We start from the raw sequence: 59,454 nt of genomic DNA on the forward strand, positions 1-59,454 counted from the left end.
GCCAAATCCTTCTAGGCTTAGACTATAGTCCATTTAGGTTTATTTATATATTGTTGAGGCAACACCGAACGACAGATGGGTCAGGTGATTGGTTTTGATAACTGTGTTGATTCGCGTAGGTTTCCATACGGCTCAGATCCACTTAGTTTAATAGAAAGAGAAGGAGTTACTTCTACCAGCGGAAGGCCTTAGCACGGTAGATGGAAAAATACTAGAGCTAAGCGCTTCAGATCAAACCGTCCAGTTGATGTCTTATCTGAGCCGGAATTCCGGGCTCGTTTTTGTATTCTAGACACCATCCTAATTCAATTAATAGACGATGAGACTCTATCATTCGGTGACCTTTCAAACAACATGATATATTTTACCAAGGAGTAGTTTGTTGCTAGGCTTCGTCTTCCCATTCCTTCCCTCTTTAAGCAATTTCTACACTTCACACAAATCTTTCCGGCATTTCTTCATCCAAACATTATCCGAATATTGGTTGGGTGTAGTGTGTTGGACATGCTCTTCCAGCTAGATCTTTCCCTGCTAGAAGTCTTGTTCATCTATATTGTCAAGATGAGCTAAAAGGAAATGTTCAACTTGTCCGCTCATATTCCTTCCTTATAATTGGTGACCAGTCTTTCGGATTCGTGCAAAGGTTGGGCCAAGGGGCATGTTTTGGTGTTTGACCCTTAGAGCGGTTCGTTTGAGGGTCTGGATGGAGTTTTTTCTCCATAGTGTTCGTTGGAAATTCTAAGTAGGCTATGCTTCTATCACTTTCTTTTTCTTATACTGATTCTCTATCCATGAACCACTTCTATATAGGGTATACTCCTCATGTAAATAGAATATGAAGAAAATATACTTGCTTTGTTTTATCATGGTATTGAGTAGTCTTGTTTCATCATATGCCTCCCCTATCCTTCTCATTTATAATTTCACTCACATCCCATTTAATTCAAAATAAAGGAGATATTTGATGAAATTTCAAACCAATGGAGATTAGTTGAATTTAGCTAAAACCTCAAGAAAGGTGAGTGAAATTATCCGTTATTATTATTGTTATTATTATTATTACATTGTTTATTATATATATATATATATATATATGTCTATTGTAATATTTATTTAAAGTTATTATTAATATACTTATATAGTTGTGTATTTCTTGAGAAAGATTTGATAGGTGTAAAGAGATCAATCTAGTGTTGAATTGGGATAACTATCAACTTATGGTAACTTCAAGCATAGTACTAGGACTAGTGATCTCACATAAAGGAATTGTGGTGGATAAGGCAAAAATTGACATAATAAGAAATCTACCCACCCCAAAGATTGTGAAGACCATCAAATCATTCCTAGGACAAGTTAATTTTTGAAGGAGATTTATCAAGGGCTTTAACAAGATAGATAAATAGATCCCTTTGTGAGCATCTAGCTAAAGATAAAGATCAAAGGAGAGATAATGTCCCATATGTGATTTATAGTAAGATTCTGAATGAGGTTTGGGTGATGAATCATTCAATCACGAAAAATGAGCTTCTAGAAATTGTCTTTGCCTTAGGGAAATTTACAAGTTATCTTATAGGCTCATCAATAGATGCCAAGGTCAGATTGATCAAATGGATAGTTCTTTTGCAAGAATTTGACCTACATGTTACGGATAAGAAAGAGGTAGAAAACACACTGGCATGACACCTCTCAAGGATCTTAGTTATCATTGATTTCTTCCCCAACAATGATGCTTTCCTAGATGACTCCTCAATGACTATTAGAGCCCTGCCTTGGTATGCTGGCATAGTTAACTTCTTGGCAAGTGGGAAGATGCCCAGTCATTGTATGGAGTCAAGTAAGGCTAGGTGGGGGGTAAATTTTTTTTTAGGAAAATAAAAACCAAAATGGAAACTTTGCTCCTCTAAAAACTATAAATTTAATTTTAAAATTTTTCAAAATAAAAAATAAGGACAACTAAATATTATAACCAAAAAAATAATACTTACCATTAATTACTAATAAAATATTAAGATTGAACTAAAATTTAAAAATAAATAAAATCTCCTTTAATATTGGTACTTTTTTTATTCAATCTTTTTCTTTTATACTTATTTTTTTATGATTTTTTCTTATTGGAGTTAACTAAATCATAAAAAATAATACTTTTAAACTACTATTGTTGTAGTGATGATTTACTATATGAGACCGCAAGACGCACACATCTTTCATTTGAAAAATATCAAAATTTATAATAAAAATGATTGAATTTTTTAAAATAATTTTACGGGTTTTTGCTACAAATGATTAAAATTATTAAAATTTCTAATGGTTTTTCTTTCAATTTTTTATTTCTTTTGAAATTTTCCTTTAAATGTTCTTGATGATATATATATATATATATATATATAAAATCTATTTTTTTTATAAAAAAAAATATTCTTAGTTCTATGGTTGTTTGATTTGACACATTTTCATAATTAATATTAAAATTATTTAATTATTTAATAATAATAATAATAATAATAATTATTATTATTATTATTATTATCTTAATTATTAATTACGTTAACCATAATATGATATTTTTCTCCTCGCCCCCTAAGAGAAGTACGTAGCTCCGCCACTGGTTTAAGATAAAAGGAAATTTCCAAGTGAGGTTACTTTTGTTGGGATGATCCCTATTTGTTCATACACTACCCTGACCAAATCTATACCCAATGAGGAAATTGAAAATATCCTGTCCATGTGTCATTTAGAAGCCTATGGAGCTCACTTTTCAACAAGAAAGACAGCACTGAAAATCTTTCAGTCCAGTTTTTATTAGCCAAGGATTTTTAAGGATGCTTATGCATTACTGCAAAGCTTGTGACAAATGCCAAATAGTTGGATCCATTTAAAAGAGGAATGTGATGCCTCCTTCCCCATCACCACTTTAGAGATTTTTAATCAGGGAATAGATTTTTTGAGGCCCTTTCCTATCTCACAAGGCCATTAGTACATCCTCATGACAGTAGTATGTTTCCAAATGGGTTAAAGCCAAACTAACAAGACCCCATGATGCCAAGGTGCTAAAAAGATTCATATATAAGAACAAATATCTTTAATTTCTAGGTATGAAGTCCCTAAAGTCTTGATTAGTGATGGAGGCAATCACTTCTGTAATAGGACATTGGATTCACTATTATCCTAAGATCCTCAGACCAATGGTCAAGCAGCGTTAGCAAATAAAGAAATAAAGAGAATATTGGAAAAGATAGTAGGAGTCTCAAGAAAAGACTGGACACACCACAAGAGTGTCCTAAGAATGTCACCATTTAGGATAGTCTATGGTAAGTCCTTCCATCTGCCCATACAACTTGAACATAAGCCATATTGGGCCATCAGGAAGATGAACATTGAGATTGGCAAGGCAGAAGAAGCAAGGAAAATGGAATTAAATAAGATGGAAGAGAGGTAAGGAATGATGCATATCATAATTCCAGAATCTTCAATGGACAGAGGTTGAAATGCTTCATTGAATGAGTCTCTGCACCAAAGGCCATTGTACCTCTGGGAAGCTCTACTAAATCAGCATGAAAAAGGGATACCATTCCCATTACCCCTTGTAAATAGTAATTTAGGAACTAGGGCCGTTTTGCCATGTTTTTTAAAACTTGTTTGTAAAAATTCTTTTTTAAGATAGAGAAAAAAAAAAAAAAAACAGTTCTTTTACTATTTTTTTTTAAAACAAGAGTGTTTGGCTAAATATTTTTTTAAAAACAAAAAATAAAAACTTGTTTGGATAAAAGAATTGACTTTATTTTTAAAAACAATTTTATATAAAATCACATTCAAGTTAAATCTCATTGAAAATAAATAATAAAATTTAAATTATATATAAATTATAGATAAATAATTTTTTAATTATTATACATTTTTTTTATTCCAATGAAACAAAAATCACTATAAAATTGAAAATAGTTTTAATATTCATTTTTGTTTGAAGAGGAAAACCAAAAAGATATATTAAATTAAAAGTGTCTAGCAAAATAGTTACAAACCAAATACATACAAAGTACTTCAAGTCAATTATAAAAGTTCAACAATTTTCATACTTCACGTCTTTGCACCAATATTAATACAAATATTTAACGACTAATGTTTACAAACTATTAATATAAACATTCCACATCTACTATGAAATGCAATATCAATAAGTTGTCATAGTGACTGCTACTTTATTTGATAAATTCATTGCATGACTTGTTTCGATTGTAGCGTCCATCTTTATCTTCAAATTCAAGCTCTTCTTCTTCTCGTTGTGTAAACATAACATCATTTTGAGTCCACTTACAAATAAAATTATGAAGAGTACAACAAGCTATAACTATTAATGGTTGTCTACTTGGTTTGTAAGATGACATCATTTTTAAAAGTGGAAAACGTGATTTCAACACATCAAGCTAGGAGTTCATCCAATTCCACTTGCCAACTTGAGGGGGGTTGATAAAAACCATGGAGGGAAATAAATCAATCAGATATTTACATGAAAAGTAAACAATAAACAACTAAGGCAAAAAGAAACATACCATAGAACTTGACTGTATTTTTCATTTTGAAAATGTTCTAAAGCTTAGGAAGATGAATAACAGAAAAACAATTGTTTGATACATGAAGTTTATAAATGTTGACGAATTTTTTGAATTGAGAAAAAACACACTAAAATAGAAAAACGATTGAAGTCTCCTTACATAAAAATGAAGCACAACTTTGATGGAACAAAACTAGAAAGGAAAAGTTGTTTAACCATTAAAGTTTCTCACTGCAAAATTTGAACTTCACTAGTAGAGCATACGCTTACTGGGTCGAAAGAGAAACCTAGAGCCATATGTAGAGCGAAATATATCTGCCAAAAGGGGATATTGCAGTGAAAAATAGAGCGTGACTGGCACACAAGCAGATACTGCAATAAGCATAGGGGCCCATGCAAATCCATGACCGAAAACTAGGAAAAAGGTTATGGTAAAAGTTACCATCATGGATATGATAGAAACGAAAAGTGTTATGAGTCCAAACATCAACCTAGAGGGTAATGACTCGAGAAAATCGTCTTCTGCGTAGCGTGAGGTTAAGATAGATAAGAACACTAGTATTGAAGTTGAAGAGGAAAATAACGCTATTGCATCCGACACTGCAAATATCATGAAGGATTTCTTTCTCAACAAAATAGGAATGCCTGTATCCTGATTGCTACCACCTGGTACAGTGAAGGCTGCAGCAAACACAACAGTGGCTATAAGCGTTGCAACAAGCATAGATTGAGCAGCTGTTCCTCTCATCCACTTCTCTCCATCCTTCATTAAATTTTTGTGCTCCTTGGTGAACAAATCCCGGGGTGTTTTACCATCTTTGTTTTTCCTTTCTCTGTATGTAGGCAGCATGATCTTCTCCACCTCCTACCACATTTCAAATTGTAAGATAAACAAAAATTTTATAGCAAAAAGAGTATTATAGAGTTTGTTAAGTGATACTTGCCTTAAACCATAATAGCTCTCGCTGCATTTGAAGAGCTGCTCCGGATACAATATTGCGTTGAGGTAGGGGTGCCTTTCGTCCAGCCAAATGCAACATGTTGTTATCATTATCATCTTTATATGGCACAATCAAATCCTTCATTGAGCCTATCTCATATATAAGATTGAAGATACTCTCACGGCGATGTAAAACCGCAATGTGAAATATAGTTCTGTTGTCATTGTCTGCTTCCCATATGAGATCAGGATAGGAGCCAACAAGCTCTGTTAAGAAGACGGTGTTTCCTAATTCTGCTGCAACAAGGAGAAGTGGAGAAGGTCTTCTGATCAGATCTGAAATCTCGGAGGGCTGTCGTTGTCTAACCTGCTGCCAAAGGTGTTTGACTAGTCGAAGGGCTTGGGTTTGCTTCGATTTTTTCTTTTGTTCTTCTTTGTTACATGATACTGCCAGTGTAAAGCAAATTAATTTCCATTCCAAAATCAAACAGTGGCAACAAAAACAATAGCAACATTAGAAACGAGCTTGTGTTTATGATTTGGCTTGACATCAAATATGGTATGACAACATAGGACAAGCTCATGAATTCAGGCTTGAGAGAGAAATTAAACAACTATAATGGTACCTGTTGGGATGTGCTATTAAAAGCTAATTAAATTTGGGTTAATATCCATGCAGCACCATCCACCAAAGTAGACTTAATTTTATAGTGGTTGGTAGTTGATTTTACTGTTAGGTTTAGCTGCCATTTACTTCAAACCTCAACAAAAGAAAGAGAAAATAACTTGCTTGAATTGATGAAAGTGTTCCACATATGAAGCTGATCTCCTCCAGAGAATGCAGAAGGCTTCCGAGCCAGGAGATGCAATGCAGTCTCATCATTCTCGTCTCTTTCTACAGCCAATGCTGGGTGGTGGTGCAATATGTCCAAGGCTACATCTGCATCATGAATAAATATTACAAATAAAGAATTGCTGCTCTGATTTGTTGACTTCATATAGTTTCCCCAAAGAAGCCATTTTGTGGACATGCAAGGCGGTGAGTTTAAGCAAGCATTTAGTAAAACAAAAATTATCAAAAATCAAAACCTTGGAATAGTAATTAAAAAATTAAATAAAATATAGTGATTGAATAAAAAATTGTTTGCTAAGTGATTCACCAACTCCATGATTGCAAAACCTAACTGGAGAAGAAAGTGCTTAAAGCTGGTGGTATTTGCTACTCAAAAAATACTGTTCTGGTAATGCAACCAAAGACTATGCATTATATAAGACAATGCCTTTCCCTAGATTTTAACCGGCTGGTGGGTGATTCTGGATGAGGAGAGAAAAATTATTTACTCACCATACAGATCAGTACTGATGCATGTATTAAGTAGACCAACCCAATCACCAGGAGCTAAATGTTCATGAACAGTCTTGTTGTAGAGATACCGCACCATCTCACTATGTCCTAATAGAGCAGCCATATGGAGTGGTATCATTCCACCACCACCTTGGATCATTGGAAGGTTTTCATTCTTTTTCACCATAACCTCTGCAATTCTCACTATTCCTGATGCAGCAGCAAAGCAAAGAGCAGTATTTGAATATTTGTTCTGAAGTTCTAAGTCTTTCGGTTCCATCATTTTCACCATCTCCTCAACAAATTGGACATGCTTTGCCGCAGCAGCTATGTGTAGGGTTGTATCCCTTCCTTGTGTGATGGTCATGCGCACTGCTGGTGGAAACATTTTAAAAATACCTTCAGCAGTTTTCCAGTCACCTTTCATGGCCGCTCCATAAAGAGGTATGCACACAGTGAGGTAGAGGTATCTTTCTCCTGTGTAAGTTTCAAGCATCAAGATAAGCATCTCAGTAACACATGCACCCTTAATGAAAATTTTCAAATCAAACATTTTAATTCAAATACATTTTACAGATTCTAATTCATTGACTTCAAAACTCTGGCTTGAATTGGCCTCTTAATGTGAAACCTTGTGGGGAGCTATCACCAAAGCCGTGGCTTTATGCAGACCGATATTTTTTCAATCTTATTGTTTTGACCATGGTATAGCTTCTATGTATGAACAATGTTAATACAAATAGTCATGCATAAGACCTTCTAAAGTTAATAAAAATGGGACAAATTCATTAAAGATTAGAATAAGAATAAGATAACCTACCGGAAAGTAGAACTAGAGGTGACATCGGTTGAGGTGAAGTCACAACCTCAGTTTCAGGTCCATCTTGTGCTTGTGAGCTGCGGATAGAATCAACATCTATTCTTGCCTCTTCTTCTTCTTCTTCCATCAGATTTGCCATTGGAGGTGAAGTGAACTCCCTGATGGGGTAAGTTCAACTATGATTAAGGCAAAGAAAACATTTATATAATTAATATATAATGTATATGCATATCATTTCCTTTCACCTTATTTAGGAGAGACATGCTTTCTGCACTAGAAAACAAGGAGAATGCAGCATTTAGTTTCTTGATAGCCAATCAGTTACTAATTAATTAAGATCGTCATGCCAACAACCAAGGCTTTAGCACGATCCAACACTATTAAGTTTGCTCTTATATTACTTACCTTCTTTCTCCTGATTCCCTCCTCCAGTCATCCTCCAATCAATCCAACCAATAATTCTCTTACATAGAAATTTATAAATCAAATTTATATCTACCCTTTTACGCTTGTCCATTATAATTGAAATTAACCAGTAGTCACAGTCATGTCATGATCACTCAAGCTACTTCCAACCTTTACCTAAATATCTTTTTCAAGAAATAAGGCCATGAAGAATTAAAGTGCACTAGTAGGTAGACGAAAAAAAAAGAATCGTCAGTCGTTCCTGTATGGTCCCAACCCCCAAAGCAAACCAATCATAAAGGAATTGGGAATATCTGGATGCAAAGACAAAACTAACAGAGCCCAAAAGTTCAAGCTCAAAGTTATATAGATAGATAGATAGTCAAAAAGAATATTAGAGAAGACAGGTTGAGCTAATATTATTGTCAAGCAATGTGCAGAATTTTACAACTGATCATCATGTTTCTTGCTGAGAATAAAAGAGAAAGATGTAGAAGAGATATGTAGCACCACCCACTGATTAATACAACGTTTTTTCCCCAGTTTTCTTGACGTTAATAACTACTATAAATTAGTAAGGGTTCAAATAGTTACCTCCTTAAGGAAGAACCGAGAACAACGAACTCCTAATTTCCTGAATTCCTCAAGTTACTTCTCCACAGTGGACAAAATATACAGTAGAAAGAATTGGTGAAAAACCTCAGAATGGAAGAAGAATACTTACCATGCCATGGACAAGCTATCCAGGATTATATAACGAGGGCATCTACATATTATTTTTCTAAAGTCAATCTAAGTCAATTTTAAAAAATGCATTATTCCGAGTTACAAGATCCACTTTTCCAGGAGTTTAATATGTTATTACATTTCATTAGCTGTGTTATTTACAAATTATGCCATCCATTTCCCTTGCAATTGAATAGGGTATTATATCCAATTATACAGCTACTTTTATTAATTTTATATGGTCAGTAAATGTCAAGTGGCCTGAATTAATTACGTGCATATGCTCGACTTAATTATTTAAGTTCAGACTTGATAATCACATGATCCGCTTCTGATTTATGCTACGTCCGAATAATTGACATGGATATGTACATGCATATCAAAGCTTTGACTAATTTACAGAGTGCTAGCTAGAAAAAACAAGACAGTGATTTTTCAAAAAAAATTGAAGAAATATATGAGAAAAAATTAGTTGAATTTAATCCTTCTTTCTTGTTTTTAACTTTTTCTTTTCTTATTGTTTTATTAATTTTTCCCCTTCAAAATTTTCATGAAAATCATGAAGTAATTCAACTGCTCTAACATGTCAAGGGAGTAAAATCCACTTTCCGACCAATATGAACAGCATCTACAACTTCAAAAAAGCAAGATGTATGGTGGTTGGGGAGACTGCATCTCAAGACTCATCATCTGGAGCCTCGGGGTGGAAAAAAGAAAAAAAAACTAATTGAATAGTGAATTGCTGGTTTTTGAAGCAAAACAAACTTGTAGAAGTTCTAAGTCTACAAGTTTTGGTGGCTTCCGCATTGATTTGAGAAGTGTAGTTGAGAATGGTGCACCTCGTGTTCGCTATTATAATAAATTCGTTAGATGGGTTGACCCAAGTAAGCCAATAAAGTTGGTTAATTAGGCATGTTCGTTCTCACATGTTCGCCAGAAAATCAATTGTGGGAACTGAAGTTCTTGACATGTAGATGTTCTTACATGTTTTCCAGAAGTCCTCCCTCCAACATATATCAGCCCTTTCAGTTCTTCTCATCTTGCTGAGAACGAAGTTCTTAGAGCCCCCCTCCACAGTTAATCTAATTGCAAGTGTGCGTCATATCAGGCTGCCTCCAAATCGATCACATCTTCCTGCAGTTAGTAGGACAATATTATCACAAGCCAATATCAGGCCTCAAAATTCCACTCATCTTCCTGTATTTCCTAAGGCAATGAAGTCAGAAAGTAATGTCAAGCCACGTCAAAGGAGTGCAATATCATTACCGGCTAGTATGGTGAGTTCTAAAAATTCTCGTCTTCCTGCAATTCCTGAGGCAATAAAGCCAGCAAACAATGTCAGGGTGCGTCAAAGAACTGCTCCTCAACATTCTTCTCAACTTCCTATAGTTTCTATTAATGCAGTCAGGTCAGCAAGTATTCTCAGGCCAGGTCAAAGAACTGCAAAACTATCACCCGCTAATAACATGCCTTCTCAAAATTTTTCTGGTCTTCTTATAGTTTCTAATGCAGTAAAGCCAGCAAATGATGTCAAGCCGCATCAAAGAAGAGCAAGATCATTATCAGCTAAAATCATTCCTCGTCCAATTTATTCTCATCGTCCTATAGTTTCTACTATACTGACCTCACCGAGTAATGCCAAGTTGCATCAAACAAGAGCAAGATTATCACCAGCCAAAATCAGGCCTCTGCAAAATTCTTCTCATCTTCCTATAGTTTCTACTATAGTGACCTCGGCAAGTTATGTCAAGCCGCGTCAAGGAAGTGCAAGATTATCACTAGCTAAAATCAGGCCTCCACAAAATCCTTCCCAGCTTCCTATAGTGACCTCGGCAGGTAATGTCAAGCTGCGTCAAGGAAGGGCAAGATTTTCACCGGCTAAAATCAGGCCGCCTCAAAATCCTTCCCAGCTTCCTATAGTGACCTCGGCAACTTATGTCAAGCCGCGTCAAGGAAATGCAAGATTTTCACCAGCTAAAATCAGGCCTCCACAAAATCCTTCTCAGCTTCCTACAGTGACCTCGGCAGGTAATGTCAAGCCGCGTCAAGGAAGGGCAAGATTTTCACCAGCAAAAATCAGGCCGCCTCAAAATCCTTCTCAGCTTCCTATAGTGACCTCGGCAAGTAATATCAAGACGCGTCAAGCAAGGACAAGATTTTCACCAGCTAAAATCAGGCCGCCTCAAAATTCTTCTCATCTTCCTATCATTTCTACTAGAGCGACCTCGGAAAATAATGCCAAGTTGCAAGAAAGAAGCGCAAGATTAATATCATCCGCTGATATCATGCCTCCTCAGAAGTCTTATCATCCTGTAGTGTATAATGCAACCAAGTCAGCAAGTAATGTCAGGCCACGTCAAAAAAGGACAATATTATCGCCATCTAATATTGTGCCTAATGCAATTGCGTCAGCAAGTGATGTCAGGCTGCGTCAAAGAAGCGTAAATGATGCACCTCCTCAAAATTCTTCTCAGCTTCCTGCAGTTCCTAAGGTAGTAACCTCAGCAAGTAAAGTCAAGCCAGGTGAAAAAAGTGCAAGAGTATCACCTCCTCAAAAGCCTTCTCATCTTCCTCTAGTTTCTAGTACTGCAATAGAGTCAGCGAGCTATGTCAGGCCACGCCAAAAGAGGCAAGTATCCTCAGCAGCTAGTCTCGTGCCTTCCGAAAACTCTTCTCATCGTCCTGCATTGCCTAATAATGTGAGGCCGCATCAAAGAAGTACAATATCATCAGCCTCCAAAGTCATGCCTCCTCAAAAATCTTCTCATCTTCCTTCTGTGCGTGATTCAATGAAATCATCAAGCACTGTCAACCCCCATCAAAGAAGTGCAAGACTCTGACCTGCTGATAACATGCCTTCTCAAAATTCTTCTCATTCTGCTCCTGCATATACAAATGCAATAATGTTAGCAAGTCACTGAGGCCACCTTTTAGAAAGTGTAATATTTTTACATGCTAATGTTGTTGGACAGGACACTTGAATTTGTGAGATTTTCAAAATATTAGAATTTTATTTGGTTTTTAAAGGTCAATTAAAATATTTTTAATTGGTTGATTTAATTTTTATATTCAAGTAATTGAGGTCCCCTACAAGACTTTCATATTTTTGTTATAAAGGGTTTTTATTTTGTCAGCTGTGAGTATCCATAAATAAAAAATAGTGTCATGGTAGAACAAGAGTAGAGGATGATAATTTTTTCCAATTTTTTTCTCAATTATTTATCACTCTTTATATAATAGTTTGTGTTTTCAACCCTATTAGTCTAACAAATTGGTATGAACGATTAAAAAAAAATGACAAGTGGGATGTATCTCCTCTAGTTCAACAAAAACAATTATAGTAAATGAAGTATCAAGACAAAAAAAAAAAAAAAATGGTTCACAAGAGGTATGAGAGAGTTGTAAAGGACTACAAGACCCCCAGATGAAATCACTCTATCTCAAAATCAAAGAAATTGTTACAAAGATATACTAAAAAAAAATAAAAGAAAAAAAGACAAGAAAACTCTATACTTTCGTCTATTAAGCAATCAATGAGATACTTTAGAGAAGATTTCAAGTGCAACCACCATATAGAAAACATGAGAGATATTACACAACACGAATAAATGGGTTAATAAGGTAAGAAAGCATACTATCAAAATCTTAGAGGAGAATCTAAAAGTTTAAATATGAAAGAATTAGAATCCCCATATGCGATTTTTTTTTTTCAAGAGTATTATCGATTGTAAAGCTATTCAGAAATGGTAAAAATCTGAATGACACTAGTGTCATTAAAAAAATACTTTGATCCTTGAACTCAAAGTTTGATTATAATATTGTTGTGGTGCCATTAAAGAGTGTGAAAATTTAATTCTATGGTCATTGTTCAATTTTTAAGATCATTAGAAGCTCATGAAGAGATATTAAAAATGAAGAAATTATAACAATTTCTTGAAAAAAACTGACATTAAAGTAGAATAATAATAATAAAAAATCTTGATAATGAAAGAAATCAAAATAATTGTGATATTGAAATAAGCAACCATATATATGGATTCAAAAATATGATTACAAGGCTTGATTAATTAGAAAATGGTCATGTTACTTTTGGAGATGCATCCAAAATTTCATTAGAAGGCAAAAGTAAAATCCTGATTTTTTGAAAACTGGAAGACATTAATTCGTATGGAATGTCTATCATGTGCTTAAAATAAAAAACAATAATTTTGGGTCAACTCTTATGATATTTATATGAAAAATCAAAGCCTCTCCGTAAGATATTAAGATGCTGATTTGATTGTTTAAGTGTCCATGACTAGAAATAGAATGTTTTTGTTGAGCATTCAAAATGATGTCGTAAAATACGTAAAATCTTGTATCATTAATTTCTCTTGGATTTGGAACTTAAGATTTGGACATCTTAATTTTGAAGAATTGAAATTGTTGAGTAAGAAAAAAAAGATGAATGATTGTTCTTTATAAACCTTCCGAACAAGTTATGTGAAAGATGGTTACTGGTAAAATCTTTCATAAGGAAGCAACTACAAGACCAAAAGAGCCTTCAGAACTCTTTGATTTGGATTTATGCAACTCAATTCATAAACTTTCTCTGGTAATAATAAATATTTTTTTGACCCTTCATTGTTAGTTTTAGTAGATAAACCTAGATGCATTTTTCAAAGAAAACATTTGAAGCGTTTAGTGCTTTTACAAAATTTAAAGCTCTTATTAAAAAAGAAAATGACTGCAATGTAAAGGTAACAAGACTTGATAGAGAAGACAAATTCATAGTAAAAGAATTTGAAGAATATAGTGAAAATAATAGGATTCATCCACCTTTAATAGTTTCATATTCTCTACAAAAAAATAAGTAGTTGAAAGAAAAATATAATTATTCTTGATATGACTTGCAGTACTACATTGAAAATTAAGAAAATGCTTAAAGAATTTTAGGCATTTTCTTGGAATTGAATGTGATATTATATTTCATTAGTTGTGTTATTTACAAAATGCGATCCACTTCTCTTGCAATTGAATAGGCTATTATATTTAATTATACAGCTACTTTTATTAATTTTATATGGTCACCAAAAGTCAAGTGGCCCAAATTAACATGCATATGCTTGACTTAATTATTTAAGTTCACACTTGATAATCACATGATCCATTTCTAATTTGTTTTACACTTAATTATTTAATTATAACCATACATACACATGCTTGAATTAATGTGCTACGTCCAACTAATTGACATTGATACATGCATATTAAAGCTTTGAATTGATCACCGAAAGACACCAATTTCAAATTCTTTTGTATGGTCGAGAGGGAAAAACACAAACAAAAATGAAATATAATTCTAACAAAAAACTTTTCAATTTTCAAAAAAGAAAAGGAAAAATAAATAAAATTGAAAAAAAAAAAAGGTTGAATTTAATCCTTCTTTCTTGTTTTTAACTTTTTCTTTTGTTGAACTTTCCCCTTTATTTTTCCTCAAAATTTCAAAATTTTAAAATTTTGATGACAAATCATAGAATAAGGTCAACTGCTTTAACTAGTCAAGGGAGTATAACCCAGTTTCCGACCAATATGAACAGAATCTACAATTTAAAAAAGAAAGATGTATGGTGGCTGGGGGAGACTGCATCTAATGTGATCATGTGAAACCTCGGCGTGGAAACAAAAACAATAGAATAGTGAAGTTTTGGCTGTTGAAGCGAAGCAAACTTGAAGAAGCTCTAAGTTTTGGTGACTCCCACATCGATTTGATCGGTAGTATAGTTGAGTATGGTGCACCACGCATTTGCTATTATAGTAAATTCGGTAAAAGGGTTGACCCAAAGTAAGCCAATAAAGTTTTTGAATTAGGCATGTTCGCCAGAACATCAACAGCGGTAACTGAAGTTATTGATATATAGGTGTTTTCCAGAAGTCTTCCCTCCAACATTTCAGCCCTTTTCAGATCTTCCCCTTAACAATTGATCTAATTGCAACAATGTGTCATATCAGGCTGCCTCCAAATCCATCACCCATTGGTGCGGTTCGTAGTGCAACATTATCACCAACTAGTATCAGGCCCTCAAAATTCCTCTCATCTCCCTGTATTTTGTAAGGCGACAAAGACAGAAAGTAATGTCAAGGCACCTCAAGGAAGTGCAATATCTTTGCCCGCTGATACGGTGCGTTCTACAAATTTTCATCTTCCTGCAATTCCTGAGTAAATAAAACCAGCAAGAAATGTCAAGGCGTGTCAAAGAAGTGCAAAACCATAGCCGCTACCAGCATACCTTCTCAAAATTCTTCTCATCTTCCCGTAGTTTATAATGCAATAAAGGCAGCAAGTGATGCAACGCTGCGTCAAAAAAGCGCTAGATTATGACCAGCTAATATCTTGCTTCTTCACAACTCTTCTCACCTTCCTATAGTTTCTAATGCAGTGACCTTGGGAAGTAATGCCAAGTTTCATGAAAGAAGAGCAAGATTATCACCTGCTAATATCATGCCTCCTCACAATTCTTCTCATATTCCTATAGTTTCTAATGCAGTGACCTCAGCAAGCAATGCCAAGTTGCAGGAAAGAAAAGCAAGATTATCAGCTGCTAATATCATGCCTGGCAGTTCTTCTCATCCTGTAGTTTCCAATGCAAGTAATGTCAAGCCAAGTCAAATAAAGGCAATATTATCACAATCTAATGTTGTCCCTTCTCAAAATTCTTCTAATCCTGCTGTAGTGCCTAATGCAATAAGGTCAGCAAGTGACATCAATAATGTGCCTTCTCAAAAGTGATAAGGAAACACATCCAGCAGAAATCAAGGCATTGGCAGTAGGATCTTCCATTCCTAGAATTAAAAGATTTGGTAAGCCACGATCAAAGGATGAATGCTCAAATCAAGAAGGCAATCAACAGAGTTGACAATTCCTATTTAGTTCCTTATGTTTAGGAATATGTTTCTATCCTTTCTGAAATTATCTTAGATTCACACTATATCAATGTATCAATAGGCAGTGTAATACAAGAAACGTTCTTTATCAATTCTTGAATTTCTTCATGGTGTCAGAGCCATCATCCTTACAAACTTCATTGAAAATGGGCTCTCAAGTAGAACCAAGTCTCACCATTCAATCCTTCCACCAGTGTACCAACTTCATTTCAATCAAACTGAACATCTCAAACTATCTCCTTTGGCGTTCCCAAGTTCTACCCTTGGTGCGAAGTCTTGGTCTTCTGCACCACATCACAAATGCTGGCAAACCATTGGAGTTAGTTGAAGATCAGGAAGGAACGTTTTCACCAAATCCAGAATATAATGCATAGATCAACAATGATGGTCTCTTCACCTCATGGCTTCTGGGTGTAATAACTGAAGAAGTATTGAGTTTAATTGTGGGAATTGAATTTGCATACAATACTTGGAAGTCTTTAGAAGATCAACTGCTTCCCAAAACAAAGCAGCAGGAAGTGCACCTAAAAGACAAGCTTGCTACCCTCAAGAAGGGATCCCTCAGTGTTGAAGCATATCAAAGGAAGTTCAAGCGGATTTGTGACAATCTAGCAGCCATCAACAAACCTATCTCCGACCTTGACAAGGTTTTTCAGTTTGCCCGAGGACTTGGCCCGAAGTATCAAGATTTTCGAGTGGCCATGCTAACAAATCCTCCTTATCCAACCTTCAGTCAATTTGTGATGGCACTGCAAAGTCATGATCAGTTATTAGAAACTAATTCTGAAACAAACCAATTGTCCTTGAACCATAACCAAGCCTTCCTTAGCTGGAGGTCGTTTCAATTCAAGAGAGCGAGGCTTCACTCCTGCAAGCAAGTTTCATACAGAAAATCATTTTAGTAATCAAAATCACAAGGAAAATGACAAGAGCAATGGTGCATCGAAGAGCAACTCCTATGGACAACTTCAATTTCCTAAACTAGAAGGTAATGTAGTTTGTCAAATTTTTGGAAAGCCTAACCATACTGCAATGAAGTGTTGGCACAGGTTTGATTACTCTTATGCATCAGAGGATCTCCCGCAGGCGTTAGCTGCAATAAACAACATGAATGAAGAGGTTGATCGTAACTTTATGCTGATTCTGGTGCCACCTCTCACATGACTAATGATCCAGGTATTATTTCTAATGCTAAACCATACAGTGGGCATGATGGAATCTATGTTGGTGATGGAAGTTGCCTTAAAATCTCTCATGTTGGTAATGCAAATTTGAAAACTGACGGTGGAAATCTAAAGTTACAAGATGTGCTTGTTGTTCCAAATTTGAAAAATAATTTATTATCAGTTGGACAACTCATTGATGATTATGAATGCACTTTTGAGTTCTCATCTAGTGGTTTTGTGATAAAGGATAGCAATAAAAAAATTCTTGCAATGGCGCGTAAAAAAGGACAACTCTACGCATTGGATAGAGAAAGGCACAAGGCATTAAGCGTAGAAAAAAAATCAGCAAAGCCTCCTCTAAGATTTGGCATCAAAGCATGGGTCATCCGCATTCTAGGATTCTAAAAGTTTTACAAAATAAGAACGCTAGTTGGACCAATATGTTCAATGTTTGTGCTAGTTGCCAAATGGGAAAAAGTTGCAAAATTCCCTTTGGATTATCTTAATAAAACTTCTACTATTCCTCTAGAAAAAATCCATTGTGATCTATGGGGACTACCCCAATAGCCTGCACTCCTGCATTTTCATTACTATGTAATATTCATTGATGATTATTCTCGGTATACATGGTTATTCCCCTTGAGAAAAAAAAATTAGATTTTCATGCTTGTCTTCTAAAATTTCAAAAAATGGTTGAGAATCAATTTGATCATCATATAAAAAAATTTCAAAGTGATGGAGGTGGTGAATTTCAGTACCATATTTTCTAGAACACTTAAATCAGTGTGGAATTCTACATTGAATTTCATGTCTAGCGACTCCCGAACAAAATGGTGTGGCGGAACGAAAACATTGACATATTGTGGAAATGGGTCTTACTATTAGAAGTTTGCTTTTTGGACTGCCATGTTATGTTTTAATTTTTCAAAGTTTGAATAAAACTAAGTCATTGTTAGTTCCTATTCTTTAGGAGATGTGAGTCCACTTTCATAAATTGTGGATCACTTACTATCTGTTTCGAATTTGAGATTTTTTTTTCTCTTTTCAGTTATTTCCCAGTTCTATAAATGTACGTTGGATGGAGGAAATATAATAGTGACTTCCGCTGATATATTTTCTCTATTTTCTATTGTGTCTTCTCTCCTTAGCTTGTCTTAAAACACCAACAATTGGTATCAGAGCTTTATATTCTTGAGGGACCGTGAGTGAAAAAAATTGTGAGTTTTCAAGAGAGTTGAGGGCCACCAAAACACCACGTATTCCACCAAAATTTCAAGCATGGAAGAAGACTCAAGTTTCTCAGCAATGGCACCTCTAGTCTTCAATGGTGATAATTACACCATATGGGCTGTGCGGATGGAAGCCTACCTAGATGCTGTAGATCTATGGGAGGCTGTTGAAGATGACTATGACGTTCCTCCACTATCAGACAACCCAACGATGGCTCAAGTCAAGAATCACAAGGAAAGGAAAACCAAAAAGTCTAAGGCAAAAGCTTGCCTATTTGCAGCAGTTTCAGCTACAATCTTCACCCGAATTATGTCTTTGAAATCATCCAAAGCCATATGGAGTTATCTCAAATTTGAATATGAAGGAGATGATCAAATTAAAGGTATGAAAGTGCTGAATCTAATCAGAGATTTCGAGTTGCAGAAGATGAAAGAGTCAAAAACCATCAAGGAGTACTCTGAAAGGCTTTTAGGCATAGCCAACAGAGTAAGATTGCTTGGTTTGGAGTTTAAAGACTCTCGTATTGTTGAAAAAATTCTGGTTACTATTCCTGAAAGATTTGAAGCTACCATAACCTCTTTGGAAAATACCAAAGATTTGTCCAAAATCACATTGGCAGAGTTGTTGAACTCTTTGCAGGCGCAAGAACAACAGATGGTTATGAGACAAGAATCAACTGTAGAGGAAGCCTTGCCCACCAAACATGAAGATGGTTGGAGGAACAAAAAGAAGAAAAATAGAAAGCACCAGCAAGCAAATGGAGAAGCTGCAGCGCACAGGAGCAACAAAAACAAAGTTGGAAGTTCCAAGGGAAAGTACCCACCTTGTAAGCATTGTGACATAACTAGCCACTCACCGTTCAAGTGTTGGAAAAGGACAGATGCTAAGTGTAACAAGTGCAATCAACTTGGACATTTGCAAGAACCAAAACCAGCAGCAAGACGCAGATGCCCAAATCGCTAATGAAGATGAAAATGATTATCTCTTTGTTGCAACTTGTTTTTCAGGTATCATTTCAAGCGATAGTTGGTTGATTGACGCTGGATGCACCAATCACATGACTCATGACAAGGAACTTTTCAAAGAATTGAAGCCTACAAGAATTGCAAGAGATAGGTCACGGTGGTCATATTCCTGCAAAAGGAATTGGAACTATTGCTATTGCAACCCATTTAGGTACTAAAGTCATTGATGATGTGCTTTATGTACCTGAAATAGACCAAAACTTGTTAAGTGTTGGTTAGCTGCTAGAAAAAGGTTTCAAGGTGTATTTTGAAGATAATTATTGCCTGATCAAGGATGCCTCTGGTCAAGACTTGTTTAAGGTCAAAATGAGAGGAAAAAGTTTCTCATTAGATCCACTTGAGGAAGAACAAATAGCTTTTCCAGCAAAAGAAAATATTGTTGAGTTATGGCATAAGCGGCTGGGGCACTATCATTATCAAGGGCTTCTCAAAATGCAAAAATCAGAAATGGTGGAAGGCTTTCCTGAGTTTGAAGTGATTTCCACAAGCTGCCAAACTTGTCAATATGGAAAACAAAACAGACTTCCATTCCCAACAGCAACTTGGAAAGCCTCAAATAAGTTGCAGCTGATTCACACCGATGTTGGAGGACCTCAAAGGACACCTTCACTCAAAGGTAGTCACTATTATATCAGTTTTATAGATGATCTGACCAAAATGTGCTGGATATATTTTTTGAAATTCAAATCTGAGGTTAGGAACACTTTCAGGAAGTTCAAAGCAAAAGTGGAGAATGAAAGTGGCTGCAAAATCCAGATTTTAAGATCTGATAATGGCAAGGAATATACTTCATGTCAACTCAATTTATTTTGTGAAGAAACAGGAATTGAACACCAACTTTTAGCTCCTTATACTCCAGAGCAAAATGGAGTGAGTGAACGAAGAAACCGATTTATTATGGAGATGGCCAGATGCATGCTGCACGAGAAGAATTGCCGAAGAAATTTTGGGCAGATGCTACAAACACAACTATATTTTTGCAAAATAGACTCTCTACAAAGGCAGTAAAGAATCAAACTCCTTTTGAAGCATGGTATGGGTACAAACTTCCAATGACTTTTCTTAAAGTGTTTGGTTGTCTTTGTTTTACCTATATTCCTCATGTTAAACGAGATAAACTAGACAAAAAAGCTGCTGCAGGAATTTTTATTGGTTATAGTACAGTTTCAAAGGCTTATAAAGTCTTCCAGCCACATACTGATACTATAATTATTAGTAGAGATGTCCACTTCATGGAAAATGAAGAATGTGATTAGGAAGATTCAAAGACAGAGCTTGAAACAAGTTTTTTAGATGAAAGGGAGGATGATCCACCAGTAAGAGGTACTCGATTGCTCTCTGAAATTTATCAGAGATGCAATGTTGCAATTTATGAACCTGCTGACCATGAAGAAACACTCAAAGAGTCCAAATGGAAAGATGCAATGAAGGAGGAGTTGTTCATGATTGAAAAAAACAAAACCTGGGAGCTTGTTGATAGACCTCAAGAAAGAAAGGTAATTGGGGTAAAATGGGTGTTTAGAACCAAGCTAAATGCTGATGGTTCAGTCAACAAGTATAAAGCAAGGCTCGTAGTTAAAGGATATGCACAAATTTTTGGTGTTGATTATTCTGAAACATTTGCTCCAGTAGCAAGGCTTGACACAATCATATTACTTCTTGCTATTTCTGCGCAACTTGGCTGGAAAGTGCATCAAATGGATGTTAAATTAGCATTCCTTAATGGAATTCTTCAAGAAAAAATTATGTTGAGCAACCTGAAGGTTTTGTTGTGGAAGACAAAAGAAGACAAAGTCTATCGACTTCATAAAGCTCTTTATGGCTTAAAACAGGCACCAAGGGCCTGGTATAGTCGAATAGATGATTACTTGCTTGGTCTGGACTTTAAAAAAAGTCTTCAGAATCCACACTTCATGTTAAGGAAAATAACAATGACATTCTTATTGTTTCTCTTTATGTGGATGATCTTTTTATTATAGGAAGTAGTGCAAAGCTTATTGATGAGTTCAAGCTGGATATGATGCAAGTTTTTGAAATGACAGATCTTGGTCTAATGACATACTTCCTTGGAATGGAGATCAAGCAAGGAAAAGATCAAGTTTTTATTTGCCAGAGAAAATATGCAAAGGAGATTCTCAAGAAGTTCATAATGGAAGATTGCAAAGAAATGAGTACTCCCATGAACCAAAAAGAAAAACTAAGCAAATATGATGGAGCTGAAAAGGTGGAGGAGACATACTTCAGAAGTCTCATTGGCTGTTTGATGTATCTTACAGCAACAAGGCCTGATATATTGTATGTTGTAAGTGTTCTATCAAGGTTTATGCATTATGCTAGTGAGGTGCATCTAAAGGCAGCAAAAAGAGTTGTGCGGTACATCAAAGGAACTGTCGACTATGGAGTTAAGTTTCAAAAGATTCCAAATATGAAGCTGTTCGGGTATTCTGACAGTGATTGGGGTGGTTCCTTAGATGATATGAAGAGTACTTCAGGGTATTGTTTCAGTCTTGGCTCAAGAAGTTTCTCATGGTGTTTGAAAAAATAGGATATTGTGGCTCAATCTACTATAGAAGCGGAATTTGTAGCAGCAACCGCAACAGTAAATCAAGCATTGTGGTTGAGGAAAATTTTGGTTGATTTGCATATGAAGCAAACACAAGGTATTGAAGTGTTCGTGGACAACCAAGCTACAATAGCAATATCTTACAATCTTGTGTTTCATGGGAAAACCAAGCATTTCAATGTCAAACTCTTCTTTTTGAGAGGTGTGCAGAAAGATGGAGACATTAATCTTCGCTACTACAAAACGGAAGAGCAATTGGCTGACATATTCACAAAGCCTTTGTCAGTCACTAAGTTTGAGTTTCTTAGACAAAAGCTTGGAGTTTGCAGTTCCTAAAGCAAGGAGGAGTGTTAGAAGTTTGCTTTTTGGACTGCTACGTTGTGTTTTAATTTTTCAAAGTTTGAATAAAACTGAGTCATTGTTAGTTCCTATTCTTTAGGAGATGTGAGTCCACTTTCATAAATTGTAGATCACTTACTATCTGTTTTGAATTTGAGATTTTTTTTCTCTTTTCAGTTATTTCCTAGTTCTATAAATGTACGCTGGATGGAGGAAATATAATAGTGACTTCCACTGATATATTTTCTCTATTTTATATTGTGTCTTCTCTCCTTAGCTTGTCTTAAAACACCAACACTTACTATGTTATTTCATGCAAATCTTCCTCTTAAACTATGGGTAGATGCATTTTTAACAGTCATTCATCTCATTAATCAGTTACCTTCTTCATCCCTTGGCTTGGACACTCCATTTCACAAGCTTTTTAAGAGGCACCAAGATTATCGAAGCTTACAGATTTTTGGCCGTCGTTACTTCCCTTATTTGCAAAATTATGGGGTTAACAAATTTTCCAAGAAAACCTATCCCTGTGTTTTCATTGGATATAGTCCTCAACATAAGGGATATTGGTGTTTTCATCCTACTACCAATCGAGTTTATATATCCTGCCATGTTGTTTTTTATGAACATAATTACCTTTTTACCTCTTCAATTAATTCCTCTTAAGATGGTTGCGCAAGGAGAGCATGCAACACTTGACCACAACCCATGTGCTCATAGCCAGATATCTAACAGTTGCACTGCCTCACTGTCAAGTGCACCTACCACACTACAAATTGCAACAACTGTTTCACCACAAATTCCAGTGCCATGTGCTCCTATTCCACCACAAACTGCACCTACCATTCCATAGCATCCTTCAACCAATTCTTTGTCTTCCAAAGGAGATCATGCCTCTATATCATCTACATTAGTGCAAAAAAGTGCCAGCCTACCTCTCTTTGTCCATATTCATGATCCAGATGCCCTTGACAAGAACTTAGTTTTCGTTCTCCAATTGCCTCCAACTACCTCCATGATGCTGCTCTTACAAATACCCATCCCATGATCACACGTCATAAACTACAGTTCAACCTAGACTTGGTTGCACAAATGGCACTTCTCTCTTCCACTTCAGAGTCGAAGTCTCTCAAAACAACCCTCAACAATTCGCATTAGCGTACTGCTATGCAAGAAGAGCTTGTTGCACTTCACCATAATCACACATGGGTATTAGTCCCACGACCTCCTCATACCATTGTTGTTGGTTCTAAATGGGTCTTCCAAACAAAGTTTAAAGATGATAGGTTTATTAATCAGTTTAAAGCTCATCTTGTTGCTAAGGGTTTTACGCTAATTCTTGGCCAAGATTTTGAGGAGACATTCAATCCTGTTATTAAGCAAACAACAGTACGTCTCATACTCTCTATTGTTGTTACTTGGAATTGGACCATTCATTAACTTTACATTAAAAATGTTTTCCCCCGTGGTCACCTGCAAGAAACAATTTATATGGAGCAACCTCCGGGGTTCATTGATTCATCATTTCCTACTCATGTTTGTCTCCTTAAACGCTTTATCTACCCTGAAGCAAACTACTCCTTGTGTCTGGTTTGTCTCATTTATCTCAAGATATAATAGCCAAGATTGGCTTATAAATATATGAGAATGAAAATCTTACCATTCTTTCATTCTCTTTTATTGAGCACCCATTTTCCTTAATGTAGGATATTTGAAACTCAATGGTATAAAGAGATACAAAATTCAGAAGCAGATTTATATTTCACATTGTTATAGAGGTCTAATTGAAAGACCAATTGAAAGAATCACACTTTGGATCTTAGGTGTTCAGTTATATGTTATAACATGTCTGACAAGTCTAATTTGCCTAATTTGGCAAATCAGATGTTAGAAAGATGAGGGTTAGCTGAGGAGGTTCCACAGCACAAGGCAAACCACTTGTGAGATTAAGCAGTCTGATTAGGAATACATTTTTTGGCTTCACAAGTCAATACAAGGCAAAATAAAACATTAATAGTTTGATTTTAACCAAAATTGATGTCTTAACCACCATGTTTCCTTTCTAAATGAATTAAGATGGTTCAATTTGAATGGAACCTAATTAATTGGGAGATTCAAATAAGGTCACTTACTGTTAGAAATCGTTGTGAAGAGGAACTAACACAAACTTTTGATCAAACTTTGCCCTGCATCATGTTTGGCCCTCAAACCCATATTTCACCTAATTAATTTGGTGGAAGAGGCTTCAATGTATCCACACTAACTATTTGGGATTCATCTTTTTTTCCTTTTGGTTGATCATTCTCTTTTTTGCTTTCTTTTTTTCATTTTTTTCCTTTTTGGTTTTCAAGTTACAGATCATTTAATAAAAAAAAACAATAACAAATTTTTTTTTACTTTTACTTTAATGTACCTTCATTTTTTGGGTGCTAAGAGTCTTGTCTGGTGTCTTTTTTTTTTTTTTTTTTTTTTCCAGTTTTTCATGTTTTCGAGTTTCCTCAAAATATAATGTAACTTCAACATTCCATTAGAGAAAAAAAAAAATGCAATCCCCATCAAAGAAACAAAGATTCATTTAATGATTTCATCTTACTAGTCCCTCTAGCCATATATCTTAAAGGGGTTTACTATTAAGCTTCTTGTTTAGCTATTTACTAACATCAACCATCTTCTTCATCCATTGACTACCCTATGTATCAATAATTTTAAAAACTCTCCTTTCAATGCTTCACTATGTTTCACTAGAATAAAAACAAGTTTATAGCCTAACTCTCCACATGATACAATGAGCTATAATGCATTGAATTCTAGTCTCCAAACCTTTTACTTTCTTTTATGTCATGTGCATTTGATTTTTCTTTTTCATTCTTTGACTGGGTGGGGGCAATAGGCATCTCTCTCATTTGACCCATGCATTTTGAAGATAAGACATTTCCTTTTTCTTTCTTTGTGTGGATGCACCTTCTATGGCTAGGTTTCTCTTAAGTTGAATAAAAAGCCAGTCCCCAATAGGGCCAATATCATCACTCCAATGGCATGTTTGCTTATTGGCAGGGTGAACAAAGTGAGACTTTGGCAAGACAACAGTAAAGAGAAAACATAGAAAAGTTGAAACCTTTGGAGTAGCTCTATTGTTATCTTGAAAAAAATGAGGAAACAACAAGATATTAATGAAAAAAAAATTCCTATTTTTCTTAGAAAATGTGATAGAAGTTTGATAAAATTAATAATTAATAGTTTCCTATTGTTTTTTCTGTAGAAAAGGTAACAACATAAAACTATTTCAGAAGTTTTAGCATGCAGGGGATTATCCTTAAGCATGATAGATAACAAACCCTTGACCAAAACAATAGGATTGGGGCTGCCATCTCTCCAACCTCATCATACAAAGGTGGACAATTTGATATCAGCTTACTGGTCTAGAAGAAACTTAATTTTTTTTTTTCCCTTAAATGTGTTTGCTATGAAAGTGAATTACTTACAATAAGCAAAAGAAAATTTTTAAGATGAGTTTGTTTATTAACTTAATTTGTTTTGTACAACAATTTTATCAAGCAATGATTTTTCGTTTCTTTCTTTCTTTCTTTTGATCATTGTATGAATTATTACAATAATAATAGTAATAAATAACAAGTAATAATTTTTATAATATAAAGTTTTATGTGAAAAGAAATGCTTAAGAAATTAAGTTTTTTTTCTAAGAAACAAATGAAAAGAGTGAAATAGAAAATACTTTTTTTTTTTTTCTTGTATTCACAGAATTGAAGTATCCTAAAATGATAATTAAGTATATAGAGCATCTTCTTGAGTCAATTTTGGTCTTCAAATATTGAACTTGTGAATTTACTTGTTGGCTTTGTATTTAAACTTCCTTGAACTCAATGATTTGAATCTGAAATCCTGTACAAATTTCCATAAGGGTATTAATCTGATGCCTTTCTTTGAGGTTATGATCTTTCTAAAATCCCCCCTGGTTAGATCATAAGTAGAATGAAAATTTTAGAGTTCTAAGTATGGCCTTTCTCAAGTTCTCTTTTAAAATACAAGTTACTAGGTTCATTATGTTGCATCACTAGTTTGTTATCTCTTAAATTCTATTATTATTATATTTGCATTCCATATTTTGACAAATAAAAAAATACTAGTAGACGTTGTTCTATATTTTTATTATAAAGCAACTAGATTTTTTATTATACTAACAACAATCTTTAGATTACATGTTCCAGGCCTAAGCAGTTCAGTAATTTATTCTTTAAAGATGGTTTGTACTTATAAGTATCTATCCAAGTCAAATAATCAGCAAATTAAGTTTAAGGTGAAAATTTTCAAATTACGAAAATTTTACATTTGTCAAAAGAAATGAAAAAAACCAAGTTCTTATGTGGAATGTTTATTTCTATTGATCTTAAAGGCTAAGTTCTTGGCCTGATTGCTGAAGAAGTTGTTAGACAGGTCTAAGCAGGTGAAGTTTGAAGCATTTAAATTAAATTAGAAGACCTGCATAAATTTAATTATTTGCTAGTGATAATAGTTGTAGCCTCAACCTTTTTTTTGTTTTTGATATTAAGACAATCAGTTTTTGTTGATCAATAAAAACTTCAAACTTTATTTACAAATGTAAGGGTTGGCCAAAATCTTTGGGAAAGTAATAATACACTTGGAGACTTAGTTATTTCCTTACAAGGACTGCAAATGAACTAACTATCATTCTTAGTCTAGTTCATGCTTCATTTCAGATCTAAATTTTTCTTACTTGCTCTATTGTTGCCCAAATTTCTTGATCATTTTTCATTCTCTAATGATTCTGCCCAAGAATTTGAATAGAACCTCCAAATAATCATCCAAATTTTCAACTCTCGACAAGCAACCACACTTGGACAGTCATAGTTCCACTCTCCTTGCAGTGTAAGATTCAAAACATAAGGAATTTTGATTTCTTGATCAGTCTTACTGTCTACTTTGCATGTTATTGGTAAGATAATGGTAGCTCCACACAAGTGGAATGACATAAGTAAGCTGCATGTTGCTACAAGGATGAGATGGAGACCAAAAAAATTCTGTCACAATTTGAATTATTGCCCAAAGTAGGTTCTCTCATTGCCAAGGTATAACTCTCAAATTAAGCTCATTTGTAATGTATGGGAAAATTATATGTTAATAATGTCCGAAAGCTGATAGCTAGTGAGGTTTGTGTCTATATGAATGTGCTTTTGAGTTTTGAACCTTAATTTATAATCTAAAGATCAAATATGGAATCTTGTTTTTTTCTACAAATGTTGGAGATGTTACAATATTAGAACTGTTGATTTTCTATGATGCCTTGATGTCTTTTTGATAAACTTAGGATGAATTGTGGACTTGGGAAGGGAGGATTTCATCAATAAGCATGTAAGAAAACACCATATGCACATGTCTGTATGAAAATCACTAAACTGGGGCATGAATACCAAAAAATGTAAACCTTGTACCTATAGTAAAATAATGGAAGTTCAAACTCTGATGTTTTTCCTTTTTAAACTGATCCATGCATGAAAACATGAAAAAGATTGTTGAGGTTGTGGCCATTAACAATATATCCCTAGAGGGATAAAGCAATATCATAAAGAGAAAATTTGGAAAAGGTGCACCCTTGGGCTAACCTAGAACTACAAGGTAGGACAAGAATTGGTCACAACCATGTACCTACAAAATCTACTTATAATTTCTTGGGAACTTCAAAGTGCATACACGTGTGTGTACATGTTTGGATGTATATATATGTTTACAAGAAAAAAACAAAACCTTGTACTAGATGTAGGCAAAGGTATTCACTAGATACAAAAATTTCCTTGTGCCACTTGTTGAGACCAGAGAAATACCTATTTCGATGTGGTGATTAGATTTCAACATAGCCTTCTTGATGGTTTAGTTCTTGAATTATGAGGCGGTGGTGTTTGTTGTACCCTTAAATTTTACTCCGTATCAAGTAATTACTAATTTATGGAGGCAAAAGTTCCTTGTATCATGAAAGGCATAGCAGTCTCTTGTTCATGCTATTTTGTTGGATGTTGGGTTCCTATATTGTTCAAAATGAGATTTTCATTACCTGATTGTTGCTACTCACATTTCATCTGTTGTTTGTATCCTACCTGCAAGGTAATATGACACTATCAGATATTGGACTTGCTAAGAAGCGAATATATCATGCTACTCTCAATGGTAATAATAGTATGCCTAGTGTTTTGCATCAAGAACACAATTGATAATATCATAGCCTTGCCCCCTAGTCCCAATTGGTTTCTTTAGTTTTTGTCCATGAATGCCACTTTATTCAAATAAGCATTGGTGTGCTGTTACTCATGTATTATTTTTTTCTTATTCATAGAAAAAGTAACCATTTAAATATGTTGTTCTATGTCCTCATGGATCTCTGTTAACAAAACATCAAATCTCAAAGCTTTTTGGCCTTTCTTTTTTAGTGTCAAGTCATTTTCTCAATATATTGATCTAAAAAATCTATTTTGTGTTCCTGCAGATTTGTTTTGTTGATGCTAACTGGGACTCACCATCTGTATATATCCATTGTATGATTCTATATTTTTTTTTTTGCTGAAAAAAAAGGTTTATAACAGATATCATGTTCAGGAGAAGCATTTTTGTTGACCAATGTGTTTTGTATTTCTCCAAATTTTCAAATATTAACATGAAGCTTTTGTGCCAATCTTGAAGGGGTTAGCCCTTTTCTTTTTCTGTTTACCCAATCTACACTTGCCACACCACACCATTTCTGACCTCTAGTGAGGGTCACTAGCCGCTACAATAAGATATTATTCGTGTAGTGTATGTATGATGGTGTTTACTGTGCCCCAACCGTAAAATGGGGATTTCAGGTTTAAATAGGGAAAAGAAAACTGTTCGATGGTTGAATTTTTTTACAGTTGAAGGTGGATTTATCCTACTTAATACTTGATCAATATTGAAATAGGGCACAAAAATACTTAGTCCAAAAACAGTTTTCCAAAGTTTTTTTTTTGAAAAGATGTATATCCAAGACAACCATTTACTTGAAAAATCCAATTGATTTGATTTCCTCCCTCCACTACCTCAACTATATATATATAATTATATATGTTATTCTCTTAGTGATTTCAACCCCTTGATCTTCATTAGGCAAGTACTTCAATGGAATTACGAATTAGGTTTTCAAAATTACCAACTTAAAGTACTCACAAAATTCCTTCTCAAGTCCACCACAATCCATTGTAGCCTTGACTTCACTTAAAAGAAAACATGGTAGGATTAAATTATTTTCTTCAGATAACTCAAAATTATTCATAAGAATGGAAATATTGGTCATGAAAAATAATTTGAACATAAATCTATTCACTCCCTCTGGGCCTATCATGTTTACCAACAAAAAGATTCCAATTGGCACCCAAGAATACCAATTTGAACATAAAGGAATATGAATGACAGCAAGATATGCATTGATTTAATACATAAAGTTTATAAATGTTGGTGAAGTTTTTTACAGGAGAAGAAATACAATTAAAGTCTACTTACATACCGGCGAAGCACAAGTTTGATGGAATACAACTAGAAAGGAAAAGTAGCTTAGCCAATGAAGTTTCTCATTGCAAAATTTGAACTTCGCTAGTAAAGCATATGCTTCCTGGGTCTAAAGATAAGCCTAGAGCAATATGTGGCGCGAATTATATGTGCCCAAAGGCGGCATTGCATTGAAAAATAAAGTGTGACCAGCAAAAAAGCAAATACAGCAACAAGAATAGGGGCCCATGTGACTCCATGACTGAAAAGTAGAAAAAAGGTCGCAGTAAAAGTTACCATCATCGATATAATTGAAATGAAGAGTGTAAAGAGTCCAAACATCAACCTGGAAGGTAATAACTCGAGAAAATCGTCGTCTGCATAGCGTGAAGTTAGGACAATAGATAAGAACACTAGTATTGAAGTCAAAGAGGTGAATAACGCTATTGCATCCGATACTGCAAAAATATGAAGGATTTCTTTCTCAACAAAACAGGAATGCCAGTATCTTGATTGCTACCGCCTGGTACAGTGAGGGCTGCAGCAAACACAACAGTGGCTATGAGGGTTGCAACAAGCATAGATTGAGCAGCAGTTCCTCTCATCCACTTCTCCCCCTCCTTCATTAAATCTTTGTGCTCCTTAGTGAACAAATCCCAGGGTGTTTCACCATCTCTGTTTTTCCTTTCTCTGAATGAAGGTAGCACCATCTTTTCCACCTCCTACCACATTTCAAATTGTAAGATAAACAAAAAGTTTAGACCAAAAAGATTATTTGTGCAGCGATATTTACCCTAAACCATAATAGCTCTCGTTGCATTTGAAGAGCTGCACCTACGACAATATTGCGTTGACGTGGGGGTGCCAATCTTCCAGCCAAATGCAAGATGTTGTTATCATTCTCATCTTTATTTGGCACAATCAAATCCTTCATTGAACCTATCTCATATATAAGATTGAAGATATTCTCCTGGCGATGTAAAACTGCAATATGAAATATAGACCTATTGTGATCGTCTACTTCCCATATGAGATCAGGATATATGGCAATAAGCTCTGTTAAGAACACAGTGTTTCCTAATTCTGCTGCAACAAGGAGCAGTGGAGAAGGAGATCTGATCAGATCTAAAATCTCGGAGTGCGGTTGTACTATAACCTGCTGCCAAAGGTGTTTGACTAGTTTAAGAGATTTGTTTTGCCTCAAAATTTTCTTGTCTTCCACTCTTTTACATGATACTGCCAGTGAAAAATAAATTAATTAGCATTCCAAAATCAAATACTGGCAACAAAAACAATAGCAACATTAGAAACTTGTATGTGATAGATCTATACATATATGCATGAATAATATAGTGATACTTTAATTAATTTAGTCAATCATAAGGAAATTAAAATAGAAAAAAAAGAGAAAAAAAAAAAAGGAAACAATCCAAAGATATGGTACAAACGAGGCAGAACAACAAAAAAATCAAGCTATCATGGATGGCTGTGGATTCCAAATATGATAAGCTCTTTTTGTGACATGAAGCATGGATTGTAGCTATATAATTAATTAGATTGATCAAATGTAACAGCAGTAATTGTGAAGAACACCCCCCTTTTAGGAAAAAAATGATAAGCATTGTATATACAAACGAGGAATAAGAGAACTTGGGCTAAATTGATTTGTTTCCCACATGCTTTTATGATTTGGCTTGCCATCAAATATGGTATGACAACATAGGATAAGCTCATGAAATTCAGGCTTGCTAAATTAAACAACTATAATGGTACCTGTTGGGGTGTGCTATTCAATTACAGCTAATTAAATTAGGGTTATCCTTGTATCATCCACCAAGGTATACTTAATTTTTCAGTTGGTGGTTGTTTATTTTATTATTTCCTTTAGGTTTCATTTACTTCAAACCTCAACAAAAGATAGAGAAAATAACTTGCTTGAATTAATGACAGTGTTCCATATATGAAGCTGATCTCCCCCCGAGAATGCAGAAGGCTTCCGAGCCAGGAGATGCAATGCAGTTTCACCATTCCCATCTCTTTCTACAGCCAATGTTGGGTGATGGCTCGATACGTCCAAGGCTACATCTGCATGATGAATTAACAAAATATTACAAATAAAGAATTTTTGTGCCTATTTGTTGACTTTATATAGTTTCCCCAAAGAAGCCATTTTGTGGACATGCAAGGTGGTGATTATAAGAAAGCATTTAGTAAAACAAAAATTATCAAAATTAAACCTGGAATATTAATTAAAAAATCAAATAAAATACAGTGAATAAAAAATTGTTTGCTAAATGATTCACCAACTCTATGATTGCAAAACCCAACTGGGGAAGGAAGTGCTTAAAGCTGCTGGTATTTGCTACTCAACAAATATTATTCTGGTAATGCAACCAAAGACTACGTGTGCATTATATAAGACAATGCCTTTCCCTATATTTTAACTAGCTGGTGGGTGATTCTGGATGGAGAGAAAAAATTATCTACTCACCATACAGATCAGTACTGATGCATGCATTAAGCAGCTTAACCCAATCGCTAACAGTTAATTGTTCATGATCAGTCTTGTTGTAGAGATACCACACCATCTCACTATGTCCTAATAGAGCAGCCACATGGAGTGGTGTCATTTCATCATAAGCTCGGATCATTGGAAGGATTTCATTCTTTTTCACCATAGCCTTTGCAATTCCCACTATTCCTGCTGCAGCAGCAAACCAAAAAGCAGTATTCGAATATTGGTTCTTAAGTTCTAAGTCTTCTGGTTCCATAATTTTCACCATCTCCTCAACAAAGTAGACATGCTTTGCTGCAGCAGCAATATGAAGGGTTGTGTCCCCTCCTGGTGTGATGGTGAAGCGCACTGCTGCTGGAAACATTTCAAAAATACCTTTAGCAGTTTTCCAGTCACCTTTCATGGCGGCACGATAAAGAGGTATGCATACAGCGAGGTAGAGGTCTCTATCTCCTGTATAAGTTTCCAGCATCAAGATAAGCATCTCAGTAACACAACCATAATGAAAATTTTCAAATCAAACATTTTAATTCAAATACATTCTACAGATTCTAATTCATTGACTTCAAAACTCTGGCTTGAATTGGCCTCTTAATGTGAAACCCTGTGGGGGAAGCTATCACCAAAGCTATGCCTTCATGTAGACCAATAATTTTTCCACCTTATTATATTGCAATTGTATAACTTTTACGTATGAACCATGTTAATACCAATAGTCATGCATAATTAAAGAACTTCTAAAGTCAATAAAAATGGAACAAATTCATTAAAGATCTGAATAAGAATAAGATAATTAACCTACCAGAAATTAGATCTACAGGTGACATCTGTTCAGGTGAAGTCCCAGTCTCAATTTCATGTCCATCTTGTGCTAGCGAGCTGATATCTATTCTTAGCTCTTCTTTGCCCATCACACGTGCCATTTGATGGGTTAAGTTCACCTATGATTGAGGCAAAGACAACATTTGCATATTAATGTGTAATGTATATATATATATATATATATATATAGATATATACATCTCATTTCCTTTCACTTTTCACCTTATTTAAGGGAGACATGCGCATTTAGCTTCTTGATAGCAAATCAGTTACTAATTATTTAAGATCATCATGCCAACAACCAAGACTCTAGCACGATCCAACACTATTAAGTTTGCTCTAATATTACTTACCTTCTTTCTCCTAATTACCTCCTCCGTCATCCTCCAATTCCAACTAACAATTCTCTTACATAGAAAGTTATAAATCAAATTTATATCTAGCCTTTTACTCTTGTCCATTATAATTGAAATATACCAGTAGTCACAATCAATTGTCACTCTAGCTACTTCAAACCTTTACCTAAATATCTTTTTCAAGAAACAACGCCATGGAAGAATTAAAATGAACCAGTAGGTATAAGAAAATAAAGGAATCATCAGTCCTTCCTGTATGATCCCAACCCCCACAGCAAACCAATCACGAACGACCAGGGAATATCTGAATGCAAAGACAAAACTAACAGTACCCAAAAATTGAAGCTCTAAGTTATACATACATATATAGATCAATGGATAGTCAAAAGAGCAATGGAGAAGACAACTTGAGCTAATATTATTATCACGACCCAAATTCTAGGCAACCTAGAACTTGACCTATGACCCTAGGTCAAAGGTTTAACCCTAAGGTTTCTCCTAATCCAAGTTAACAATCAACCAATAATCCCAAATAAATCTATTAAACTAAGATTTACTATATCATATTATTTTATTTTATTTCATTTTATTTTTCCAAAACTAACCATCACACCATCACTTATTCACAAGTACAATAAATCCACCATCTTACCACCCAAGATGATAACCCAAATATTTACAAAAAGTTTTACAAACTAATAAAATATAGTTTAAGTTACAAAAGTCCTTATAATTCAAATTACTACATGCCAAAACGTAATACAATTTAAAAACAACCATAATTATGGTTCATTTACTCTCTGGGACTTTATGGAACACTTCCTGAGCTTCTTGTAGTTCCTTAGAAACTATATCTACATCTAAAAATTTTAGAAAATAAAGGGATGAACATTTCCACATTGCTCATAGGGTGTTTTACACCTCAAATGGGTTAGAAATTCTAAGTCAATAAAACACAATTGCATGACAAAATATAATATTACATTTACATTGTATACCTTAAATGAAATCTCAACTATACAAATTTAAACAAATCAAAATTATCACTTTTCTTTTTCAACCATATATATATAGCATATCAAACAATTCCAAATTTACAAATTAAGTAAGTCGTTTCAGTCTCGAATAATATATTCAATCATACAATTGATGTCAATCCATTAAAAGATACAATTCCTTATTCCAATGCAAACATGACGCAAATGCTTACACATAATCACACAATGCACTATTATTCTCAGGCTTTTACCGAAGGATACTTGTTCGTACCCAAATACACTCCCCATTTGCAGTCTTCCCAAGGTAAACTTTTATGTCTTTCACCCTAGAGATCTTACTCACTACTTAATTTGCCTCCTCTATGGTCCTTCCATTTCTCATTTCTCTTTTCTTTTCATTTTTGCCCTCTTTGGGGTCTTTTCATTCTCATTTCCATTTCTTCAATTTTTTCTTTTTCTTCACACAACCATGATGAATATGAAGTGCGATCAAATCATATTTTAATATCCACAATTTTCCAAGACATATTTCTATTTACTCCCATTATGTTTCATAATTTCCAACAATCCACACATCAATTTCTTCTTTTTTTCTTCTTTTTTTAATAGGTAATCCACACATCGATTTCTTGTTCACTTTAATCACCACAAGAAAATTCACTAATAATTTGCATATCATCAAAACATAGTTTAAACCTTAACCACATAAATTTTTTTATTTAATAATTTCCAACAACCAATATAACAATTTTTCTTTAACAATATCATCACAAATATTAAAAAAAAAAATCTCAATAATCCAAATATCAATGAAATATAATTTACACTCTAATTTTATTTATTCCTAACAATCTCAATAATTTTTTTAACACCCAATACAATTATTTTTCCATATTTAAATCATCAAAAGCATCCAAAAAAATTTCTCAATAATCCAAATATCAACAAAACATAATTTATACTCTAATTTTATTTATTCCCAACCATCTCAACAATTTTTTTTTACACCCAATACAATTATTTTTCCACATTTAAATCACCAAAAACATCCAAGAAAATTCCCAATAATCCAAAAATCAACAAAACATAATTTATACTCTATCTTTATTTATCCATCTCAATAATTTCTAACACTCAATACAACTATTTTTCTATATTTAAATCATCCCAATTATTATCAATATTATTTTTCCACATTTAAATCACCAAAAACATCCAAGAAAATTCCCAATAATCCAAAAATCAACAATTTATAGTCTATCTTTATTTATCCCAACAATCTCAATAATTCCTAACACTCAATACAACTATTTTTCTATATTTAAATCATCCCAATTATTACCAATATTCCAAAAAATCCGTAAATCACCAAAATAAAATTATCAATAACCATAATAATACTTCAAATAATATAAATAACATCTATTATCTCCCAAAAACACAATATAAATTTTTTTTTCAAAAAAAAAAATTAAATCAAAGTTTTCTGGGTTAAACCACTCTACCTCATATTCAAAAATCTAACCGTTGAAACTAAAATCGAGCTCCGTAAAAGTGTTATCCGCGTTGAATAGAATATTCTACTAAAATTTTAAGCAAAATAGAGGTCATTTGGCGGATCAATAGGCCGACCGAAGGCGTGTTACATTTTGCCCTCCGCGACTCCCGTGTTCTGTCCTCGCTCCTTTTTTTCTTCCTTATCTTTTTCCTTCTAACTTTCTCCCCTGTCCACTTGATAATAAATATATATTATTATTATTAAACAAATTTAAAAATACCACGTACATCCCCTTTCTTAATAATAAATTGAACTTATTTAATTCTAACTCTACAATGGTTTTACAAAAAATATCATTATATTCTTAATTAAATTTACTATAAACCTATTTTTCAAAAAAAAAAATTGACTTTAATTACTTGAACTATTTTTGTTAAATTCATTTATGATATGATTTCATTAACTATTAAAAAAAATTAATTTCATAAAATATTTGAAACATAAAATAATTTTTCAACATCAAAGAAGTTGAAATTCATAATAATTTTTAACCTATCAATTTTACCAATATTTATTTACTACTAAAAATTTAAACAATATTATAAAATTTAATTCTATCAATTATTTAGTCATTCAATTTATAATAATCAAATTCTCAATCCTTTAGTATAACTTTTATTTAATTTACTTCATTTATCAAATTCTTTAATTACATCAAACTTTCAAAAGTTAAGTTCACTAAATTCACATTTAATTAATTTACCTATTTGAACATTTTTCTAAATTCATATATTATAATTTACTCTTAATTTAATTTCAATTCAATTTTGTTTTATATTTTGCAATTCTATAATGTTTAATTCCAATTATAAAAATTAAATTGATTTGTTATAAAATTAAATTAATTATCCATTATAATAATTCAATATAATATAAATTTTTACCAAATTTTTTTTATTCTCTGATAATTATCCAATAATAATTTAATTAATGTTCATAATATATTTAATATTTAATTTTTCAAAATAGTTAATTTTTTCTCCCAATTTAAATTTAACTTATGAAATTTCTAGTCTTATCGAAAATTTCAAATTATTGATTTTTTATTAATTTTTTCAAAATCTCTCCCAATTAAATATTAACACGTAGATTTTCACCATTCTGTTTTACTATTTGACTAATAATTTCATGAAGACTTTACCCAAGTGTTACAATTATTATCAAGGAATCTATAGAATTTTACTACCCGTGGTGTTTCTCGCTGTGAATAAAAAAGAAAGAAGTAGAAGAGATACATATAGAGCACCCACTGATAAATACAAGGCTTTGTTCCCAGCTTTCTTCACTGTAAAAATTACTATAAATTAGTAAGGGTTCAAAATACCTCACCGAGAACTTATATAGCAGGTTGGTAAGAACTTATTTCCTGAGTGACTCAAGCTACATAACCGTAGTGGACAAAATAAAATAGAAAGAATCGGTGAAAAACTCAGAAGGGAAGAAGAATACTTGCCATGCCATGGACAAAATATCCAGGGTTACATGACAAGGTAAGATGTTCAACTGCTTTAACATGTCAAGGGAGTCTAATCCACTTTCCCACCAATATGAACAGCATCTACAATTTAAAAAAGGTAAGATGTATGGTGGCTGGGGAAGACTGCATCGGGGTGGAAAAAAGCAAAAAAAAAAAAAACAATAGAATAATGAATTTCTGGTTGTTAAAGCGAAACAAGCTTCAAGGTCCAAGTTTTGGTGACTTCCACATTGATTTGAGTCGTATAGTTGAGAATGGTGCACCTCGTGTTTGCTATCATAATAAATTTGCTAGAAGGGTTGGCCCAAAGTAAGCTAATAAAGTTGGTTAATTAGGCATGCCCCTTCTCACATGTTCGCATGAGGGAATTGAAGTTGTTTGACTTATAGATGTTCTTACATGTTTTTTAGAAGTTGTTCTTATAGACCCGCATTTTTCACATCCATCTCCTCTCATCAACAAGACTTACTTTTTAATGGTGAAAATTTGTTATTGGTAAAACCCGAGTCGTCACTTATTTTATTTTATTTTTTAAAAAAAGAAAAACACTCTAACAAAAAAAGACTTCATAGTTTTTGAAAATACATATCTTTGAGTGAAGCAAACAAAGTGACAGGTACACGGTCAGCTAGAGCAATTGTAACAAGGGACCCATGCAAATCCATAATGAAAAACTATAAAAAAAAAAAAAAAAAAATGTTATGGTAAAAGCAACCATCATGTTTGTGATAGAAGTGAAAAGCATTGAGAGTCGAATGAGGGTAATCAGTCAAAGACTATTGTCTTCTGCATAGCATAAGGTAAGGATGAATAAGAACATTAGTATTGAAGTTGAGGAGGTGAATACTGCTATTGCATCTGGGATTGCAAAAACCATGAATGACTTCTCTTTCAACAAAATAGAAGTGCCAGTGTCTTGACTGTTACCACCAGGTACAGTAAAGGCTCCAGCAAAGACTACAGTGGCTATAAATATCACAACAACCATAGATGAAACAATTGTATTCTGCCAACCACTTCTCTCTTTCCTTTACTAAGCCTTCATGCTCCTCAGTGAATAAAGCCCAAGGAGCTTTGCCTTACGAGTTTTTCTTTTCTTTATATGAAGGTTTGATAATCTTCTTCACCTTCTACCACACAGAAAATTTGTAATATCACATAGAAAAAATGTCAATATCAAGACAAGAAATATTTCCAATAGAAAAAACTAACTTCTAGACCAATTGAAGAATCTTGCAAGTTGCATTTGACCTTCAATCTCCATCTCCTGCTACATGAAGAAGTTGGTTGCCCCATTCCCCTACTTCCTCCAAATTTTTGTATAACCCTATTAACTGTATCTTTCTTTTTTCTTTTTTAATTGGGAGAATTATTTATAACATCTGTTGGATAAGAATTAATTATTATAACTTTGATCACAGTCCAAGAAACCATATCATGGAATGCATTAACTCCATCACATTCCAGTACTAGAGGAATAAATGAATTGTTTGCATCCACTGTTGATTTAAGTTTTTGAGATACTAGGGTTAATTCATGAGAAATAAAACTTACTTCTAAAACTGGTGACCAAAACTCAAATTTTAGAATTCTCACTTGTAAGTTCAAAAAGCATATGGAACCAAAAATAGTCTTATTAATTTACAATTTAAGTAGTAATATTTACCTTAAACCACTGTAGCTCTCATTGCATCTGAGGAGGTGCTCCTGATACAATATTAAGCCGACTTTGAGGTGCTAACTTTTCATCCAAGTGCAACATGTTGTTATGATTCTCATCTTTATATGATATTATCTAGTCTTTAATTGAGCCTATCTCATATAGCGGATTGAAGATGCTCTCATGATGATGTAAACTAACCGTAACATGAAATATAGCCTGTTGTGGTTATCTACTTTCCATATATATGAGATCAGGATGAGAATGAACAAGTTCTGCTAAGACCAAAATGTTTTCCTAATGCTGCTGCAATAAAAGTCGAAAGGCCTCCTACTCATATTGAAAATGTTGGGTGTGTAGATATTGTCCATTTTAAACCCAAAGGGGCCATCATGGCTTTAAATGTCATCTACATGGTTTAAAACTCTAGATCAAAGGGGTCTTCATGGCTTTAAAATGTGTCTATATGGTTAAAAGAAGTTCATACTTATATAGCATTAGAAACTACTTTCTCCCCTATCCGATATGGGTTATCGCTGAAAATCTCCAAGTCATTTAGTTGTATAACCTGTTTCCAAAGGAATTTGACTAGTTGGAAGGGCTTTTATGCTTGCCCCAAATCTTTTTTGTGTCCCATTTTCTTCCTTGGAATTGTAGTGGAAACAAACTAATTACTCAAGCTAAAATCGAGTAATCACAATAATGGTAGCAAATTAGGTTCATAAACTTGTAGTAATAGCACTACATACATGAATAATATAGTGATAGCACCTCGATGTGGTCAACTGTAATAAAGTAACAGAAACCATTGAAAGAAACCGACTTATCAATTTTAGCCAATGCAAAAGCAGAAAAGCAAAAAATAAATGTAGCAAATGTGGATGATTGTAGATTCCAAATGAAGTTAAGCAGCTCATATGATAAGAAGCATACATTAGAGTTGTATAAATAAATAAATAATGAAATGAAAATAAAAATCAAGCTAACTTGAATATATAGTTGCAGATTAAGGATAAAACTAGCTCATAGTGTGTTATGAGGCAGCCATTGGAGCTATTTAATCAGATGGAGTGGGATATGATCTGCTAGTTGTTAAAGGGATTAAATTGTATATTCAAACAGGACACTAGTAATCTTCCAACATGAACTCCTTCCTGTAGAGTTTGCCAACTATCAAGTGACAAGTGGCAAGGTTGTTGACTAAGCTCAACAAACAAAAAGAAAGCTTGCTGACCTGGGTAGGATAACGACTATCTTGGGAGTGTTGTTAGTTAGTTAGAGTTTTTTACTGTGTTTTAAGGTGCAAACTCTGAAAAAACTGGTTAAGGGCATTCAATTGTACAGAATAGAGTGCAAGGAAATAAGAGAGCTTGAAATCCATAACCATAGGTCTGTTTCGGTTTTCTTGTATAGAAAGAAAGAAACAGAGGTGAGGAGGGTTCTTGGGGAAAAGTTGTAATTTCTTTGTTTTTTATTCTTGTGTAAACTCTGGTTGGTACAGTTTAATAAAGGCTTCAGGAAATCAGTGTGGATGTAGATCAAGTTGATCAAACCACGATAATTCTCTTGTGTTCTTGATTTTGGTTGATTGCGTACCAACTGTTTGATTTTATTCCTAAGAGAAGGTCTTTGTAAACTAGTCGTCTCTTTCTGGTTTAGTTTCTACTCTAACAGTCCCTAGTTCAAGGCTGGTTTTTTCTCAACAATTAGTATCAGAGCCTTTGGGTTATAATGGGGACTGCAAAGTTCGATGTAGAAAAGTTTACAGACAGAAATGATTTCGGGTTATGGAGACTGAGAGAAAAACCTGCTCAATACCATGCAAGAAAAGGAGAAAACAGAACTATTGGAGAAAGCTCAAAGTGCCATCATTCTTTCTTTAGGTGATATTGTGCTGAGAGACGTGGCTAAAGCAAAGTCTGCAGCTGAGTTGTGGCTCAAGCTCGAGAGCCTATACATGACCAAGTCATTAGCAAACCGATTACCTAAGAAAATCAAGTTATACACATTCAAGATAACCTCGGGTATGGCAATTGAAGAGCATCTTGATCACTTCAATAAGATAATCTTGGATTTGGAAAATATTGATATCACAATATCAAATGAAGATAAAGCAATTCTGTTACTGACCTCTTTAAATGCATCATATACTAACATGAAAGAGGCCATAATGTATGGGAGAGACAGCATGACCTTTGATGAGGTGCAGTCCATTTTGCATGCTAGAGAATTATAGAAACAAGAAGAATCCAAGGATGAGTCGGGTGAAGGTTTAAACATCAAGGGCAGATATGACAAACGAGAAAAGAAATGCAAGAATTTAAAGGCTAGATCAAAATCCAATACCAAGAAGTTCAAGTGTTTTATCTGTCACAAGGAAGGGCACTTCAAGAAGGATTGCTCAGATGTGGGGATATACCCTTATAGGCCAGACTATGACAGGCAAGGTTTCTATTGTGTTGAAGGAGGATGTGGGGATAACCAAGCTATGGCATCAGAGGCTTGGTCACATCAGCCACAAGAGACTACAAGAGCTGCAAAAGCAAGGGGTGCTGGGAAACTACAAGCTGACAGATTTGCCTTTTTGTGAACATTGCGTGTTTGGCAAGGCTACAAGGGTGAAGTTTGCCAAAACAATACATGAAACACAAAACCAGCTGGACTATATACACTCTGACTTGTGGGGACCATCACGGGTACCGTCCTTAGGTGGAGCAAGGTAATTCTTAACTCTTATTGATGATTACTCTAGGAAAGTGTGGATTTATTTCTTAAAAATAAAGGTGAAACCTTCCTAAAGTTCAAAGAGTGGAAATTTTGGTTGAAACTAAAGTAGGTAGAAAAGTGAAGAAGTTGAGAACAAATAATGGGCTTGAGTTCTTATCAAATGATTTTAATTCATTTTGTCAAAAAGAAGGCATAGCTACACATAGAACTGTCAGATATACACCTCAACAAAATGGCCTAGCTGAGCGCATGAATAGGACCATTTTGGAGAGGGTGAGATGTATGCTGTCAAGTTTAGGATTGTCAAAGGTTTTCTGGGTTGAGGCTGTAGAAACAGTTGTCCATTTGATTAGCAGGAGCCCATCATCAGCATTACAATTCAAAACCCCTCAAGAAAAGTGGACTGGGAAAGCTGTAGATTATCAACATCTCAAAGTTTTTGGATGCACAGCTTATGTACACACCAAAACAGATAAGTTAGAACCACGGGCTGTAAAGTGTATTTTCTTGGGGTATCCGAAAGGAGTTAAAGGTTACAAGTTGTGGATAAAAACACAAGGCAAAGAGAAGTGTATAATTAGCAAATATGTAACTTTTAATAAGCAAGATATGTCAAAACAAACTCCAGCCAAAGATGTGGAAGGGTTAGATCAATTATAGTTTAAGGTGGAGCATGAGACTTCGCAACCTGAAAAATCTACAAAGACTTCATTAGAGACAGTTCAAGAAGAAATAGTACAAGAAATACAAGATGAACCAACTCGAGGGTTGGAATCCTATAGTCTGGCAAGAGACAGGCAGAAAAGACAAGTCAAACCTCCCAAGAAGTATGGCCAAGCTGAGATGACAACATTTGCATTGAGTGTAGCTGAAGAAATAGTGGATATGGAGCCAAAAACATACCAAGAAGCCATCAATAGCAATGAGGCTGATCAGTGGGTAAAAGTTATACAAGAAGATATGGATTCCTTGAGGAAAAATGAGACTTGGGAATTGGTCACTAAACCCAAGAACCGAAAACTAGTAGGCTCCAAGTGGGTTTTCAAAAGAAAGCAAGGGACACTAGGAGAGGATGCTCCAAGGTACAAGGCAAGGCTGGTGGCTAAGGGGTTTTCACAAAAGAAGGGTGTTGACTATAATGAGATATTTTCTCCTGTAGTCAAACACAGTTCAATCCGATTGTTGCTGGTTTATATAGCTCATGAAGACTTGGAGTTGGATCAATTGGATGTGAAGACAACATTCTTGCATGGAGAACTTGATGAGCTGATTTATATGTAACCACCCGAAGGCTTTGGGGAAGGAATCAAGGATGGTCAGGTATATTTACTTAAGAAATCTCTTTATGGCCTAAAGCAATCACCCAGGCAATGGTATAAGAGATTTGATAAGTACATGCTATATATTGGTTTCAATTGGAGCAACCATGATGGATGTGTATATTTTAAGCTAACTAAAGGCAGCATGGTATATCTTTTACTATATGTGATGACATGCTGGTGGCATGTAAGGAGAGAAGACACTTGGAGTAGGTTAAAGAGATGCTTAAGGCTGAATTTGAAATGAAAGATCTTGGTTCAGCCAAGAGAATTTTGGGAATGGAGATAGAAACAGAAAGGAGCAAGAGGGTACTTAGGCTATCTCAAAAGTCATACATCTAAAAGGTACTAAGCAAATTTGAGATGAATAATGAAAAGCCAGTGAGTACTCCTCTAGGACAACATTTTAGACTTTCCATAACACAAGCACCTGAGACTCATGAAGAGAAAAAGTTTATGGAAATGATACCTTATGCTAGCATGATGGGCAGTGTGATGTACACTATGGTGTGTTCTCGGCCTGATCTTGCATATGCGGTTAGCATGATAAGTAGATACATGAGCTGCCCTGGAAAGCCACATTGGCAAGCACTAAAGTGGTTTTTTTAATACTTAGTTGGTACTAGAAGCTTAGGGCTGATTTATGGAGATAATAGTCAGTTGGGAACTCAGTTACAAGGGTTTGTAGATGCTGATTATGTTGGGAACATTGACACCAGAAAGTCTCTTACTGGGTACGTATTCACAGTGTTTGGAAGAGCAATAAGCTGGAAGGCTAACCTTCAATTAGTGGTAGCTCTCTCAACCACTGAAACTGAATACATGGCAATGACAGAGGCTGTGAAGGAGGCAATTTGGCTGAAGGGTATTACAGAAGAATTAGCCATGAATAGAGGTAAAGTTGTTGTATATTGTGATAACCAAAGTGCAATCCATTTAGCCAAGAATCAATCCTTCCACAAAAGGTCCAAACATATTGATGTAAGACTGCACTTTGTGAGAGATATCGTTGTTGCAGGAGAGATTTGAGTTGGAAAAGTTCCTACTAAAGACAATCCATCCGACATATTGACTAAGTCTCTAAATGTGACTAAGTTCAAACACTGTTTGAATTTGATCAACATGGGAGACTACTGAAGACTTCCCATTAGGGAAAGTACTAAGACTTGAAGGTAGTTCAGACACTTGTCAACTTAATAGGTTGTCAAGGTGGAGTTTTGTAGAGTTTGCCAACTATCAAGTGACAAGTGGCAAGGTTGTTGACTAAGCTCAACTAACAAACAAAAAGCTTGTTGACCTGGGTAGGATAACGACTATCTTGGGAGTGTTGTTAGTTAGTTAGAGTTTTTTACTGTGCTTTAAGGTGCAGACTCGGAAAAAATTGGTAAAGGGCATTCAATTGTATAGAATAGAGTGCAAGAAAAAAAGAGAGCTTGAAATCCATAACCATAGGTTTGTTTCGGTTTTCCTGTATAGAAAGAAAGAAACAGAGGTAAGGAGGGTTCCTGAGGAAAAACTGTAATTTCTTTGTTTTTTATTCTTATGTAAACTCTGGTTGGTACAGTTTAATAAAGGCTTCAGGAAATCAGTGTGGATGTAGATTAAGTTGATCGAACCATGATAATTCTCTTGTGTTCTTGATCTTGGTTGATTGCGTATCAGCTGTTTGATTTTATTCCTAAGAGAAGGTCTTTGTAAACTGGTCATCTCCTTCTGGTTTAGTTTCTGCTCTAACAGTCCCTAGTTCAAGGCTGGTTTTTTTCTCAACACTTCCATTAGGAGAGAATTGATAGTAGCATTTCAGACATAGATAAATAAGGAATAACAAAATATAGGCTTAATTTTGTTTTCCAAAGATACAGTTAAACATGCTTTTAGTTGAGGCCTGTCATAGTATTACTCGAACAACAGCCTTGGATAAGCTCATCGGCTGATATTCCTCAGCCTCATAGACCAAGGATGATCTTCCCCACTGAATGTGCCAAAACTAGACAAATACTATATGCTAAAAAGTGCTATAGAGCAGTTTATGAAACTAGCTAACCACAGTCAACCTGTTTCTTCTCTTTTTTCCAACCAAAGATGATTATCGATTTTTATTGTTATTGATCAGTCCCCATCCAATTCAAAACCTGATAGACTGTAGAAAGTAACTCACTTGAAGTAATTAACTTCCTCCACATTCCAAGCTTAGATCCACCAGAGAATCCAGAAGGCTTTCAAGCCAGGAGATGCAATGCAGTCTCATCATTCCCATCTTAAGCCAGGTCCAGCGTGTGGGTGGTAGTGTTCCAATATGTCCAGGGCTACATCTGCATGGATTCACCAAAAAACTACAGATTACTAAAGAATTGCTACACCGATTGGTTGATTCATATAGTTTCACAAAGAAGCCATTTTATGGACGTCAATCTATTCTGGAGATTTTGAGCTAGCATTTGATAGACCTTTTTTTTTTAATCACCATGTATTATAAATGGATGGGCATGCACCTGAATTAGACTTTGATACCTTGTAAACTATCTCAAGGAAAAAGAAGGTAAAGAAATGTTTCACTGATAAAATAATGATATTAGATTGATATTACACATCTTAGGCAGACTGCTATGTCAGATCTCTTCTTCAACTAGACACAGTATATATATAAAAAAAAAAAAAATTATTCTATTTGGTATGAATCTGTCACAAAATCTGTTAGGAAAGAAAAAGCCATAAAACATATTTTGGAAGAATCAGTCCAATTTCTAATCTAGAGATGTATGGATAGATGGATAACGTGCCAACTCTGCAATTGCAGGAGTTCAAGGATTATGACAACTTGAAAAGACAAGAAGTACATATATATAACAAATTTAGCGCGTTCAAAAATATTTTCTCTGTTGAATCTTCATCAATAGTCTTCTTGCAGAGATACCACACAATCTCACTATGTCTTAATAGAGCAGCCATGAGGAGTGGTGTCATTCCTTTACTACCCCGGATCATTAGTAGGCGTTCATCTTTTTCACCATAACTTCTGCAATTCCCACTGTTCCAGCCGCAGCTGCAAAGCAAAAAGCAGTATTTTGCATTTCTATTTTGTAGTTCCAAGTCTTTTGGATCCATCAATTTCACCATCTCCTTGACAAAGTGGACACACTTCGCTGCACCTGCAATGTGCAGAGCTGCATGTATTCTATCCCTTTTTTATACCAACATGCACTGCTGATGGATATATTTCAAGAACTCCTTAGCTGTTTCCCAATCACCCTTCAAGGCAGCTTGATAAAGGGGTATGCATACAGCAGGGTAGAGGTCTCATTTTTCTTCTAAGTTTCAATCAGTAACATATGCTTAACAGTTACACATCATGCAGAACATATTTTCAACCAAATTATTCCAACTCAATCATTTATTCAATCAAAAAGCATGATATAGATTCATGAACTTCAAAAGAGATTATAATTTGAAAGCCAATTCTACTTCTAGCTGTAATTTAGTTTGAAGATGAAAGCTTTCATAGTTCATTGATTTCAGACTCATATACATGCTTACACCGGATATTTTTTCTATCTTCTTATCTGGCCTGTTGCATACCCCCTATGCAGAAACTATGTTAGTCGAAATTTCCACAAAGGCCTTCTAAGATTAAAGATGGGAAATTTTCATATAGAAACTGAACAAGGATAAGATAAATTACTGAAAAGTAGATCTAGAGAAGGTGTCATCTGTTGTAGTGAAGTCGAAATGTGAACTTCAGGTCCATCTGATACTTGGGAGCTTAGGGTTGAATTGACATCTGTTCCTGCTGCTTCTTCTGACCTGTCTGCCATTGGAGTTGAGGTAGGTTTACATATGATTATGGCAAAGGACCTGTTGATATAAGTGTTAAATATAATGCAGATATGTCTCATATTCATTCGATTTAATTAGGAGAGACGCCCTTCTTGTGCTAGAAACCAAAGGACTTCATATTTCCTTTATCTTTCTTTGTAGCCAAGCAGTTTCTGTTGTAGATAACACCAATAGCCCAGACTTCATCAGGATCTGTACTGTTAAATCATTCTTGCTTCTTTATTTTCCATTTTCTTCTTTCTCCTCTTCTCCTCTTTCGATCCTCTAATTACTTCAACCACTTAATCACTCTCTTACATAGTTCAAAAACCATTGATCATATATGCATGTCACTTAAGAAACTTCAAATCTGTCGTGCAGGAATAAAGATAATTCAGCGAGATCACCCTTCTCGCCTGCCACCAAGCCTCACAGATAACCAATTACAAACAAATTAATGACTAGAAGAATAAATGAATGGGGAAGCTCGAATTTAATAACTTTAATTAAGAACCACAATTTGATATATCAGGTTAAACTACCTGTTACTTAAAATTTTAGCTTAAGGGAATGGACAACAATGTGTGTGGATGCTAGGTATTTGTAATTGTTCATGTTGTAATTTGGGTTGGAGTTGTTGAAATCTAAGTTGTTGTGATTGGACCTTGGGCTCATTTAGTTTTGAGGTTGTAGTGGTTTTCTATGGACTATGAAAACTCTGGGTTTGTGATGTGGGCTATAGCCAGTGAGGATATGAGAGTGGCATACCCTTTGACTCACCAAAATAAAATTTGTGTTGTGTCCGAATGCTCTTTATTCGCTTGCTCATGTTTTTAGTGGAAGTTTTAGGATTTGATTGTGCAAATGTTTGAATTTTTATCTCAAAGAATGTATTTGAATTTTTTTTCTAAAGAAAAAAAAAAGAAAGAAAGAAATTTCCCATTTCCAACTCCTTACCCTTTCCTCTCTATGGCTATCCTAAGCATACTTTGAAGTCATTTCCAATTTGTATCGAGTTTGCATATTCGCTCTTGGTTACGATTCATGTAGTTACATCTCAAATCCCCCATTTTTTGAATGTTGAAATTATGTTTATTACAAAATTGACTAAAAAATTTTAAAATGAAAATAGTTAATTGCCAATATTTTTACTAAGTCTACATAAGTAGTAATTATCCTAAAGAAAAAAAAATAGTTAGTATGATTTTTGTAGTACTCATAATATCGATCATTACTGACCTATGAAAAATATCAATACGAGGTCAAGGTAATTGTTTTCATTTTAAAGTGAAAATGTTGAGTGAATCAACTTTTATGAATTTGATATAACTAAAATAAATGTAATTAACTAACAAAACTATTAAAGATTTTTAATTCAATCTATTCAAGTCACATTAATTTCAAGAATAGAGATCAAAGCAAACAAGGGTTTCTCAATTACGTTAATGTTTAGCCAATTGAGATCAACCTGAATAGTCAAAGTTACATTTGAAATCTAATTTTTCTTTTAATCTAGTTTCTTAATTGCCATATGATGAATGAAATTCAATTAAGGTTTAAGTTTCGACTTTTTAGTCCTGACTGACTATTTATAAATTTGTCTTAAAATAGGAAATGATATAGACAATTGTGATAACTAGCTAGTAATTAATAGATACCAAAAATCACTAGTATCCAATAGCAATCTATTATATAATCTCCTTATCCAAACTAATATTTGATAACATTTAAATCCCATTATTCTTCCTAATTTCAAATCCTAAGTTTTCATAGTTCACGGTCTCAGATAATTTTTAGCCTGTCATGGAGGTATTATCATTTGACACAATCCATTAAAGAAGAAAGGGACATCAATATTAAAATTACTAGGTCTTCCTCCCTTTGTCTGCAATGTTGTTACATATGATATTAAAATTTGTATGAAAATAGCCTTTCCTTTCTCTTCCTTCATATTCCTTTCCATTTCTTTTTATTCTTCAAAATATTTTTCTAAGTCAAAATAATTCCTTTTTTTTTATAAAAAAAAAAGAGAGTAAAAAACAGTTCTATTTAAATCAGTTCTAAAAACCTAAAGCAATTGAATTTAACATGTCAAGACAAAACTAGCCACATGACTAAATATACCCCAAAAATAAATGTAAATATCATAAATAGTCATCAAATCCATGAACCTCAAGCTAGTTAGACTCTCATTTAGGCTAGTTGGTGCTTTGAAGGCTCAAAAGCATAATCGATTTTTTAATTAAATATAAAAATAAATAAAATTTAATTTTTTAACAGTAAGCGAGCCAAATTTTTTATTACTAGAACACATTTAATACCCAATTATAGACAGCGTATTTTAAAATACTTTGATTTAGTCTACAATTAATTTAGAGAAACTAAAAAAAAACCACATATAAATCAAAGAAAGATTATATTTTAAGATTTTCAATATCAGGTGATAAAGAGAATATATATATATATAAAGATATTGCGTTCTACTTTATTTAACTTTTTATAATTTTTATTATTATTATTATTATATATATATATATATATATATATTTTGTTTTTAAAAATCAATGAAACCAATTTCTTATTCTCTAAAAACTATTTTGTGTTTCACTTTGTTTTTAAAAACATATTTCCAACTATTTGATCAAATGATCAAATAATGTTAAAAATATTTGTAAACAATTTTTCATTTTGAAAAACAAAAAATTGCTTTTAAATGATAATATTAAACAAACTCTATAATCTTCAAATTTCTTTCTTTTTTTTATGTAAAAAGATTTAAATCGAAGGTTTGGTAAATCAACTTAATAACTTAAAATGAATTAATAATTTAATTTAAGTTATTAAGTAAATTAAGTATGTTTGGTAAAATAACTTAATGATATAATTTAAAGTTAAAAACAACTTTAAATAATAAGAAAAAATAATTAACTTATTCTTAAGTTTATATCTTCATTTTACTTTTTTACTCTCATTTGTCCTAATTATTTTCACTATTTTCTTTATCTAGTTACTTCTACTATCTTCTTTGTTGCTTCACGACTTCCACTATTACTCGACCTCCTTTACTATAATTATAATTTGTAAGAATAAATATATTAATTTAATAATTTAGAATAAATTTTAAGTTAATTTTATTAAACTACTTTAATACTTAAAGTAATAATTAAATAATAATTTTAAATTAACAACTCAAATAAAATTTAACTTAAAATCAATTTAAATCATTAAGTAATAAGTATTAAGTTTTATCAAACACCCTCTAAAATAATTTTTCAAAACTTTATTGATTATTGATTTTTGTTTTTTTTTTTTACTTAATTGGTAGATTTTATAAAGGGAGAATTGTGTTTTGGGCCCAGCTGGGCCCAAAAATTAAGGAATGGTCCATCTAACTAACTAAATTAATGATAAGGATATCAAATGTTAACAGACGAAAATGCCCTTGACATTTCCAACTCAAAATTGTTGTAAAATAATGGGTTTCACAGCTGGTAAACGTGAAATGCCATGTCACCAGAGTGAAAATTCTGAATCTTCCTAAAAACCACTCACATATACCCTCTCCTTCTACTCTCTTTCTTGCCAGAGTTTCAGTTTCTCCGTTCAACCCCAACTCTTCTCCGGCCAATTCTTACTCGTCCCACCATTCTTTCCTTCAATTCTCACCAGAGTTTGCCCCTTTTCCACCAAAGTTCACTCCTTTTTCACGAAAGCTCACAACTTTTTCCCACCCGAGAAACCATTTTCCGCTCAAACAAACAGGATTTTCTCCTTTTCTGGTTTATGGGATTTCGACATAGTTCCTAAAAAGAGACACTTGAGAGGGAACTAAGGTTTTCTCTGTATACACAAAAGGGTTTTTAGAGAGAGAAAACAGAGTGCAGTTTCACTGAGCCATTTTTGTTTGCTTTGAAGGAAATTTTTTATGTGTTTTGGTGAAGATTTTAGGGCCTAAAGCTTCAGATTATTTGTTTGGCAATGCAGAAAATATATTCTGGGTGAGTTTTTTCTCATCTTCATTTTTGAGAAATTTTTTTCTCGTATATGGCTTTGATTCTCAGAAATTTATTATAAGGTTTGGATTATGTTGATGAGATTACCTTGAAGAACTATGCTTAATTGCTGAATATTTTGATGAATTTAGGTTGTAAATATATAAATATATCAGTGATTGATTAATTAATTAATTAATTGATTGAATGAATGATTAATTGACTGATTGATTAGGGGCTAGTTGTTAGATTGTGTATTCAATGGGTGGATTCATGCATGATTTAAATTTATTTATGAAAAATGGGCCGACCAAAGTCATTTCTTTAATTCTTAGTTTTCAATCACATTCACCATTGATTATGATCATTTTAATATCATATATGCATTGCATACCGAAAATTTTCTATCCAATTCTACCCATTTACAATTATGTTAATGGAATCTAATGAAATTGATGTATTTGTTCATGAAAATGAGCTCATTTGGTCTGATTTGATTCCGGGTCATGGCATTGCAGTGAGTTTAGGTGTGTTATTGGTATGATTATGTTAATCAAAGATTCGAAATGGCCGATTTCTTCATGAAAATGAGCTCATTTGGTGTGATTTGATTTTGGGTCATGGCAGTGCAGTGAGTATAGATGTAGTAATCAAACAAATTGTTTGTGAAAATGAACTCATTTTATTTGGTTTGATTCTGGGTCATGGCATTGCAATGAGTTTAGCTGTATTATTGATTATTTGAATGAGGGCGATTTGTTAGGGGAAAATGAGCTCTTTTGGTGTGATTATGTGAATCAAAGGATTTGAAAATGGTCAGATTGTTCATGAAAATGAGCTCATTTGGTCCGATTTGATTCCGGGTCCTGGCAGTGCAGTGAGTTTTGGTGTATTAGCATGATTGTAATTTATATCAATCAAACTATTAGAAACACTAGATTTCTTCACGAAAATGAGCTCATTTTATGTGATTAGGTTTCGGTTCACTGCAATCCAGTGAGATTTGGTGTATTAGCATGCGATTGGAAAAATGATCTCATATCATTTGATTGATCTCCGACCATGATATCACAATGAGTCTAGGTCTACTACGGTGATTATATCAATGAAACGAGTAAAAATGCTTGATTTATTCATGAAAATGAGCTCAATCCATGTGATTCCATTTTGGGTCATGACAATGCAGTCAGTTTAGGTGTACCGTTCATGCATTGTGTAATTAGTAGGTGATCGGGTTTTTGATTAATTAATCAAGCTTGTGTCATTCGTAAAACCTACTTACAATACATTGTGATATTGTTTTTTAAGCACGCAACCATATTAACATTTTTTTAGCTCATGTTTTATTGTTTCATCCATTGTTGATGAGGGGTTAGGCTCTAACTACAAACGATGCATGTCTTTTTTCGGGATTTATTATACGATAAGAATCATCAATGTGTATATATTTTGTGCATGTTGTCATCTAGGGTTTATCGTATTTGATTATTATAAGTCATACCGTGAATCTTTCTTGACCGACACATGTTTCTTAATTAAGAAACCGATCTCATTGTAGTATAAAAAACAAAACACAGGAGAATTGTGTTTTGGGCCCAGCTGGGCCCAAAAATTAAGAAATGGTCCATCTAACTGACCTAATTAATGATAAGGATATCAAATGTTAACAGACGAAAATGGCCTTTACATTTCCAACTCAAATTGTTGTAAAATAATGGGTTTCACAGCTGGTAAACGTGAAATGCCATGTCACCAGAGTGAAAACTCTGAATCTTCCTATGCATGAGTATACATTCAGTAGTGGTTGTATGGAATTTATGTCTGTGTACAAGACATTTACACTAAGTGTACAAGGTACCTGTGCTTAATGTACAAGGGTGTACAAATGTACCTATGTTGAAGTATTTGCAATGTTTAAAATCATTTCCATTTTGAAAGGATGAGGAACATTCCCTCACACACATTCCTTGATGACGCACTCATCCCCTTCAATTTTATTACTTCATACATGTTGATTGGATGACCAACGACAATAATGATGAATAAGAACCTATATTGTATTTCACTTCCCCCTTTTCCCTTCCCCATTTTCCCTTAGGCATCACATTGGAACATGGTAGCTCACCCATATGCACGCTATTAGTTTTAGGTATGTCAAATTTTTGCCATTGTACAAGGCATTTAAACTAAGTGTACAAGGCCAATGTACTAAAAGTACAAGGGTATACAAGGGTGTGTATCTTACTTTTTCCAAACGTGGGGAACAATCCTCACACATGTTGCTTGATAACACACGCATTGCATGCAATTTAATTGATGTCTACCATGTTCATTCATCCTATTAGCTTCCCTAGTAATGATGAATATGAACCGAAATTTGGGTCACCTTTTGTGTCATTTTCCCTAGTCCATGGTAATGGAAACATTGGTTACCCACCCATATTCACTTGTAAATATGTACCTATTAGGGATTTGGTGACTGGACAAGGCATTTACACTAAGTGTACAAGGCAAATGTACTAAAAGTACAAGGGTGTACAAGGGTGTCTATCTTACTTTTTCCAAACGTGGGGAACAATCCTCACACATGTTGCTTGATAACACACGCATTGCATGCAATTTAATTGATGTCTACCATGTTCATTCATCCTATTAGCTTCCCTAGTAATGATGAATATGAACCGAAATTTGGGTCACCTTTTGTGTCATTTTCCCTAGTCCATGGTAATGGAAACATTGGTTACCCACCCATATTCACTTGGAAATATGTACCTATTAGGGATTTGGTGAGTGGACAAGGCATTTACACTAAGTGTACAAGGCAAATGTACTAAAAGTACAAGGGTGTACAAGAGTGTCTATCTTACTTTTTCCAAACGTGGGGAACAATCCTCACACATGTTGCTTGATAACACATGCATTGCATGCAATTTAATTGATGTCTACCATGTTCATTCATCCTATTAGCTTCCCTAGTAATGATGAATATGAACCGAAATTTGGGTCACCTTTTGTGTCATTTTCCCTAGTCCATGGTAATGGAAACATTGGTTACCCACCCATATTCACTTGGAAATATGTACCTATTAGGGATTTGGTGAGTGGACAAGGCATTTACACTAAGTGTACAAGGCAAATGTACTAAAAGTACAAGGGTGTACAAGGGTGTCTATCTTACTTTTTCCAAACGTGGGGAACAATCCTCACACATGTTGCTTGATAACACACGCATTGCATGCAATTTAATTGATGTCTACCATGTTCATTCATCCTATTAGCTTCCCTAGTAATGATGAATATGAACCGAAATTTGGGTCACCTTTTGTGTCATTTTCCCTAGTCCATGGTAATGGAAACATTGGTTACCCACCCATATTCACTTGTAAATATGTACCTATTAGGGATTTGGTGACTGGACAAGGCATTTACACTAAGTGTACAAGGCAAATGTACTAAAAGTACAAGGGTGTACAAGGGTGTCTATCTTACTTTTTCCAAACGTGGGGAACAATCCTCACACATGTTGCTTGATAACACACGCATTGCATGCAATTTAATTGATGTCTACCATGTTCATTCATCCTATTAGCTTCCCTAGTAATGATGAATATGAACCGAAATTTGGGTCACCTTTTGTGTCATTTTCCCTAGTCCATGGTAATGGAAACATTGGTTACCCACCCATATTCACTTGGAAATATGTACCTATTAGGGATTTGGTGACTGGACAAGGCATTTACACTAAGTGTACAAGGCAAATGTACTAAAAGTACAAGGGTGTACAAGGGTGTCTATCTTACTTTTTTCCAAACGTGGGGAACAATCCTCACACATGTTGCTTGATAACACACGCATTGCATGCAATTTAATTGATGTCTACCATGTTCATTCATCCTATTAGCTTCCCTAGTAATGATGAATATGAACCGAAATTTGGGTCACCTTTTGTGTCATTTTCCCTAGTCCATGGTAATGGAAACATTGGTTACCCACCCATATTCACTTGGAAATATGTACCTATTAGGGATTTGGTGACTGGACAAGGCATTTACACTAAGTGTACAAGGCAAATGTACTAAAAGTACAAGGGTGTACAAGGGTGTCTATCTTACTTTTTCCAAACGTGGGGAACAATCCTCACACATGTTGCTTGATAACACACGCATTGCATGCAATTTAATTGATGTCTACCATGTTCATTCATCCTATTAGCTTCCCTAGTAATGATGAATATGAACCGAAATTTGGGTCACCTTTTGTGTCATTTTCCCTAGTCCATGGTAATGGAAACATTGGTTACCCACCCATATTCACTTGGAAATATGTACCTATTAGGGATTTGGTGAGTGGACAAGGCATTTACACTAAGTGTACAAGGCAAATGTACTAAAAGTACAAGGGTGTACAAGGGTGTCTATCTTGAAGGATTTCAAATGCAAATGGTGGTTGCTCATTGTGGCCGATGTGCTGAACGTGTTGTGTTTGGCGATGAGATAACTGATGGAGGAAGGGATGACCTAGAAAAGATCACGAAGGTAATTGTACTTAACATCAACTTGTTATAAGTTCAAACTGATCCTTCGAGGACATCCTCCATTGATTAAAAAAAATTATATTTAGAAGACACAATACTATTTGAGGCAGCACTTAAGGAGTTGCATGCTTTGGTGCATGATTATTTGCATTTATTATGTGTTTGCTTTAAAATGAACAAATGGGGAAAATAAGCTTCACTCAGGAAAGCAAAATTCATCAGGATAAAAATACAAAGTACAAATAAAAGGAGGAAATTTATAATAGAAGTGAAGACAGTTGCATTTTGAACTTGGCTGTCTGTCAGTAGACTTAAGGTTCCTAAACCTCGCCCTTGATATGAGCTGGAAGCAAGGCTTACGAAAATTCTTTGGGACATGGAATTCAAATCTAGTAATGCTCATTCCATGATACTTGTTTTACCTTTATGATTTGCACTTTATTTAGACACATTGTTATGATTTTCAACTAACCCATTACATGGTTTCATTACATGTCAGTGTGGTTGATGATGGGAAACGGATTTCCACATTCCTCAAGGACCATGTGGGAAGGATTATGTTGGGTCTTTTTCTATTTATAAATCAAGTGTTTATATTCAAGAGAAAAGGCTTTCATACTTGGTATGTACCCATAAGCATCACTGAAAATTCAACTTCTCTTTCTATCTAGATTGATTACATAAGCAGGCTACGTTTTTTTTTCTAATAGGCTCACAATGTAAATTAATCATGAATGCACTTTATAATTTGATGTGTTTAGATTTATGTACAAAACGGATTTTTATGCTGCTAGTAACTTCTGTTGGTGTTTAAAACAAACATGGAATTAACCATAATGTTCTCTGTGCTCTTTGCAAGATATTGGTATATTGAGTTGTGGATGATCTTATTTGGTTTATATGCCTTTCCAATCCCTCATGCTACTTGTTTTCTCACTTTGCATCGTGCTTGTTTCTGTTTCTGAAACCTTCTTCCATGGAGTTTGGCTCTATTGTTAGTAGTGATGGTAATAAACGTCTATTTGCTTGCAATTTCTTCAGGAGGGACCCTTGCCTCACAACGATCGGGTGAGATATCAGCCACTGGACCTATATCCTGCTCCACTCCACAGATGTTAAAAGTGTTAACGGAACGACGCAGGGTTCTCCCTTCCTACCATGTTGTCTTTGATCCTAGTTTGGCTGCCCTCTATCTGAGTCCAAGCTAGACATTGATTCGGGCTCCTGGGAGAAGAAACAAACCCGGCTTTTGACACCAATGCTCTGGTTCTTAGATGCTGAAGCTATTGAATATTGTCAGCTGACTCTTGAGTAGAAGGGTGAAATGCCAATGGAATGTATCTTGAAATGAGGCTTAGGAATGTGGTTTACAACAGTTTTGTTGGCTTATTTATTACTGTTTTGATGTTTCTGTACAATGAAATTGAAGTTATAAGAAGGGTCGATCTGTCTTCGTGTACAGAGAAATCTGTAATGAAAATACTTTTTGCCCATTAATGTATTAATGTGCAGAACATAGAAAAATTGTGAAATCTCAAGTTCTAGCGAACCCATCCCTGTTGAAGTGATCAATACAGAAGTCCAAAGAGGAAACACCAGGAGTTTCTGAAAATGTTTTTTAATGTTTTGTAAAACATTTTGTTTGATAACTTGAAATTTTTTTAACTTTTTTTTTTTTTAAAAAAAAATTTTAAATATATTTTTAAAAAAAAATTTATTTGTAATGTTTTATTTTTAATATTTTTTATATTTATATAATAATATTTAAAAAACAAGTAAAAACAATTAAAATATATAATTTATAACTTTTCTATCTTTAAACATCTAAGAGTATAAAATTATTTATTGATTGTCAATTTTTTCAGAGAAAATAAAAAATTGGTTTTGAAAACAATTAACAAATAGGGTTTTAGAGTGAATTTGACAACTGTTTTGAAAAACAAAATTCTAAAAAATATAAAATAGTTTTTCAACTTCAAAAACAACTAATTAAAGATTAATACAGGTAACCGGTCGACCGGAAAATGATAGGGGGTCGACCGGTTGTGTAAAAACTCCTCATATAATGTAGACCGGTCGCTGTAAACCGGTCGACCGGATTACTTCAAAAATTTTATGCCATCTCACTATTACAAGAGACACAAAATATGCAAATATGTAAATTTTTTTCAAAGTTATTACTTCAAAAATTTTATCAGTTCTAAAACTATTTTGAGAACTAACATTTCATGAGAGAATGGAATATTTTTCCTTATATTGGATGTTCTAAGAAAATCAACTTGTTAAACAATGCAATGACATGACTAATATTGGTAATGTGGGATTAGTTCAAACTTATCTAATACATCATTACAATGTAGCCTTGAAAAACATGACATTATGAAACAGTATATTATTTCATTTATATTTATGCTTTTGGTAACCCTTTACTATTATATTTATGTGTCTTAATTATTTTGAACATTCAAGTCTACTTCACTTACATTACACATTTGGGTGCGTGATAAATTGCATAAAAGGTCTAACTCCTTCCAAGTTGATGAGTTGTTCATTGCTTACTCATGGACTTAGGTAATTTGCCGAATGTTAAAGTTCAGTACCTCTTAATATGGATGAGATGACTTGGCGATCTTGTAAATATTACTAAACAACATATAATAAAGTAAATAGCTGCTTATATATATATATATATATATATATATATATTGAATCCAAATTAAAACGAAATCAAAAACATTTGCATGCTGACACAACTCAAAATATACGTATGCTAATACAAAATATATATGTCCCAGTTTTGCAAGCTAAACAAAATAACGACGTGGTCTCAATGCAATCAAGGTGCAGCGGGTGGCGGTGGGAACACGGCGCGGAGGTACGCCATCAACTCCTCATGCTGACGCTCTTGGCGATCAAGCCTCTGTAGGATATGCTCGTGCGTAGCCTGCTGCTGATCCATGCGCTCCTCAATACGAGTCCCAAGTGAGGTAATCTGCGCAGACAACTCCATCCAATGCTCATGCGCAGCGGCGTCAGGAGCCTGGCCAGGTGATGTATGGGTGTAATGAGGCTCAGTAAATGATGGCTGACCAGATGGTCCCGCTGTGTAACCCGTCTCAGTCATCACCGCATCTGAAATAGTCGGGTCAATGTGGCCACCCTCAGTCTGGCGTGGAGGGATATCAAACTCAGCCTCTCTATGCTCAAAATCCGTCTGAGGGTGTACCCCACCCTCCATCTCCCCAATCTCCTCCTCTTCGTCTTCCTCTGCCTGTCGATGTGGTACTGGTCGGTCCGCCCTCCTAATCCATGACCCATCTGGGGCCTTCTCCAACTTCATCCGCGCCATTGACTACTCATCATATGTGTCATAACTGCTGGGCGCCTCGACCTCCTGCTCCCTGCTCAAATCCACCCCCGCATCCTTGAACACTCGTGTCATGAAGCGGCCATATGGGAGAATGCGTTTGGGCCTCTCGTAGCATGCCATCATGTGCATCATCATGACATACCCGACGTCAATACGTCTCCCCGTCATAATCGAATCAATCAGAAATGCCTCCAGATAGGAAACCTCATCTCGATGACCGCCACGTGGTAGGAGGATGTACGCTATCATGTGGTGAAGGACTCGGCAGGTCACTGTCAGGCTATGGGCCGATGGTTTGCCCAACCCTGGGGCATTTGCAAGGTCGCAGATCCTCTGAATCGCCTCTCTCGGATCGAAACCCGGCACCGTCGGCCAGGTCTTGGCATCATATACTCGGAGTCCACCAGGAGGAATGTCCAAAATCCGACAGATGCTCTCCGGGTCCAGATAGATCTGAACCCCTCTAACGGTCGAAGTGATCGGTCCTCCATGTCCAAATGTCACGCGGGAATAGAATGCCCTGACTAATGTCGGAAAAATGGGCTCTGAAATAGTGACTAAGGGCAGCCACCCCATGCGTGCAAAGAGGCTCTCAAACCCGAAATGTTGTAGATGGGCGAAATTTATGTTTCTCCCTGCAACCACCTTCCTCTGGACGAAATGCTGCTTGTACCTCTGGTATTCGTCGACCGAAGTGAAAAGGTCGGTGTCGAACCTCGCCTTTCGGCGAGCCTCCGCCTGACCGTCCTGAGAA

At 34.5% G+C, this 59,454-nt stretch overlaps 3 protein-coding genes across 7 annotated transcripts; 1 reads left to right on the plus strand and 2 right to left on the minus strand.

Moving 5' to 3' along the window:
* Positions 1–4,799: 4,799 nt before the first annotated feature.
* On the minus strand, positions 4,800–7,793 carry LOC100254801 (ankyrin repeat-containing protein At5g02620). The gene is made up of 5 exons (XM_019223278.1): positions 7,655–7,793; positions 6,835–7,311; positions 6,280–6,429; positions 5,494–5,936; positions 4,800–5,414 (listed from the first exon to the last, which is right to left on the minus strand). The coding sequence occupies exons 1-5, from the start codon at positions 7,791–7,793 to the stop codon at positions 4,800–4,802; spliced, it is 1,824 nt and encodes a 607-aa protein (XP_019078823.1).
* Positions 7,794–9,999: 2,206 nt separating this feature from the next.
* On the plus strand, positions 10,000–11,625 carry LOC132253803 (uncharacterized). The gene has a single exon (XM_059736913.1). The coding sequence runs from the start codon at positions 10,000–10,002 to the stop codon at positions 11,623–11,625; it is 1,626 nt and encodes a 541-aa protein (XP_059592896.1).
* A 15,150-nt stretch (positions 11,626–26,775) lies between these two features.
* Positions 26,776–35,966, minus strand: LOC100266696 (uncharacterized). 5 transcript variants are annotated; one of them, XR_009466285.1, is made up of 7 exons: positions 35,756–35,966; positions 32,877–33,015; positions 32,051–32,527; positions 31,495–31,644; positions 30,353–30,795; positions 29,906–30,281; positions 26,776–28,160 (listed from the first exon to the last, which is right to left on the minus strand). XR_009466285.1 is itself a non-coding variant. In XM_019221462.2 (6 exons), exons 2-6 carry the CDS (start codon positions 32,995–32,997, stop codon positions 30,003–30,005), a joined length of 1,467 nt encoding a protein of 488 aa, XP_019077007.1. In that variant the 5' UTR covers positions 32,998–33,015; positions 35,756–35,966; the 3' UTR covers positions 29,478–30,002. The 5 variants fall into 5 exon arrangements, 2 of the variants coding, with proteins under 2 accessions (XP_019077007.1, XP_019077004.1); XR_009466315.1 differs by lacking the exon at positions 26,776–28,160 and adding an exon at positions 29,478–29,821 and having other exon boundaries at positions 29,906–30,278; XR_786536.3 differs by lacking the exon at positions 26,776–28,160 and adding an exon at positions 29,478–29,821.
* Positions 35,967–59,454: the final 23,488 nt, after the last annotated feature.

Source organism: Vitis vinifera, chromosome 1 (genome assembly GCF_030704535.1).
Source record: "Vitis vinifera cultivar Pinot Noir 40024 chromosome 1, ASM3070453v1".
Classification (NCBI taxonomy): domain Eukaryota; kingdom Viridiplantae; phylum Streptophyta; class Magnoliopsida; order Vitales; family Vitaceae; genus Vitis; species Vitis vinifera.

Excerpts from the sequence above, each read along its gene's own strand:
- LOC100254801 (XM_019223278.1), bottom strand. The coding sequence starts at position 7,793 with ATGGCAAATCTGATGGAAGAAGAAGAAGAAGAGGCAAGAATAGATGTT. Across the intron at positions 6,430-6,834 it reads CATCAGTACTGATCTGTATG|ATGTAGCCTTGGACATATTG; the intron begins GTGAGTAAATAA and ends TTCATGATGCAG. Across the intron at positions 5,415-5,493 it reads GAGAGCTATTATGGTTTAAG|GAGGTGGAGAAGATCATGCT; the intron begins GCAAGTATCACT and ends GAAATGTGGTAG.
- LOC132253803 (XM_059736913.1), top strand. The coding sequence starts at position 10,000 with ATGAAGTCAGAAAGTAATGTCAAGCCACGTCAAAGGAGTGCAATATCA.
- LOC100266696 (XM_019221459.2), bottom strand. The coding sequence starts at position 32,997 with ATGGCACGTGTGATGGGCAAAGAAGAGCTAAGAATAGATATCAGCTCG. Across the intron at positions 32,528-32,876 it reads ACCTGTAGATCTAATTTCTG|GAGATAGAGACCTCTACCTC; the intron begins GTAGGTTAATTA and ends AAACTTATACAG. Across the intron at positions 31,645-32,050 it reads CATCAGTACTGATCTGTATG|ATGTAGCCTTGGACGTATCG; the intron begins GTGAGTAGATAA and ends TTCATCATGCAG.